This window comes from Ictalurus furcatus, chromosome 4 (assembly GCF_023375685.1).
Source record: "Ictalurus furcatus strain D&B chromosome 4, Billie_1.0, whole genome shotgun sequence".
NCBI classification, from domain to species: Eukaryota; Metazoa; Chordata; class Actinopteri; order Siluriformes; family Ictaluridae; genus Ictalurus; species Ictalurus furcatus.
Window position 1 is genome coordinate 4,672,892 of NC_071258.1, and position 72,089 is coordinate 4,744,980.

A 72,089-nucleotide genomic window follows, 5' to 3' on the forward strand; every position below is an offset into this window, starting at 1 on the left:
TACGTTTGTCGTCATGATTTGCTCCCTCTCATTCTGTGTGGATTGGATAAACAACACAAATCCTCAAATCAAGGTATGTATGAGATATGAGCATAGCAGTAAACAGCTGCAGAATTGTCTGTACAGTCATTCATTTCAATTCTAAGACAGGGTAGGCTTCACATCTAGAGATAACACCAATAATATTTGTACCCTACAAGTACAAACCTAAGAATATAAAAAAAAGGAGCTTGAAATGTTATGCATGCATAAATAATCTTCCAAGATCTTCCAAGTGTCCAAGGTGTCTAGCCTTGGACATTACATGAAGAGTCTCAGTGCTACTTTCTCTTCATGAGATGCTTCACCAAATATAAATCATAAGAGTACTATTTATTTTGAAACCGCTGTTTCTGCATGTAGTGATATATGTATGTATGTATTTTGATTATCTATAACAAGAAGCTTCTTATTAAAGGAGTTAAGCAAATCATATAACCAACCTGCACCCAAACAAAAGATACTGTCCGACTTTATAAGCAACAACAGTTTAAATGATCAGATGGGAAAGGGGATATACATAAATTTGGATATAGTACTTTGTTTTTGCCTGATGGGTATGGCTCTGTAAATCACAGCTAGCAGTATACACACACTGTCCGCTTTATTAAGAACACCTGTACATTCATGCAGTTATCTAATCAGCCAATCATGTGGCGCCAACGCAATGCAAAAAAAAAAACAGGTCACAGGAAAATGAGCGTAGCTCCTTTAAACATTTAGAGCTTACACTCTGGACGCCTTACAGAAAAGTGAAGGAACGTAGACATGGCCAGTGTGTTTGAAAGCTTCTCGGTAATAAGGTGCGGTTTTTAAAATCGTATTAGCGTCAAGAGAAAGTGTTAATCTGTTTCATCACTTTTAGCTTCTCTGTTGTTTTTTTTTTTTTCATGATCAGAGCTTGTCCTCACCACGCTGATGAGCTGTGCCAGAGAGACCTGCAGATTCACGGTCACTCTTTCCGTTCTGTTCAGGGCAGGCCGGATGAGGTTGTTATAACGATCCTTTGAGAGGAGCCAGTTCATGAGCCGCTCTTCTGACTCTGCAGAGATGACACCTGGAAAGCAGAAATGCAGGAAATCTCAAACTGACCTTCTTCCCCTTATTATTATTATTATTATTATTATTATTATTATTATTATTATTATTATTATTCAATTGACCGATTTTCACTTTTTTATTTATTTATTTGCTTTGTCAGTACCATGAAAATGAATGCTATTATTCATAGTGGTTGACTAGGATGGGTTTTGTATAAACGTTAACCAAATACACCTGCATTAAGCAATGTTTGTTCAATCCATGGCTAAAAATACGTCCACGTAAATCAGCAAAAATGAAAGTACAGCATGCTACTAAATCTTCCTAACGTATTAAACTCAGGTCTCTAGGGGTGAATATTGAAACTTGCTTCATTCTCAGTTTCGAATTTGAACCAGTTAACCACAAAACATCGTTCATTCCTCGTTAATTCATTTTATTCTTTAATGGAATGAACATTGATTAATGCAACGTTGATTATTGAGTTTATTGATTTACAAAATAAATAAATATACAGTACTGTGCAAAAGTTTTAGGCACCCTATTTTATTGACTACAAACTTTGTTATAGATTTTTTATTTTATTTTACGACTTCTACATTATCGAGTCGGTACAAAACATTTTAGATTCCCAAACGTTGGGTTTCTAGCATAAAATTAAATGTTACAGAAAAATGTGTGTATGTCAGTAAAGAAAGCAGCGTATTTCAGACCAAAAAAAAAACACACAACGAGGGCTGCTGGATTTTTCTGCAAAAATAAGAAGAACCGTGGCAGGTTCTGCAAGATGCTCAATAAAACTTACAGCTCATTTCCTTATAAAACTGCACTAATTGTTCCGGAGACTACTATTTTTAGTTTTTACTTACTACCGTTTTCTGCTCTTTACGATATATCTACATATTTTTTTTTAATGTAGAAACCTTTAATTTCATTATTTTGAATTCATCGTTGCTCTACAGCATTTCTTTGCATGTGCCTAAAACTTTTGCTCAGTACTGTAGTTGTTACTTATATTTTTCAGTGTTACTTATATTCTGTTAATCCCAAAGTTCATAGTTCGTTCATGTTAAGTAATATTTTCAATAATGTCAGTTAAGGCAACCTTCATTTAGTTTAGCTACAGTACATTGAGTTACACGAGCTTTAATGAATTTTTTTCTGTCTCTGATAAATATGCGTTGCATTTCACTGGTTTAATCTCTCCCATAGCTCCTCCACATGTCTAGATATCAGCAGCGTAGATCATGTTTTATTACTCTGCTACGAGACCTGCTGCTGACTTTGCAGCCTTATAAAGAATGATCTGTTCCTGAATCCACAATCAGTCAGCCACATTTAAATGCATGACAGTAGAGGAACACCGACAGCAATGTAGAAATCAAAAGACAAGGTACATAATATCCTAATATTTAAGGTATTCGAATTGGTTCTAGCATTTGGTGTCTTGGAACCATGATTAGCTCAACTGAATGCTATATTCTTTCCAAATGAGTAAATGTAAATATTAAGAAAAGAAGCTAATATACTTATATATCACGTGATTTCTTGATGTTTTTTAAACATTCTTTCAGAAAGAGTCTTCAAATACGCTCAAGTTTGTGCTTACCGTGCACGTCTCTCTGGATCCATTGCTAATGCTTTTGCGTGATGAATCTGGCCTTGGAGAATGAATGGTGGATAATTGATACAAATAAGCTGTGACGCTGTTTAACATTGCATTAATTAGTGGTTACCAGAGCCGAACTGTAAGCTTTGCCCTTGTGTTGCTGATTGGAGGAAATGTCGAACACTGACGAATGAACCCTAATCCTACACCAATAAACAAGGTAGTGTGGGGGCAGAACCTTGATTGAAACAGATGGTGAGCAGGGACAAGATGAAATAAGCAAAATACACTCAACGATTTCTGAGTACTAACTTTACCTCAGAAGTCCTTTGTTTAGGTCTAACAAGTTCTACATTAGTAAATGACTGTGCATGTAGGCATACAGTATACGTACACCCACATTGCACTCGGGTCTTTTTTGGTGAACAGTGGACTAGTCCAACAAAGACTTCATGTACAAACCATAATGAACTTTCTTTTACTTTCACACTATCCGTTGTTACCCAGATGAGGACGGGTTCCCTTCTGAGGCTGGTTCCTCTCAAGGTTTCTTCCTCATATCATCTTAGAGAGTTTTTCCTCACCACCGTCGCCACCGGCTTACTCAGTTGGGATTAATCCACACTGTTATACTGTACTTCTTATCCATTTATACCTACATATATCTTTTTGTTAAGGAACAGCCATTAAACAAGTTAGTTCCTGATATCACTTACGTTATAGCAGTCATTCCCTCACCAGTGTCTTTTCTTTCTCTTTAAGTCAGTAAGACATAAAATGCCTTACTTTTACCAAAACCACAAATCCCTTCATCTTCCTTCTGTCGGAAAACTTACAATTACGTCTTTACCTCTGACTTGACCTTGACACTGGAGACTCCTTCAAAAATGCTATATATATATATATATATATATATATATATATATATATATATGTATATATATATATATATATATATATATATATATATATAAAACACTCCTTACAAAAAAACTCATCAGTGCTTATCAGTGATTACACTTTTTTTTTAAGTCCACATGTAAGAAAAAAAAGAATGTATTGAAACAAGCCAGAAACTGCTCTCACAGTTGCTGTTATGGAAAATTATTTAACATCTTCTCACCAATCCGATTGGAGAATTCAACAGCACTGTAAAAGAGCTACAGATATCTGAAAGAGTGTGAAATTTTTTTATGTACAATACATACATTCTTCTTGTCTCCAGAAGACTAAGACTAATCTATATCGATCTTCCCAGACGCACACACAAACTATATCTAAGTAATAATATGACAAACTATACGTCAAGTAATAAATATTTTTGATGTGAGCTTTATTGCACTTTTAAAATGAAACTGCACATACACAACTCCACATCCTTTTCTGACCTGTGTAGAGTTAAGAGGTAAAGCGGCGAGTGCGGTAAATAAATCTCCACGGAGAAATCGCCATCACTCCCTCTGTCATATTTCAACCAGGCCCCTGTCACTGTGTGTTAATGTAAACAGGAGCTACATACACAAATCGTAGCCAAATCGTCTCACAGATGACATTTACTCTGACCAATTTACTGACGCACCAAGGTCAAAAGGCTCTGTTATAGGCTATACAGTAATAGGTATTAAACACACATTCTCTTTTCTAGTGTCTAGTATAACACCAATGCCAATTCCTCTTTCAATGATATGTCATTACTAGTGGAAGGCCTATAGGCAACATATTTGTTGTGAAATCGAGCTGACTGAGAGACATAATCTGAGGACATATAAATAATGAGCCAGAAGTTGAAAGTTTCATTTTCAAAAATCTAGATCCAGTCGTGGATGTTTTGGGCCGCACAATTCGAATAGTAAAATAAATATGGAATGATGAACTATTGTAGTAATGAGGATTGCTGAGTAATATGTGATCACATGTGAAGGTGCCTTTAACCATGTTATGCCCTGAAATTGCACATGTGAGTTCATGTGAATAATAATAATAATAATAATAAAGAATTAGGCATGTGCGTCTGTGGGGTTTCTCCACCTCCCAAAAACATGCATGTAGAGAGACTGGCTGTGCAAAAATCTCACTAGGTATGAATTAGTGTATAAAAAGTGTGCGTGTGTGTGTGTGTGTGTGTGTGTGTGTGTTCCAGATCCACTATGAAAACAAAGATGTTATTTAACTGTGCAAGATTTTGGCTTGTTCAGAAAGTTTTGCTGCACACTAAAGCGCGCTTGGAGAGGAGAATGTAGCAGATTTGTACTTACTCTGGATGAAGGTAAACGCGTAAAGGAGGGTGCCGAGGTTCCGTGACATGGTCGACGCCGCGTTGTCCGTGCGCGCTCCCTTCATTCACTCCCATCACGCGCTCACACGCAGCGGGGACGTGCCTTATCTTCACCGGGCCGGACCTGCACACACACACACACACACACACACACCCCGGGTCGGTTTCAGAGCGTGCAGCTGTTTCCTGTCGGTGGGAGAACACAGTGTGGGAGCTGCGGTTTTCCCCTCCCTAATGATATACAGCAGCACTGCGCTCCTGCTGCTCTCCTATACTCCCGGTCCTCTCCTGCGCGCTGGATCCTCTCCTGATTCTCTCCTCCTCTCCTGTACTCCTGGTCCTCTCCTACGCCTCTACTCCTCTCCTTCTCTCCTACGCGCATTCAGCTGCCTCTCCTTACCGTCTCCTCAGGCGTTTGGTCTGTCTACGGTCGATTTCCCTGTCGTTTTCCCTCATATTTTGCGCATTTTCCCTTTTCTAATAGACGCTGCCATAGCAAGCATACCCTTGCTACACATTTTTAAGTCTCAACTTTACTTTTCCTATCTACCTCTCTATCCTTGGAGGTCACATGAGTCGCATGAACTTGATATGTGCTTTCTGGTCACTTCACATGTTATGTTAAACACACTTCCACATGTAATGCATGTGGGTTTTATATATATTTTATCCCACATGCATAACATGTATATATATATATATATATATATATATATATATATATATATATATATATATATATATATATATATATATTATAATGTCACCTTCATATTTATTTATTTATTTATTTATTTATTTTACCACACAGGATTTCTATCATTTTTCCTTACTGATTTTCCAAGCTGCTGCATATCCTACACAGGGTCGTGCGAGAGCTTGGAACCTTTCCCAGGGAACATGGGGCACGAGGCGGGGGAAACCTTGGACACCCGGGGCACAATCACGCACACATTCACACACTATGGACAATTTGGAAGAACCACTCAGCCTACAAATGCTGTGATGGGTTACATGGGGATTTATTTTTCAGATGTGATTTCTCAGACATGATGTGATCACATGTCATTCACAGAGTTTGTTTACTTGAGGTCACATGTGCAATTTCAAGGCATAGTGAAATGCACCCTCACATGTTTTTCAAATTATCATACTGTGTATTACTCACATAATCATGTAAAATGTATTAGATTTTTTTCACAAGTCTATCTATCTATCTATCTATCTATCTACCAATCAAATCAATAGAGCATATTCAGTGTAAGATATAACATGTGTATTCCAGTCTGTCTCTGTCTGTCCTGTGTATGGACATCTGTGTCAGGATGTGTGTGTGTGTGTGTGTGTGTGTGTGTGTGTGTGTGTGTGGGAGAGAGAGAGAAACTAGACTAGACTAGAACATCTACTAATCTGTGAGCTGAACTCTACATAAACACTTTATTTCCTCTGGGTCATTATGTCATGGGTGAGGAGGAGGGAGCATCTTCTGAGTGTCTAGGGAGCTGTTTGGCACTTTGTGGTGAGAGGTGACAGAGAGGTCACAGCTCAGGAAGAGAGATCAGTGCATGTGAGGCATGACCATTACGGGTCTGACCTTGGGTCTGGGTCACTTAGGTTTCTCTCTCGCTGTCTCTCGCGCTCTCTCTCACTCTCTCCCTAGCCTCCTTTCCTTGCCTTATACCTAAATGACCCATTTGTAAAAGGTTACATTATCACAGTTACAGGTTTCATACTACAAAGGTTTTTTTTCAAACATGAAATGTTAATATTTTTATAAATCCGAGTGTCTTTTTCACTATTCGGACAGGACTAGTTTTCGAAACGTAGTTTGAGTTATATTTCTTATCACCCGACTTCTGTGATTCCATGTATCGATTCGGACGTGTTTACGTCTCCGTGTTTATTACAGAGGTGGGAGTGTCTGTTTTGTACATCTGGGCATTACAGAAGGCGTGCATAAGTAATTTTATATTTAAAAAGTCAAATTTAACTTAATTTATTTATTTCATTTTAATTTATTAAAATTAGTTATAAAAAAAAATACTTACTAAAATAAACTTCACATGATTTTATAGAACTGGCTGCTTATAATAAACCCACTGAAATAGACGTGACTACTTATATAATTAAAGCATTATATAATTGAGTGCAGAAATAAAGGTGAGTAATCACCTGACACTGATATTACAGTGGCCAGGCTTAACAATTTACGTGATTTGGCTATTCTTGTTGATTTTATTTCTACATCCATACTGAATTGCATGCAGCAAGCAGCAACCGTGCGTGTAAGAGCATCTACGGTAGTTCACATTGGCCAAAACACACAAGGAAAAATGTTGTGAACTCCTTTCCAGTCGTATTGGGTAATTTAAAAAAATACTGTATAGAAACATGACAGTTAATTCAATATTCTTCTCAATACTCAGCTCAGACACGTCAAATTCTACTCAAACCATGATGCTTCCTGAGCTTCCCTGACAACACAGCAACCCAGCTGATCCTCTCCATGCCTCCACTCACATAATCACAGCTAATTATCTCCTCTCTCCCTCTCCATCTCCTGTTGCACTTCTCTGCTCCCCATTACCCTCACCGTGTCCTCCATAAGAGATTGATAATTACTGATTTACACTTGGTCAGTCCCATGGTCCGGCTTGTAATGGATAAAGCTGCACTAGAGACTTAAACAGCCAATGTTCAACCACATGTGAGCTACAGGAGTCTCACAGAGACAGATACGGAAGGAGGATTTACCATAAACCAGGATGTAATCATTCACCTGAGCATTTTTGGGAGATTGTCTGATTTCATCTTGCTGGGAAGTTGTTTTTTACAAGGTTTTATAGTATATAATTTGACATTAAATCTCTGTTTGTGATTTGACTCATTTCATCACGCTGGTCTCTCCAAGTCATACCTCAAGCAGCATGATCGCTTTATCTCAGAGCCACTTTCTCACAGCAGACATCTATCCATTGGGCATAAATGTTTTCATAAACCAAAACGAAATAAAACTCCTGCTAGATTCACAGAAGTTTCGTTAAAACTGGTTTTCTTTGTTCTCACATGTGTATGTTGATAAATAACAATCACCTGTAATTTACCAAGCGTGCTCATGAGACAGCTGATTTACGTTTAGAGATGCCCATAAAACTCCGTAGAAGGCATAATGCTTACAGGGAGCTGAATATGACTAGGGGAAAATTATGACTAAATGGTGCATAGCATGTCCAATAATGCAGCTCAGCCATTGCAGTGCATCAGTTACCACAGACACTCATTTTAAAGGGTGCCATTACTTTTATCCTTTTAGTCTTATTTGTCTTTAATGGTTTTGCCTTACGTTCTTTCAAATCATTACTGTGAAAACCATTGAGTTTCACATAATGTTCATTCAATTTGTTGACATAAATAAGCAATTTAAACTTGACACTGTAAGTCTTGTATAAAAATTAAATAAACTCGTCAGCAATTATACAGTACGAGATGAAGCCTATCCACTGACGTTTACGTTAGTACGCTTCCTTATATGTAAATTTACACAAACTCATTCGCTGTGATAGTATATATTGTATGGATTAGCAGGAATACCACATTTCTTGTAAATGCTCCTGCAAATGATTTATGAATAAATGTGCTCATATCCAGCTTGATAAATGAGAAAGAAATGTTCTAGCGTTTTACTGAAGTCGAAACCTCCACGGCCTCTGGTTCTAACTCTTCAGTGCCTACACCATGCCTACACTCTCTCCCCACCTTTTACTGACACAAAATTTAAAGACATACCCTGGAGCAAATAAGTGTGTATGTCAATGGCACTGATTTACGGTTTCAGACCTGTGCTCTGGGCTCTACATCATGAACCAGCCGCCGATTTCTAATGACTGGAGAGTCAGTGTGTGAAGATCTGCTGAATGTGCACATCTACCTTTTAAACCGAGCCACTGTATGTCTACTGATGTTTGATTTCATTCAATACATACAGTATATATAGTGGATAATAATAAATGCAGAGGTAGCAAACATTGTAGAACAATGTTAGTTTTACTCTTAGCCTTTTGAACAAAACAATACTGGTGATACGTTAAATATCTCAATAGCTTGTATTTGCTTCTCAGCAAGGAAAATGAACAAACAGGACTAGCTCGAAAAGAAACACGCTAGTGGGGAAATAACATTATTGTATATGTAACCTTCTAGATTTTATGCATTGTGCTGCTGCCGCCATGTGATTGGATAATTCCGTGAAGGTGTAAGTTGTACCTGTGGCGCTTATGGGATTGCAGAATGTGAAGAAAAAGAAATCAAAGAATTGCTACTGTAGCAGAGCTGTAATTCCATGATGCTGTTCTAGGGGAGATTTATCAGCCAGGCATTTCATTAGCTCAAGTGCTTGGCTCTTATGGTGGAGAGGCAGCAGAGGTAGTGAGGTATTGATTCTTCTCTTTGACTATCTGCAGAGTGACCAGTAAAGGAAACAGGGATGTTCACATGCTTAACATGCAGCAAAAGTTATTGGCAGGTAACATAGAAGCTAAATATTTTGCACATAAATGCTGAAAAGCATAGACCTGATAGTGAAAAAGAGACAGGGAATTAATGGGTGACCTACATATGTAATTTGTCTCTAATATATCAGAATAGTAGCAGTGAAACACTGAAGAAAAATCAGATTCTAAAAATAAGATTCAGACAAGGGGAGAACAATTTGGTTTGTCTGGCCAGGATTTACCAAGATCCAAAATAAGGATCTAAATAAATAATTTGTAGATAAATTATATACACAGTTATTGGCCAAGACTTACAAAGAAGAATCGAGTGTCATATGTAATGTAGGGGTAGGAAACAATCTGGAAATTAAATCTTTGCTTATGTTGATTGTTCTTAATAGCTGCAGCATGTTCAGATCTCAAAGTGACTTACTTTAAGAGTCAAAATGAAAGTACAAGCATAACACTGACTCAAGGCAGTAAGTTGTACCAGAAAACTGCTCAAACTACAATATGAAGTTACAATAAGAGCGAATACATTAGTTTGTGTTCTCTTATTACTGTATACACTGCCTTGCATAGGTACCTGTGTGCAGTTATCTCATGGGCTCAGAGTAAATACACAAAAGCCTGAAGGCTTGTTAGATAAATCATGGAAGACCAAGGAGCTATAAATGACAATCCAAGACAAAGTTCTTGAAAAATGTCCATCAGGATTTCATTTAAAATATCTATTTTGAACATCCCATAGTGCACTATTAACAATAATTTATTAAAACATAAAAAGCATACGCACCTCCAAGGTTGGGGGTTCAAATCCCACCTCCGCCATGTGTGCGCAGAGTTTACATGGTCTCCCAGGGCTTCGGGGGTTTCCTCCAGGTACTCCAGTTTCCTCCTCCAGTTCAAAGACATATGTTGTAGACGGATTATCATTTCCAAATTGTCTGTAGTGTGTGAATGGGTGTGTGAGTGTGTGTGCGACTGTGCCTTGTGATGGGCTCCCCCCCCACCCCCTTCAGGGTGTCCCCCACCTCATGCCCCAGGCTTCCTGGGATAGGCTCCAGGCTCCCCCGTGACCCTGTGTAGGATAAGCGGTACAGAAGATGGATGGTTGGATGGATGGAAAGCATATGGAGGTATTGGACTACTGGTTGGAAGGTCATGAGTTCAAATCCCAGCACTGCCAAGCTGCCATTTCTGCACCCTTGAGCAAAGTCCTCAATTCTCAACTGCTCAGTTGTATAAATGAAACAAATGTAACACGTAGTGTATGTCGCTCTGGATAAGAGTGTCTGCTAAATGCCTTAAATGTAATCAGAGAAGCAACCAAGGGGCTAAGGGTAATGCTGAAGGAGTCGGAAAGAACCACAGCTCAGACAGGAAACACAGGGCAACCCTAGCCTAGATATGCCACAAAGCTGGGAAAAAACCCATACGAAATCACGTTTGATTTTTTTTGTTGTTGTTTTATTTGATTGTAAACATTATAGCGATACTAGTCTTATTGACTTCTGTGTAGCTTAGTGTGAATTTATGTAGCTTTCAATATCTGTTACTACCATGTGTAAAAACGACCCATCACCACAAGTGGCTGAAGGTCCCCAATGGCTCAATAACTGAGCAATATCTATTCAAAACAGATCTAAATCAATCATTACTCAAGCTGGAGAGATACAGTACTGCATAACCAAGAGTCAGGACTCATAGTAAATCATGAATCAAACAAAATCAAGTCGTGTTACCTTAGCTTTTATACTTTTCATACTTGTATTAATCATACAAATTTTAATCGGTGTGATGTTCTTAATTCTGTAGAGTCTACATATTTCTTTTCTTATTTTTATGGTTGTAAGAGTCATGCAGGCTGTAAAATGTGCTAACCTACTTTAATCATCTGTACTTTTGGTTAAATGAATATTATGCCCTATGAAGTTTATGATAATAAGGCATCACCATCTCCAAATGATAATGAAAATCGTTGAGCTGAACACAGTGACTTTATGGAAGATTTTATTGCATAGCCTACTGATAAAAAAAAAAAAGACTTTGCTAAGCTTCTATAGAGCATTAAGGACATTAAGGACCTAGTAGGCATTTTAATAAAAATGGCCCATTCATATTAGCTGTTAGAATTTCTAATTCTTACAATAAAAGTTTTATTCATCCTTTAGATTCATAAAGGATAGTTTGGTGGCGTTGCACTAAATGTGTCAAGTACACTTTTACAAGGCTTTCGGATGCAAATTAAAAAAGTAAAAGTCTATTTTACACTTGAGTTGCTGTTAGAGAAAACGAGCAACTTCCTTCATGGTATCCAAATGGAATAAATTTGTCTTTTAATAATAAGATGCTTTATGTGTTAACAGTCTAACTGTTATAATTTTAAACTGTTAAAACTGTTTAATGTTCTGTGTAACTTGGCAAGAACTGGCCACTGGGAGCATTATTTGCGAAAGGTGCTTGGACCCCGAAGATTGTCGCTATGTTTGTTTAGCAAACTCATGTTATAAGGTTGATTTTTGCAATGTTGAATGTACGGTATTTAATCTTTGTTTCATTAAAAAAATCCATTTTATATTTTTGTAGGCAGTTAATGAGATATATTCAATTTATATTTAAATATGATAAGCTATGAGTTATAACTACAGTATGACTATAGCGTTGTGTTAGAAATAATGGACCACCAATGTGTAATGTAGGATACTGTTTCTAGTTTCAGTGAAGATAAAATACCTACTCATCACTCTCCTCTCCTCTCCACTAATAGCTGGTGTGTGGTGGGCGTTCTGTTGTTGTTGTTGTTGTTTTGTTTTGTTTTGTTATTACATTTAAGGCTGGTAGGAGAACGAGTGTTGATAGCAGCTATACCACAAGTGTTAAAAGGAACTTTCTAATATTTTATTCCTAATACTAATACTACTAATACTAATGTTTTATTCCTTACATAAGAGTTGCATATGTTTGGATATAGGTTTGGCACAGTGACAAGATTTGATTATCTGGAAGTTGTCCAATCACAGAATTCCTCTTCCTGAAATTAAAAAAGACCCACTTGCCTGTGTTACTTAATAAAATGAAAGTGCTGAATGCCAACTACTGTAAAGAAAAAAAATATATACATTTAATTAGCTAATAAGTAACTGTGCTACAACGTTTAATTGATAGGTTCTATACAGTGTATCATTTAACTATAGGGTATGCACCAACTATCTGATCAAACATAGTCTAATAATGTTAAATTCATAGCGATTCCATAGAACCAACTTAAGCAAAATTACTAATGGTTAAGGTTAAGCTGTCATTGCCTTTTCTTTCTTTTTTTTTTTTTTTTTTAAAGAGAATTTAATGAAATTCATAGAAATTGCTTGTGCTACTTAAATGTCCTTCAATTCATGTGAGATCATACTGGGTTGTCCAATGTGAATTCAACTTTTTTTTTTTTAATACAAAATTGCTCTTAAATTTCATCCAAAACTGCAAGACATGATGTCTTCTCCTGACAGTTCTTGCTGCAGATCTTGGATCTTGCCATCTCAGTCTTCCATGATTTAAACCGGATTAGTCAGTCCACCCTTTGCACTCCAGCTGGCCAAACCTGTGCAGTCTCATCCTCACCTATACAGCCTCCTCTTCACTCTCTACCTAAAGCAAAGGTGGCAAACTGTCATGCTGTGATTTTCAATACAAACAACATATGTTTCTGCACTTACATCCTTTGAGGAGGAAGAAAAACATCCTTCCTTTCAGTATCTTACTACATTTTTTGGCCAAAGACAGTCTGAATGTCAATAAATCAAACTATCGACAGTGCACATATCTTTACATTTTTATCTCTTGCAATGTGCAGGAATGTATGAAATCTGTCCCAGAGCAAATTATATTAAAATCCATTGAGCATACAGTGACTTACAGACTATTTCATGGAGAGCTGCATTTTGTATTGGTTTGCAGGTGACTCTGACCCCTGCTAATGGGGCGGAGTCACTGACCTGTTAAGACAAATAAAAGTATAATACCAGTTGAAAAGAACTGATTTTATAGCCCATAAACATAAAATGTGCAGCATACTTCACTCTCTTACACTCTCTCTTATAACCAACAGACAGTCCTGGGCCGCAAAGTTACACAGCTTCTCCTCACAGTGGTTGCACTGTTTAATCCTCCGCCATTTTGCATCAGCAAATCACACTGCAGCTGATGTTAATATCCCATCCAAACCGATTTTACGTAAATTGTGCTTGGTTTATTGGATCTCATTCTCCCCTCTGTTTCCCTCTTCTCTTATTCTATCTCTCTTTCTCGCTTTCTGATTCATCTTCACAGCCCTTTGCCAAGAATGCCAACTCTATCCTGACTAAGCACTACAGCCATCTTTTCTCATCTCCCCTCATCTGAACTGGCTCTTTAGCTGTGCGTGATTTAGGCTGCCTCTGTCCTCTTAGCTAATTGATTTAAACCAGGCCTGCCTCCCTCATTGTCGGCTTGTCAGGACCCTTGCAGGTCCCATAAACTGCATTAGCTTTACGACTGATGGATTGGCAGAGGTGCTGCTAGTGTCAGAACTGCACACGCACACGTTCACTCATATTAGACCTATCAAAACACACAAAGAATCTCGCTCACAAATACAGTATGTAAACAGACACACATCTGATAGCTATCGTCGGCTGGTGAGGTAAATAGAGTCTGGCAGAGGATTCGATTAGGTTGCTGTTTACTTGGTTAGAGAGGATGGAGAGAAACAGAACCCAGTGTCTGCTGCTGATGTACTGATAACCATTATCCAATTACACAGGGCCAGCTCAGTCCATTATTCTATTACACTCCAAGATTCATCCAAAATACATGCAGCTCAACCGACATAGCGCCCTAAAATGATAACCTTCTAGTAGAGAATGTAGTGAGATGTAAAAATCATTGAACAGTCTTCATGCACAGTTTTATTTGCTCCGTTTTAATATGGGCCTGCTTGGCAATGCATGAGTAAACAAGTGTATAAATCTTTCGTTCCTATCTCTGAGGATTTTTCCAACTGTAATATAAAATCCCGAAATTAAACAACATTGCGATCTGGGGTGTATTTTACGAGTGTGTTATTTTGTTTTAAACATCTTGTATCGTAAAATAAGAGAAGCTGGACAGATTTTAAAAACATTGCATCTTGTCTTTTTCTAATCTTCAACCACCTGTTTTCTTTGAGCCTTTTCCCAAGGAAGCCTGTACACAGCAAAATCCCCAGTGTTAATTGAACACCCAGAGTGTTGAATTGACATCCCACAGTGTTTATATTTGTCCAGTTGGGTACAAATGAACACTCTGGGTGTTAATTCAACACTAGGGATTTTACTGTGTAGGTGTACATGTGTTCCTATTAAAGTGGCCACCGAGCATATAAAATGAACTACAGTAAGCAGACTGATAGCACATTATAATGCATTCCTTTTAAGCATTATACACCAGCTAATGTTTGTAATGCAAATTCATGAGTTGTAGTAACTGTTGATGTTTCTCACTATGGCAGAGCCCATGGAATTACATTAGCAGTCGATGCTAAGTGTAACTACAATGTAATGTTAGTAATAGAAAGTCTTTTCTATGTAATTTGCCAAACACTGAGGTAAATGTTGATATTCCTGGTTGTTCTGCCTAATTTTCACTAACACTGAGGCCCTGCCGTGTTTGTATAAAAGACTTAAGAGCAACATGTGCTAGCTAAGTAAATACTTTGAGTTAGCGTCAGTCATTAGCAAGCTCATGCTTGGCACCATATATCTAGGTGCCTAGCAGTGTTCTAATGATGCTAATGACTTGAAAGGCAAGTATATTGTGTGCTCACCTTCCCTTCCCATTAGAAAAGCTAACATTTTTTTCCCATTAGGCAACAGTTTCCAGGGCCAGTAAACTCTGACTTAGTTATGGTTCTAAAAATACATGTTTATTTCTAACTCTCTCTCTCTCTCTCTTAAAAAACAAAAAAAGAATCATAGCCCAGATTACAGTGGTTTTCCATTCATGGTGTGATCTTCTTGTAGACATGGTTTAATCTGTGTAAATGTGTCTATACTTGTTACCCATGAATATAAATATGAATATTACCACAGAAATTTCAACACAGCATGCGGTCTGTGAAAGATTATCTAGGAGTCATGTACAAAACACTTTATCATTAACTTTATTAATGATGTTGAAAACATAGTATCCATATATACATGACGCAGTTATGATGTTTTTGTGAGGCTGTAAAACACAATCATTGTCATCCTTTTTGATAACTAATGTACAGTTCATAATGTTTTCAGCAGTAAATCGCAATGTGTATAACAGGAAGTTTAATGCAGTTTGGCACACAGGAAGTGGGTTCTTCTTAAGAGGGTCATGTAGATTAAGGAACAGCCACTTCTGTAGATAGTTCATTTATATTTATTACAAGCATCAAGTGTTATTTATTTATTTTTTTTGCTCATGAGGCAGTCAAGAAGGATATATAAAGCTAGTGGCGTTAAAAAGAGGAGTGCATAAAAATTTCTCTCTCTCTCTCTCTCTCTCTCTCTCTCTCTCTCTCTCTCTCTCTCTCTCTCTCTCTATGTGCTCTGTATCACACAAGCATCATTCTTTCACATGTTAAATTTGTCATATACACCATTTTCTTCCAAAGTTTATACTTAAAATTTAGAGGTATCCAGGTGATAAATCTATTAATTATAATTTAGTAATTGATATATTATCATGTAATGGAGGATCACACGGAAGCAAATTAATGTAAGGCAGCTTTAATGAAAAAACAACAAACCTAATCGTAGAGCAAAACCATAAACAGTAGTCAGGCGATCAGACAAACAGATCAGGAATGACAGTAAATTGGAGTCGAGAGCAAAGCAGAACCAAAACCAGAGAATCTGTTATAAACAAGGGCTTGGTATAGCCAGAGACAAAAACTACTGAGCGTATACTTCACAAAGTCTTTGTGAATGAACAGTCTTGTACAAAGGGTGTGTGGGTGTGTAATTGGCGACAGGTGTGTGTGATTAGAATTCCAGAGATCGTGAAAGTGCCTGTGTGCTGGGTTGGGAGTTGTAGTCCGTGGCGGCCATGTTTGTAGGCTGAGGTGCATAATGGGAATCGGAATCCCTGGTTATCTGTGATGTGAGTATATCTTTTTATATTATAGTGTATATATAAAAATTCACTTGTTTGTGCTATACACCAAAGACATCATACACCATGCTCAATGCTTGTGCAATGGCTCTGATAGATTTTCCCTCTTTTCTCAACTTCAAAATGGCTTGTTTTTTTTCCCATAGACAGGTCTCTGGATCAGTTTGAGTGAGTCTCTGCCCATGATAGCCTCAGATTCCTGTTCTTGGCTGACAGGAGTGGAACCTGATGTGGTCTTCTGCTGTTCTAGCGCATCCACCTCAATATTCTATGTGTTGTGCTTGCTGAGATACGTTTCTGCTCACCATGGTTGCAAAGACTGCTTAATTGAGTTACTATATCCTTCCTGGCAGCTCGAACCAATCTGGCCATTTTCCTCTGACCTAATAATCTTTCAAGTTATCTTTCAACAAGCATGTTTTCCTTTGGGGTTACATATGATATCTATAATATATTCCAGCCTCTATTAACTCTCAAATCTTTGAGAGTTATGATTATATTTTGAGAATTATGATTATAGGAATTTATTTATAGTAGCACTGTAGGAGTCCATTCTCGAGACATTTTCTTTGTTGACTTTCTTGTGTTTATTGGCATTCGTACTTGACCATATCTTGGTCTTGTGCATTGGTCTCGCTATATATGGTTTTTGTCTGGATTTAAAGTTTTGCATGCATAAAGTAATTGCTCCTTCTAGAAAGCATACGTATCGCAGTCATTGGGGCAATGCAAAGATGATGACAACTACCTGAAGTAAGGTCGTAATGATTTTGGATTTGATTATTTAAGGCCGCGCTTTCATTTGGAGTCAAACATAACTTCGCCTCGACCCAATCTTTGCTATTCCTGGTCTTGGACTTGACTTGGACAGTGGTGATCTCGACTACAGTCCTAATTTATAGCCTTACTGAGCTAGCACCATATGGAAAAATAGATAGCAAACATTTGCGATGATCAGAATTTGAAAGCACATGTAGAGGAAGAAACACAGCTACATATTTATAGACCAAACACAAGCAGTGCTGTTTTCTCTGATCTGAATACATTCCTTCTGCTTGGGTGTATTTCTACTCATCAGTGAAAGACGATTGGATGGGATGTGGATGTACAGTTGTGGAAGTATCCTGTCCCTGAATATAAACCGCTTTGAAATACATCAGCAAAGTCAGCAAGTTAAGACTAAGTGTTAAGCATTTACTTAACAATAAAGCATCTGATGGGGGGCGGTGAAACTATAACAGCCAGGGAATAAGTTCATACCGCAAGAAAGAAAAGCTGGCATGAATACCTCTTTCATTTTGAATGATGATGCAGATCGACTTTGTGTCAGACCGGCAGCTTATATATGATATTTGGGCAGTGTGGGATGTAGGTAACTCGCCATTACTTTAAGCCTGTAGATCCAGTGACATTAGACTATAGCAGGAAATTCCTGAACTACGCAGATCGCTCTGCAGCCAAGTCATTAGATGGTCGTAATAGCTGGGCTATTATCCACTGACAGCATTTTAATGACAGAGGACTGGTGAAGTGGTGAGAAATCGATAAGGGGTTTTTGCTTAGAGTTGGGAAAGAAAGTTGCGCTTTTCCTTTCTAGAGTAAACCATTTGAAACACTTCCAAGGATACTCGTTGAGCTATTTTGTAACAACTAGGTGTGGAATCCATAATATACACTCACCATCCATCCACTATCTTAGGAACACCTGTACACCTGTACAGGGATGTACTGTGTGTGTATGTTAGTACACTGCACATTCATGAAATAATCCAATCAGCCAAAATCACATCTCCAGGGTTGCGGGTTCGATTCCCGCCACAGCCCTGTGTGTGCGGAGTTTGCATTTTCCTCCTCATGCTGCGGGGTTTTCCGGTTTCTTCCCCAGTCCAAAGACATGCATGGTAGGCTGATTGGCATGTCCAAAGAGTCCGTAGTGTATGAATGGGTGTGTGAATGTGTATGTGATTGTGCTCTGTGATGGATTGGCACCCTGTCCAGGGTGTACACCACCTTGTGCCCCATGCCCCCTGGGATAGACTCCAGGTTCCCCGCGACCCTGACGGATAAGCGGTATAGAAAATGGATGGAATTTGATCTCAGTGGTTGCTGGGGTTGCCAAACATTCATTTTCAAAAACGGCAAAAATTTCTGTCAGACAAGAACAGGAAGCTGAGACTACAGAGAGCATAGGCTTGTGTTTTTAGTTTTATTGTTGTGTTTTCTGATTTGTTAATTTTTTTTTTTTTTTTTTGCATTTACGGGCCTCGGTATGTTTTTCTCTTGCATAACTAGTGTCCTATGAGGGATGCTAAAATAGTTTTCTCAAGAGCTGAAAATGCACTGTTCTGTATCTATGAGCTAACATGCTGACAACTGGCTAGTGCCACACTGACCAACAGGAAACAAAAGCCATCTTTGACAAAGAGCCAGGCCAATTATGATCCATTTTAACACCCAATCTCCCGGCAATGATGCAAACACTAAGACCATTGTGCCACTCTCGAGCTCAGAGCAAACTTTGATTCTGAGATGAAAAACAAAAGCAGCTAAATAAACACCAACATAATTATCAAGCATGGATTCATTCTGCATCATAAAACACAAAGCAGAACAGCAGGGGCTAAATGCAGACGCTTGATTTGCTCATGTAAGAGTATGCAAGAGCGTCTCGGCTTCAATTATCTTCAGCAGCAGTACATACAGAGGACAATAGCCTCGGATAAATCATCAATGGCAACCCCAATTTGGATCTTTATTAGAGAGGACATGAACACTGTCTGGTGACAAACTACGAGACGCTACCACTGTCATAAAATACGACCCAGAAGACAATTGGGTTTAAAGTTCGCACATTCGTTTTGGGATTGTCACTCAAGCAGACAGGTTTACTGTAGATGTGAATGAAGCCTGATGTGATTTGCAGGGTAGATGTTGTCTTTGTATACACAACCCAAGGTTAACCATCAAGTTGTGGTGCTTTTTAGCAATCTACCAGACTAATAACTAATAGAGTGCATGGAATCCATGGACAAGATTATTATAGGGTTGTGGGGTTTTTTATTTTTTGCACCAACATGCTCCACATATACGTAGAATTGCTTCTCTAGCAATTCAGAAATGCACATCGATGTTTTCAACTGCTAACAACTCGTCCCTGACTTTCTGAAGTACAGTATTAGTTGACAAAATGTCACATTTGCTTGGACAGTGAATGAGACCGAGATACAGCTACCTTTAAATCAACTGATACAAGCTCAGGCGTCATTATACACCACTCACAAACACCAGACAGTGGTGTTACACCAGTGTTACACTCTTTCTTGAAAAATGCTGTAGAAGATATTAATCCAGAGATGTAGGATCCACAGAGATCTCAAATCTCAAGTGTCTGACTTCCCTCTTTTCATTCCTCTTGTTGTCAGCCATCACTTATTCTTATCATTTGGATGAGTGGGACCATTTTTTTTTTTTTTAATCCACTGATTAAAGACAGATTTAGAGCCTTTCTTTCATCAAGAGAAATTGTAGAGCAGTGAGAAATATTTCCAGTCTCATAAAACACGAGAGCGTTTCTATATAAAAGTCCTTGAGAAAACCAGTGAATCCATAGTTTTTTTCATTCATAAACATTTATATGGTGCAAGACCTACGGTATTTACATAGTCTGTAGGTGGGTGGGTTGCCTTGACAGCACGTACATGTGACCTAAAGAAGGTCACTGTATGTTTTTAGAGCTGTTATTGAATTTAAATGGTCACATTCGAGTAAAAGGTCACCCTTGAGATTGAGTGTCATTGATTGGGGGTTTGAGGAAAATTCAAGAACAGATTGGTACCCCTAATATGATCTAATAATCATAATATTATAATATACAACGGAATTCCAAACCGCCATTATACTATAATGAATACGACTCTCCATGACCGGCTGTTGTAGAAAAATAATCATTGGTGCGTTTGGATTGGGGTTGATGCGGCCAAATATGAAGCTGGGATACTCTTACCATCCCAGCTGTTATTTTCTTACAGCAGCATTTGCTCAAGTGTTTTATTCCTCTTGCACCACAGCATTTTCAGCCACAATTTCAATTAATTAAACAATGACGTGTACGTTTTATTCATTTATAGTTAGATTTAGCGTTGCGGATCACCTGTAAAAGAAGTCATGGATTGTTTATTCTGTTTACGTGGAGTGTTGAAGCTAATCATACATCTTTATTTTCTTCTCTAATAGAAACAGAATTCACAAATAATTTACACCAAAAAAAAAAGTACAATTTACCTTTTGGTATTGGTAAATTGTTTAAAATGATGAAGGTTGAGGGATACACAGGATGTAGAGACCTAGATAAAAATAAAATAATAATTGGATGAGCTAGAGGAGAGGAAATGAGCTGGCAGTGATGATAAATAAACAAAAAGAGCGCAAAACTCCACAAAACTATGGTTGCCATTTTCTACCATATTAAATAGATTCCACAAATCCAATACGCTCTATTTCTCCAAATGACCCACTCATGTGGACCTGCTCACTCTGAATTATTACGGTGGTGACACCACCAATACCCTGACCTCTTCCTGCCATTAATCTTGTACACTCCGATGCACCCTTGGCAGTAAGAGAAGGATTACAGGAGGGGGGACGACAATAAAGGCCATATAGTTTTCACTCCTCCCATTTGGCTGTTTTTTTTTTTTTTTTTCCAAATGTACGTCTTCCACCCTGAAAACAAATAACAACCAGGCAATGAGATGGAACCGTGTGACTTTTCCCTTCTGAACCTATTGCTACTTTGTCGCTGGTGAAGTCGATAAGGACGAACAGCAGGCCTAGAGCACGGTTACTTTCTGTGTGGATTTTCGGATGTTCTCCTCGTGTCCTCATGGGTTTCCTCTGGGTTCTCCAGTTTCCTCTTACCTCTCAAAAATTGTCCCTAGGTGTGATTGAGTGTGTGAATGTGTGTGTATCCCATCCAATATGATTGCACCAACAAATGCTTTAATTTCTGGTTGCCATATCATGAAAATATCAACCGAAACTCATCATCAAAATTTCAACCAAAGAAAAAAAAAGAAAGGTCCAAATCAAACTGATAGCCTGAAGTGGCCTTCTGTGATTGCTTGACCATTTGTCTTGTTCCACTCTGAGTTCTTCACTCTCAGAGTTGATCAAGGACAACAACGTGGCACCCTGTAGTGCTAATCAGGGGATTAAAGCAGCCTTTCACCACAGGACATGCTCACTCATTAGTTTAATGTACAGAATAGAATAATCATTTTAGGAAATTGCCTTTTTAATCAGCCGAACCAAACCGGAGGGAGCAACGTACGTAATTCAATGCGTGACAGAAGGCTCTGTTTGGTCTCGGTGGGAATTATTCATGGGCCCTGTCACCTTCACACAGTTCCCCCTGATAATCTTGTCGTCAGTTTCCCTGCCCTTACAATCAAGTGCACTACATTTGGCCCTACATGAGTTTGATTTGAGTCACTACAAGCTGAGAAGTACATTAGAGAGAGGACACACTGGGTCAGCGACCCATCCATTTTCCATACCGCAAGGTGGGGAACACCCTGGATGGGGTGCCAATCCATCACAGGGGACAATCACACTAGGGACCATTTTGAAATGTCAATCAAAATACAACGTCTTTGAACTGGGGGAAACCGGAGTACAAAGAGGAAACCCCCAAAGCATGGGGAGAACATACAAATGCCGTACACACAGAGAAGAGGCGGGATTCAAACCCCCAATCCTGGAGGTGTGAGGTAAACATGCTAACCACTAAGCCATCATGTGGCCGAGGGGTCATTTTGCAGGTTTTGCATGATCACAAATACTGTATAAATTACTCTTATAGAAGTCACAACAAACGAAATAATCATATGATTCATGTGTGAAATTTTCTTTTTTCTTTTTCTTTCGACATGTTTCATGCATTTACACATTTACACACTTCTCACATGTAGTGTGTGTTTTTCACATGATTCATTTATTTTCACGTTTTGTCCCCACACCGTTTGTTTATTTTCACATGTGATTGCTTTTATTCATGTGATTCATTTCGCTTTATGAGTGATTTTTAAAATATTTTATTCATTTATTTTTTTCTTGTGATTTGTATATTTTCATATTATTCATTCATTTTACATGTCATTGCCCCCCCCCCCCCCCCCCCCCCCGCCCGCAAATTATTCCTTTATTTTCCAAAGGATGATGTGATTTTGGTTCCAAATGACTCATTTATTTTCAGGTATAATTTTTATTTCACATGGTTCATTTATTTTCCACATGATTCACTGATTCTCACGTGTTATTTTTGGTTTTATTGATCACATATTGTTCACATGATTTAATGATTCATATGTTTACTTGAAATCGCGCCATCCTTCCAACAGGAAAAGACACACTGTTACTGTTCAGTAGCAGTGAGTCAAATCAACTGGTCTTGTCTGTTCTTGAAGATATTTTGTCACTGATTTGAAGAGCTTTATCATTATATACAGGTTGCCTGGAAATGCGAGACGGGGAAAAGACCAGAAGGTGATCCTCATCTGTCCTGTGCACACTGTAGCCTTCCTGATTCCTATTCTCGGTTCACAGGAGTGGAAACTGATGTGGTCTTCTGCTGTTTTAGCCTGCCTGTCTCAAGGTTGGACATGTTTTGAGATGCTTTTCTGCTTACCATAGTTGTACACTGGGGTTATTTGAGTTAATATGGCCTTCTTGTCAGCTCTAACCAGCCTGGCCATTTTTGTCTGATCTCTCCCATCAACAAGACTTTTCTACCCGCAGATCTGCCACTCACTGGATGCCCCGACACACTATTCTGTGTAAATTGTTGTGCATGAAAATTCCAGGAGATCAGCAGTTTCAGACCAGCTCATCATGCCACGGTCAAAGTCACTGAGATCACATTTTTAAAATGTAATTAATTAATTATTTAGAAATACACACACACACACACACACACACACACACACACACACACACACACACACACATATATATATATATATATATATATATATATATATATATATATATATATATATATATATATATATATATATATTATTCATGTCTGCAATATCAGCCACTTATATTACATGAGATATTATGAAATGTGAGATATGAGAGAGAGAGAAAAATGCGAGAAAAATATATGATGAAAAATAGGGACTGGATGATCAAAAGATATCATAGTGGTCTCTTACCCCATCTTGTGGCTCTCATAGTGGCTCTCGCTGTGTAACCCTTAACTGATGCGTAGAAATTTGTGCTTGGAAATGTTCAAACGCTATTAATATCTGATTAGGTCTCTAAATAATTTGATCTCACTATGATATTCCTAATTAACATTAACTAATCACTTACTTTGAATCAAACATTATTAATATATATATATATATATATACATCTGCTGATGTAAGTGGTATTATTATTGTTGTTCTTTTAGTTGTTGTTTTTATTATTATTATTATTATTAGTAGTAGTAGTAGTAGTAGTAGTATAAGAGACAGAGAGTCATATCTGAGTTTCAGTTCCACTTCCTGTGTGACCTGCCAACCCATTTCCCACAGTGTGTGAAATGTAGCTTGTTCTCTGTTGCTTCTCTGGACTGCCATCATGGCAAAATATGGGCTGACAGGCCTGTACCGCGATACACTCACACATGCATGCCGGCAAAGGAGTTAACTCCTCAGCGAGTGCTGGGACTGTTTACATTTTACGTTTGCCATGCTTCAGTGGGCCTCCTCGCGCCTGTCTGCTCCCATTTCAGCTTTTACTCATCTCCCTTTGGCCTACTCCGGTGGCCTTCCAGCTCTTTAAAACCCCCAGCATTGAGATCATGTGTTTCAGCTTCATTTTTTTTTTTTTTTACTGCCAGTTACGGTTCTACCTCTTGTCATTTTTTTTTTAGAGGATGAGTCCATGATTGGGGTGCGGATTTATCCCTGTGAAGAACTGGCAATCCCATCTAGGGTGCTTCCAGGATACCAGCTCCACCGTGACCCTGACCAGGATGAAGTGGTTACTAAAGATGAATGAATGAAAGGTTCCTACACCAGGACTTCTCCTTCTTGCATGTAAATGTATTTATCCATCCATCCATCTTCTATACTGCTTATCCTTTTCAGGGTCACGGGGAACCTGGAGCCTATCCCAGGGAGCATCGGGCACAAGGCGGGGTACACCCTGGACAGGGTGCCAGTCCATCGCAGGGCACACAATCACACACACACCCATTCATACACTACGGACACTTTAGACATGCCAATCAACCTACCATGCATGTCTTTGGACTGGGGGAGGAAACCGGAGTACCCGGAGCAAACCCCCGCAGCACGGGGAGAACATGCAAACTCCGCACACACAGAGAACCCCCGAATCGAACCCCCGACCCTGGTGGTGTGAGGCGAACGTGCTAACCACTAAGCCACCGTGCGTCCCTTAAATGTATTTATTTAAATGTTAAATTACACCCATGTTATTATTATTGATATTTTTGAGTTATCGATGTTTGGATTAAACCCATTCAATTCGACAAACCAGTCAAACAAGTAACAACTATAACAACTCAGCAATAAATATAATAACTTTGGTAATGTCTGATTCCACTACTGTAACAAAATGAACTGTAATGAAACCACACACTCCCTAGCTGTGATTCACAGACCCCCAGGTGGACTATCTACCGTAAATACAGCTTGATCATCACAGTGTGCACCACAATGTCTTTTAGAGGCTTTTGTTGCTTTTAGACACTATAGTACTACTGTATTGCCTTGTAGTCTACTGAATTGCATTTTCTTTGTGTGTGTGTGTCTGTGTAGTGGATGAGAGTGAACAATTCACACACACGCATTACAGAGTTACACAGGGTGTCTGAAAAGTCGGACACTGTCGGGAATACGTTGAGCAAATAAATACAAAATGTAGCATGTGTGGTTTTATTCTCATCGCTTCCTGACTTTTCAGACACCATGTAGACTGTTCACAGGGACCTTAAATGTGAGGGAAATAGTAGAAATGACTACACAGGGCCCATAGGAGTTGGGGGACCTCAAGGGCATGAATTTTAAAAATGTTGCATTTTTAAGAGACAGATTGCACCGGAAATGTATTGTCCGCCCTCTGATTTTATTCTACAAATAACGATTTTTGTTAACCCTTGTGTGTTAATTAAAAAAAGTACACATAGGTCCATAGAGGACAAAAATGTCCATGTTCAAAAACTGTCATAAAAATATTATATATTAATATTTTTTTTCCACTTTCACTGACGTCGATTGTTTTTTTTTGTTTTGTTTTTTTTTACAAGCATCAGTACTGATCATAATTACCAAACATTCATTCATTTTCAGAACTGTAGCCCTATCAATGCTGATTTGTTTACAAGATGCCACAGATGTTTTTTTTTTTTGTTTTTTTTTTAATGGAAAAAAGAAAAATAGCAATTATTTTCCATGTAGTTACTAAATGCTAAGCAGATTTTTATTTTTATTTTATTATTACAGTCTTGGATATGTCAGTGATTAACAACATTAATTTTGATGCATTCATATTTTTTAATGCAGTGTCAGATTTAAAAAAACAAACAACAATCTACCACCCAGGTTCATAAAGGACAAAAATGTCCATGTCAAAAAACGCTCATAAAAATATTACATATTAATATTTTTTTCCACTTTCACTTCGATTTTATTTTTTTTATTTTTTACCAGCATCAGATTTGATCATAATTACCAAACATTCATTCATTTTCAGAATTTTAACCCGTTAAACACCGGTTTCTTTACATAATGCAAAACTCTTCAAAGCTCAGTGACCTTCTTTGACTCATATACATGGGGTGGGATTTGTGATTTCCGGTACAATATAATTTCTTTCTTTCAAACTGTTCGCACACACACACACACACACACACACACACACACACAATTTTCAGTACACACATACAAATCACAACTCTGACGTCCATACAAACACACCCACACAATTATAGCTGCATCATTTATTCAGTTGGTCCTGAATACAACAGAATCAGAAAAAAAGGAAAAGCATTTTATGCTTAAACGTCACGGGATTAAATATTGCAGTTTGAATGAGTTTCAATGGGGACATTTTTGTCTTTAAGGTCCTGACTGAAAGTATTTTGTGTACTTACTTTAAAATAGATTTATTTATGAAACCAAATGAGGGTGAAACATTAAAATTCCAATAAAAATACACACCTTTTGCAAAATTTATGCTGTTTGCATTAACACAGACAAAATGATAAAAAGAAACATGAAAAAGACAAAAATGTCCATAAGGACGCACAAGGGTTAAAAGTTAATTTGATATAATAATAATAATAATAATAATAAGAAGAAGAAGAAGAAGAAGAAGAAGAAGACTTTTTTTTTAAAGCGCCTTTCAAGACACCCACGGTCATTTCACAAACACGACATTCAAATACAATTCACAAAACATATATATATATATATATATATATATATATTTATTTATTTTATATATATATATATATATATATATATATATATATATATATATATATATAAAATAAATAAATAAATATATATAAAATAAATAAATGTATATATATATATAAACACACATTATATAATATTATACATAAAACACTAAAACACATATTAAGATTAAGTATTATGTAACCATATCACAGAGAATATGCAATCCTGAAGAGATGAAGATACTATTTACTATTCTTTGCAAATACATGATCAAAGCCAGAAAGAAATTAAAACTGTCGCAATTAGTTGTGAATTTTTTTTTTTTTTTAATGTAAGAATAAACCCAAAATAAATAACTCGCTCGACGCCACAGAATAGTGCATTGGTTCAATCCGTAACGGCTCCTTCCACCCTATCTGAGTGCACTCCATAGGGTCTGAAATAATGGCTTCTACGCCCTACGTAGTTCACTCTGTATCCACTAGGACGCGGTTTGCAATGCGGCCTCTGCCTTGCCTCGCTATGGGTGCGCACAGTATGCTGGGAATGCGCGTTCACGAGACGAACGGTCATCTTTAAACCCCAGAAAGAATCTTCTTCCGTTTAGCGCCACGACTCACAGCGATAGATACACAGTTCCCTATATTTAGGTTTATATTTTTAGATAGTTTAGTCAACGAGAAGGTGAAGGACAGGCGATATTGATTAGACGACACATTATGGCTGTTGTATAAGCAAAATTGGTTGCTTGTTGGTCCTCTGACAGCAACAAAACACAGACGAGAAAAAAAACCCCGAACGCACCAAGTAAAGGAAGGCGTTGTTATTAGCCTGCTAGCTAAGTTAGCTATCATTAGCTTCCAAGCTAAAAGGTTTGTCTTAATAACGCATATTTCTTTATTTGTTGCTCTCTCGCTCGTTCATCCACCTCGGACTCGACTATACGTGACTATACCGGGTCCCGTCTTGTGCTTTTTATCCGGAGATGAGCGCAAGATGTCGGTTTCGGGACTGAAGGCCGAGCTGAAGTTTCTCGAGTCCATTTTCGACACGAACCACGAACGCTTCAGGATCATCGACTGGAAACCCGATGAGCTGAGCTGCCAGTTTAACGTGACCGGAGAGAAGCTGCTCATTATCCACTGCAATATCACGGTAAGAAACGGGAACGCTGTGTATTAAAGGAAAAAAGTTGGGCTGCGTCCCAAATTGCTTCCGACTCCCTGCCTAGGCGCACTACCAATAGTGCTAGAAATAAAGTCTCGCGCTGCCTATTGAGTGCACTACGTGTGTAACAGGAAGCCGTTTGTTTGACGGCCTTTCTGCTTAGCAGACTAGAAGCTAACATTAGCTAAGACTTTATTGATCCTCGAAGGAAAAAATTAAGTATTATTTAAAGCAGAAGATATCAAACAGGCTATAATAGAGATATAAAATAATAATAATTAAAGTGCATCACGGTGGGAAAAGTGCAAACAATTGCTTGTCGGAGTTGTTTCAAATAGCAACGTCGATACAAAATGTAGTAAACAAATATTGTTAGCTAGCTAGCATGTCTGGCATATTAGCATACGAACGTCACTTATTTAGCTGTTAGACCAAGTAGCCAGTTAGTCGAATTGAGACATAAAACCTACGTAGCTGCTTGGCTAACTTCGTTAGTCATCGACGTTTTGTGTCGTTGCTAGCAATAGCAACTTTGCTAACCTAGCAAATTTCTTTAAATTAGAACAGCGGGTTCGAGTCGAGTGGATTGACACACGCTAATAATGCTAATATTGTAATTTTCGCACTGCGCTGTTGAATTCTCGATTATGATTGGTCAAAAGGTGTTGAGTAATTTTCTCGAACAGAAGCTCTGAAAGTAGTTCCGGCTACAAGACGAATCACAGGATTATAATAAAGCGCTCGTTCTAATGCGTTATCGTTTCCATAGTAACAATGTGCACAGGCGCTTGAACGGCGGACGTGCCTCATAAACTCATTAACAAATGAGTGCAATCACTGACTGACTGTTTACATGGACAGCAGTAATCTAATCATTGACCTTATTCGGGATAAGACGTATAATATTCTGATTAAGGTGTTTACATGAGTTCCTTTCATGTTCCCGTTTTACATGATGTAGAACATAGAGCGATTAACGGCACACGTCATTACTTCCCCACGGCACACGTCATTACTTCCCCACGCCACGCCGTCCGACGTTCCCTCCAGAATTTCACATATCAACATACAGTTCGTCTTTGTTATGGTACCGTATACGGTTTTGGGTGTTTTTATTTTTCATTTTACGAAAGTTTCAAGTGCAGTTAATTATTGTCATGCTGTACGTGCTAATGGACGACTGCCTGAAGCAGTGGGCTGCGTCCCAAACCGCATACTTACCTACTATATAGAAGCTGAGATGCATGTACTTTGCCTAATATATAGTAGGTAAGTAGGCGGTTTGGGACGCAGTCGTGCTCTCTTGTTTGCCGTCAGACGGTTGAGCACTGCCGTGTGTGTACGTGTCCTGTCGCAAAATGCTGTGAAAACTCCCACACGAGGTTAATAGTGTGATTAAGGTGTGTACATGGCTGTGATACACGTCGATAATGTGACTAAAATAGGAGTACTCCACACACCTTATTTCGGTTTGTGTTTACTTCGAGTATGACTTTAGACGGATTAAGGTCCTCAAAAATTGCTGTACACATGGTAGTTTCTTAATCGGCTTAATATCGGAATATTGTTGTCCATGTAAACGTACTGATTGATATGGTGAAGTTTTCTGTGAGGATTAGCGTTTTTGGAAAGAGTTTCTAGTTTTAGCCCTAGAGGTAAAGCTGTAAAGTTTTTCACCATGGGAAGGTCTTTTGGGCAGATGGCGTTGAGGCTCTCGGTAACACAAGCTACGTTTTTGATCTTACTAACTTTTGAGAGATTAAAAAAAGAGAAGACATTGAGAGAATGACTGTTTAACAGGAGTGTAACAATACAATTCATTCATGATTCGATTCAACAAAATTTGAATGAAGAAATATGACTGAACATATTACTTTTTTTTTTAAATTTTGGAATCATAAACAATGCAAAACAGGTTCATCATATCTTAAAAAGAAATGAACAAATGTATACGTTTCCCAAACTTTTGACGGAATGGACCGGTTTTCTGATATGGGCACTTTGAAAATGATTGACTGAAACATAATGAGCGCTGTCGCAGGAATAGAGCTCCAGAGTCGGCTAAAACGGCCTATTTCTCAGGCACTGTAGAGTATAGAGGCGTCGGGATGGTGTTATTTAAACGCTACCGGGGAGCTCTTTTTAACCATATAACGTTGTCATGTCATTGCATAATCTGTAATTGCTATTCGGAGCTATCATTCCATCAGTCGCTTCACAAATGAAGACAATTCCCATCTCTGTAATGAGACAGGAATCTTGCAGGCTCTCCCCAGAATAATGCGGTCACGTGACCAGCGTTCTCTCTCTTTATATATGTTTTAACTATACGGGTTATGTAGATTGGACACTCTAGTGTGTAAAGCTGCTATAACGTAAGTGATTTTGGATGTTCCACAACATTATTGCTAGGTAATCATCTTCTAGGTGGTAACTGTGACTCCACCACTGATTATTTTCCTACACCAGCACACCCCAGGCAAATTTTTCTTGCCACACACCGCAGTAACAGACCCGTCACACAGGTTTGGTGAATTAAAAAAAAAAAAAAAATCTTTTTTATATACTGGCAACTAAATAAATAATGTAATGAGGATGAAATCTGTTAGTAAATTTGAAGTCAGTCGGTGTTATAAAAAGTTTTGTGAAATGATCAGTGCCGATATTATATTATTGTGTTACTCTAACTGATTTACAGTGACTTGTTTAGTACACTTAAGGCACCTTACTATCAGCCACACACACACACACTTCACATCTTTTTTCCTCTGGTTCATACATGTGGGAGATTCGATTCTATTCAGACCTAGTCATCAAGGAAAAAAAAATATACACACCACCGCTCAAAAGTGTGTGGACACTCGACTGAACCGTTTCTCGTGGTCTTAAAAACCTTTTGATCTGAAGGTGTATGATTAAATGTGTAAAATTGGTGTTGTAGACAAAAATATAATCGTGACAACATATTCATTTCTTTCATCAGAAAACTAACATTTTATTTACAAAAAATACGTTTTTAAACGGACGACTCGGAGCGAAATATTCCGAAAAGCAGCCGTCCGGCGTAGGCGGGAACTCCTTTAATACTGTTTAAAAAGCATCTCAGGGAAATTCCTCAAGAAATCGGATGGGAAAACGCCAAGAATACATTTCTGGAAATTCTAGGCAGAAAGGGGGTCTACTTTGAAGATGATAAAATACTAAATTATTTTGATTTATTTGGGATTTTTTTTAATCACAACATAATTCCCATAGTTTCATTTGTGTTACTCCAGAGTTTTGATGACTTTATTATTATTCTAAAATGTGAAATAAAATAATAAAAAAAAAGAATGAGTGTTTCAAAATTTTTTACTTTTTGTGTAGATTTGCAATATAATCTATGCAAAAAAATTAAGCACATTCACATCTGTTATATTTAACAGTGGACCATATTTTAACTTCAGACTTTCCTGTCAGAGAAATTGGACATCAAATCGAGCGGTATCGTGCATTAATCGTTTGTGGGGTATGGTGTGAAAAAAATTCTGCCTTACATAGACAGGATACTGAAGTATATTAAAACAACGGTTAGGTTTTCAGTTTCAATAGAATCTGTGTACACCGATGAAACGGTCCAAAAATGAAGAATATCAACATGGTGAAGTTATTCACATTTTGGCATTCTTTCTAGCAAGCTTATTCCACGTTTGGATTAACTCGGACTTGGGAAGCCTGAATTGGGAATTACATACACGTACATTAGGAGGCATCTAATGTTTAACCAAAGAATGTGTCCACATTGATTGATCGAAAGTAAATACTTCTGTAAAGTTATTTAAAGCGAATTGATATTTTTTACCGAGGAGCATGTGAGCAGGCATGCTACCATGCTGGCGTATACTGAAGTGGGGGTTGAGGAGACCTTTCCGAGTAGGAATTCCGAGTTGAGGTTTTTTTTCCTCCCCTAGCTATCAGATTGATGTTTCAGTTTGCCGTTTTAGAGTAAAGCTTTAAAGCACAGCTCTATTTTTGCCGGCTTTCAGGTTTCAAACCGTGTCCTTTACTGGATATAATACCGCAGTATTATCTTTGTTCGTTCATGGTTATGATGCTTTAAAATGAATGGTTGTGAAGCTGCAAGTGTATTGTTCTTGGTATTTCTTGTTTACTCGTTTGTTTGTTTTTGTTTGTCAAATCTATACCAACACTGATGATAACTTTTCAAGACATCGTGTATATTAATAACAACCTCTCGTCCACAGGAATCCTATCCTTCAACGCCTCCGTTATGGTTCGTGGACTCCGATGACCCAAGTCTGACCCAAATATTGGAGCGCCTGGAGGATGTAAGAAAAGGCAATACACTGGTAAGAGTCCTCGTTTTATAAGTACAGTACAGAGAGATGATTTTTTTTTTTTTTTTTTTCTTTTCTTTCTGGCGTCCGAGCACAGGGTCAACTGAGAGACGCCGTTCCGAGAGCAAAGACGGTTAAGGGTTCGGTCAAGGGCCCGACAGTGGCGGCTTGGTGGTGCTGGGATTACTTGGACACTTGACTCGGACCGATTCTCCTTCTGACTGAGACTCTCGCTGTTTCCTTCAAACTTTCGGCTCATGGTGGCGTAATGAAGTTTTTCAGGAGTTTTTTCGCCGCATTAGTGCTGTGCGAAGCTGACAGTGGTGTGATAGAAATCAATATTTGCACAGATATTTTTGTCTTTTTTAGCCCACTCTTAGGCTTTAATAGCACAGAAGGAACATTTTCCAACACCCCAGACCCCGAAGTTTAAAATAGTAACGTGTGCCGCATAGCGTTGTTACTCTGCAGTTAAAACAGTGTAACGCGGGTTTGTGTTGTTATCCATGGGGTCTTAAAACCTCTGGTCTTAATGAATGAATGATTCATGAGTTTATAATGTATTTACTTTCTCAGAACCGTGAACTGTACAGTCAGCATTTATAGGTTTAACCAGTAGTTTGGAAAAACGTTCGTATCCAACAAGAGCTCCTGAGTTTGAATAAATTTACATATGACAACCCCAAAAAAAGTAATGGCACCCTATTAAACCCCCCCCCCCCCCCGGAAGAGTCGGTGTGTGTCTCTTGCAGCCGACATGCTGCAGTGGCTGAGCTGCGTTACTGGAAGATTCCATCCATGTCGTGTTCAGGAGCCGCCGTTTTCAGCTATTTGCCTTTTTATTGAGGTTTGTGGGCATCACTAAATGTAAATCAGCTGTGCTGCGAACACGCTCGGGAATTCACGGGTCAACCCCTACGCACCCGAGTACAAAGAAACTCGGCAAACTTTTGTAAACCCACCAGGAATTTGTAGCTAGGAAGAACATTTCCGCACGACCTTGCTGAAATATCGAAAAATGCGTCCCAGTGCGAGTAAACTTACAAGGTCGAGGAGAGAAATAACGTGTTCTGCTTTTCCGTTCGATGCCTGTGCTGTAAGTTGAGACACTGGCTATAAAAATCGGTATTTTATTTGTGAATTTTTTTAATAGTCTGTGGTTTCCTGATTAACTTGTGACGAACCACATCACGACCTGACACTGTGACTAACCGCAGATTTGCTAACTTTCAGTATTGTGTTTCCTGAGGCTACACTCAGGAACACACAGTATGAAGGCAAGCTGTGGAAATAGCGTGTGAAATAAACAAGACTAGAAGATTACAGCAGTCTGAACCTCTGCTGTTGGGGGACAAACGTTGCTGCAATCAAACTCTCTTTTGTGACATAAAATTTTTAGTTTGTGTGAGGGCCAAAAAAAAAAAAGCAGTTACTTGGCTTACTTCAGTTTTACCCCGTGTCTCAGCCGGTCTGTGTTTGCCTGGTTTGCGAGCTGGTACTCGGTGGGTCCTGGGGAGGTTCTGCCGGCTGTGATTGCGAGACCCGAGCTCCATTATCCTGCTAAGAATAATTTGTCCATGTGCTCAGAAAATGAACATTTAGCTGTGTTAAGGATGTAATGATTTTTTTTTTCCCTCTCTCATTTTCCAAAGACAGCTTGTGTTTTAGTAAATAAGGCATGACGACTTTTATTATTATTATTTTTTTTTCCCACTAACGATCACTGTGAATTGTGTTTTTCTCTCTTTCTTTTTTTTTTTTTGGTCTGTCAGCTCCTGCAGCAGCTGAAGAGGCTGATTTGTGACCTGTGTAGGCTGTATAATCTACCTCAGCATCCTGATGTAGAGATGCTGGATCAGCCTCTCCCCGCTGGCCCTGTCGACCAGGAAAGAAAGGTACTGACGCAAAGCCTGAATAAAAATCTGACGGATTAAAATAGTTCTGGTTCGTCTTTGGTAATTGCATCCTTTTTTTTTTTTTTTTTTTTTTGCTTATGCAGCATGGTACTACAGATGAAGTGACTTCAGAGGAAGAAGAGGAGGAAGACATGGGAGAGGTGCAATTTTTTTTCTTTTTTTTTTTCCCTTTCTTTTCAAAATATAATTTAAAGGTGCGTTAGTTGATTTCCTTCTTTTTTTTTTTAATTCCTTATTTGTACAAATAACATTAAGGATGCGTCGAACATGATAAAGTGGATGAGAGAACCCACTTGGAAAACTGACTTTCGGTCCGGAAGGCTCGTTAGTGTTCGCGTACGCCGCCACTCTACGGGCCACTGTAAATCATGTGGGCGGAGCTTCGTGAACATGGGAGGGAATCGTTCAAACGTCAAACTCGCCTAACCGTTAGAGAAGTCCCAGTTCGCCTACTTCTACTATGTTCTCTTTTTGTGACGGAAGAAGTACGTACTTTTGAGTGTCTAACAAGAGCGTGTGGGACATACTAACATAGTATGTAGTTACGCATCACCGTAAACAAACTCCTCGGTGCTTTTCTTCATTTATTATTCATTATGTAATTTATACTATATCGTTAATAGACCATTCCCTTGATTTTATTTTTTTCCTCATTTCATTCACGCCTCTAAAACGTGCGCAGGTTGAATGCGGCAAAGCAGACCTTTACAAAACTCTTCCTCCTTCTCACAAAGAGCTGTGGGGAAATATTAGCAGAAAAAAGTGTACGCGGATCCGCACTTCGGAAATCTACCGGAACCTTCTCAATTCATCGTACTACCGTTTTGGGGGACGCTAATTGTAATCTCGGATACTGTTTAGGACGGACAGTAGGCGAATTGGGATGCAGCATTAGTGAAGCGAAATGAGGAAACTGAAGGGGCTCTGAACGCTTGAACTTTTATTCATAACTTACATTATTTAGCTCGCTAGCATGAGTTTACTGTGAATGCAGCACCATCTTCTGCTACACCACAGCGACTGTTGAATTCTCGAATACGATCGGTCGGCACTTTGTAACAGCCAGTAAGTTCTCTGCAACAGGAGAGTCTTCAGGACCGGTTTCTCGGAAACACGACAAGCTGCGTATTTATTTATTTGTTAATTAATTAATTAATTAATTAGGTCTTAATTTCAAGATGAGGAAAAAAACAATAGGGGCTGGTCAGGGAACTGGTGCTGTAACTTGTTTTATAGATGTTCCACAACATTAAATGTATGGGTGGAGATGAGGGTAGGCTCAGTGAGTTTAAAAAAAAAAAAAAAAAAAAGAATAATTAAAATTTTATTCAAATCCACCCATTTAACCATTAGAGAAACCCCGCCCCCCGCCCCCAACTATAAATGCATTAAAAAAAAGCGTGTGTTCTTTAAGGAATAAAAAAAAACCTGAGGTGTAAAAATGTGCTGTTGTAGGAAAATAATCAACTTTGGTTTCGTATCAACCGCATCACACGTTTTCCTGTAAGACACGTCCCAAAGTGTTTTATCAAACTCCGTGGATCCAAAGCTGTGGAGTCTTTTACAACAGAGCTTGTACTGAATGATCTCCAAATCATTTTTACAGAAAGGATTAAAAAAAAACATTTTTGATTTCATCATTGAAGGTGTTATTATGGGTGGTTGTTGTTCAGTAACTGTTCCTGATAACCGAGCCCTAATTTGTGGCGTGTGTGGGTTCGTTCTGGTGTGCGTCTCATCGTCAGGACATAGAGGAGCTCGATCACTACGAGATGAAAGAGGTGGAGCCGGTAGACGGGAAGAAGTCCGAGGACGACGGCATCGAGAAAGAGAACCTGGCTATCCTCGAGAAGATCCGCAAGAACCAGAGGCAGGACCACTTGAACGTAAGTGCTCATTCGGTAAGGTGACCTTTCTTCTGCTTTTTTTTGCGGGTTCAAAGGGGATAACACTGTGGCATGTTTTTTTTTGTTTTGTGATGAGTTATAGCAAATACAACGACACCGATTCTAAGCCTGCGTGTGTCATGTGGTATAGCTATTCTAATGTTAAACATGAAGGTATGTTCACAGATGATTGCAATAGCAGGCATTACAAACATCTAGAATGGACTTTCTTTAATCATAAAAGTGTCCATGCTGGTATTCTTCCTTATCACGATTCGTTTTGTAACAGTATTGAATAGTTTCCTTATTTAACAATGCAGTCTTTTTTTTGCAGGCAGTGCCAAATGTGCAGTGAAACTGGAACTCGTATGTTTATAAGGCCACAAAACTGAGCAGATCATGTATATTTAAGCTGCATGTTGTCTTGCTGAAACACTTCTCTGAGATCATTGGTATACTTGTAATACTTGCAGGGTTATTTCCACGGATCCGGCCATGCAGAGTTAGCATGCGGGCTGCTCCTGCGCTTTCCGAACGCCGCTTAGTGACCAAGATGGGTAGTCGACGAAGCGAGCGAATAAAATCCAGGCCTTTGTTTGTTATTTGTGTATTTATTTTATTATTTTTAAAAATAAATTTAACCAGATGGATCACAGCAGACTCCGCTAACAAAATGAAGGTGTGAGCCATTCCTGTAATTTAGGTCAGGCGGTAGTAATCGAGGCTCACGCGTGCAATATGTCAGCAGCTGTGACAACGGATTTAGGAAGTAATCGCAAAGAAGCCGCTTAAAAAGGAAGCACGTATTTAAAAAAATAAAATAAAATTTAAATTAAGATAAAATATAATGCGCACCTTTCTTGAGTAGAACCGTGGGAGTAAAAATTAGCCTAAATTCCAATATCAGTTATATCAATCACTCTGCTGAAATTCTGGGTTAGAACGAACATGAACAGCTGGCGAAAGTTACATGTAAATGTTTCTTTTAGAGCGATAAGTACAAACCTATTTTGTATATTCTTGTGAAAAGGAAAGGAAAAAAAAACACGCGCATAAACCTATTGCATTGCATATTTTCCCAACTAAAATGAAGGGAGCAGGAAAAGTAATAAATAGTAAATAAGGACACTCTCACGTGCAAGGCAAACCGTCTTCCTGCCGAGATGCCAACGGTTACGGTTTAGCCGTGGCATTATCGACTTGAAAACGGTGCTTTTCTTCTTTCTCGAATCAAATTCGCCATGTAGAAAAGCCAGTTCGCTAAAGCTGAAAGTACGTGGCACGTGAAACGTGACTTTCGCTTCACGCCGACTTTATCTAGGTGAAATTTCCCCTGGGAATTCATGAGCCTCGGTCTTGTGAGGCAGTAGAACAGAGGTGTGTGGGACTGTGGTCTGTTCGGCCAGGGAATTAAAAAAAAAAATGGAGGAGCCGCTTCCTTCCTAAGAAGCCGTCACGCCGTACGTTTGCATCACAGTTTTCTTAATGTTTTGTCCGCCATCGTCTGCTAGGGCGATGTTTCTTTGTGGTAAAATTAAAAATTGCGGTTAGCGAGACAGAAATGCACTTGTGGTAATGATGTGAGTCAGTTTGAATGGTCGGGCATTTGTCCACATGTCCTGATGTCTGAATGCACTCTCTCTGCACTATACACACTCTTTCATACACTTGAATTATAATTCAAGTCCAGGCATGTCGATCATATAATAACCTTTACAGTAGGCTACTGTTTTGGTCTACATTTTGCATTTTAGATCACAGCCATTTGAAATTTCTTATGGCATAGTAAATTTAATCACACCCCATCGTCCCTTCACCTCCTCATAATTCATTATGAGAAGTCGTCGCGTGTTTATAGAGTCGTAACTTGGCTTTCTGGCGGTTGGGTGCGTCTCAATCAGCTCCACAGCTCCCTAGGTGGTGTACACGAGTTGGGGCACTGGTAAGGTGGCTGGCAACCTGACTGGTAACCTGGCTCACTGCACACCTGGGCACCGATGACTCCATTTCCAGCGATACGACTAGGTACTGGTGTTGTAAAACGTCACCGCTGGCGTTTATCGACAACCGGCAGAACCTATATCTTTTTGACATTATGCAGGATCGTAGGCCAGCTAGTGGATTTTTAAAAATCGTTAAACACTTAAAAGCCGTTAGACTCAAACAAGCCGTATATAGAACGGCGAATAAAGTTAAAAATCTCTAACTTGAGTAATCAGTAATAACCAGCTACTTACATTTGTGGACGATATGACGTCATTTCCAGTAAGGGAACATAGCGAGCACCGATGCTCCCTGGTTAGTGCAGTGCACTGTGGGATTTTTTTAGGGCGCGAACATTCCAGTGCACCGGAAGGATTTTGCTTTAAAATGGCCGACTCCCTGATCAGCGCCCTGACCTGTACTAGGGAGCCGATTGAGACGCACCCCTTGTTTGTCCGAGTGCACTTGAAGTGAGGTCATGACACTCCTCGCTAACGGTAACTCACGTTAGCGTGCTAAATGTAGTTGAACAGCTGTAAGTTGTGGGGTGGAGATGGGGGCAGGCTCAGTGAGTAAAAAAAAAAAAAATCATTGAAATCTTATTCAAATCCACCCATTTAACCATTAGAGATCCCCCCCCCCCCCTACACACACAAATCTTACCTAACGCCCTTTTAATATCCATAATGTTAAAGGAAGACCATATAATGCATAATGTAATAATAGTTGTTTAAGGTTTGCAGCAATTTATGGCTTGTTCAGTAGATTTGATCAAGCTAATGTTCAGCATTAACCTTACCTGCAGCAGGTTTGTCCAAAAGTGCCGAGTTAGCTTCATAAAAATCCTCTCCTGGTAGTTTTAAATTCTGTTGTGTCGGGAGCCGAGCTGTGGCTCTAACTCCGCGATCTACTTGCCTGTGTCTTGTGTCGCAGGGAGCGGTGTCGGGCTCCGTCCAAGCCTCAGATCGTCTAATGAAGGAACTTCGTGAGATTTACCGATCTCAAAGTTACAAATCAGGCAAGTCCTTTATATGAGACAAATGTGTGAGTGTGTACTAACGAGTGAAGAATTACAGCTTCATGTCCTGTTGCAGGTATCTACTCAGTGGAGCTTGTTAACGATAGCCTATACGAGTGGCACGTCAAGCTAAGAACGTAAGGATCCTTATTTATTTATTTATTTATGTATTGTATGTTTTAGTGTGATCAATACATGGTAGGCGAATGAATCAGCTCGTTGTTGTTGTTGTTGTTGTTTTTAATCCGAGCAGAGTTGATCCAGACAGCCCTCTGCACAGTGACCTTCAAGTGCTGAAAGAGAAGGAGGGCATGGATTACATCCTTCTCAATTTCTCATACAAAGTGAGTTGTTTTTTGTTTTTTTTTGTCTCTGTACACAGTATGCTATCGGTTCTAAATGTGCGGAGAGAAGAAAGCGCTAAGAAAAAACGGAACAACACGAAAGTGCAATGATTTCAACCCACTCACCATCTGATGCATTTCTCGGCTCTTTCTCTATTCGCTGTGGAACCAGTTATTATTCACTAGTCTCAAGTCATTGAACACCAAAATTTTTTTTTTTTTTTTTTTTTTTTTTTAAACATATATGAATGACAACGAATGACTTCATTTTTCATTTCAATGAATTAATTACATTTTTTTTTTTTAACACTTGAAGGTTTTCAACTCATTATTTTTTCTCGATTTATTCGTTTTGTTTTATTCCACAGCACTGTTGAATTGTCGCTGTTGATTAATTTTCTCAGACAGTAGTCTAATAATAAACGGATAAAATAAGAAGTTGTTATATGACAAACAAAAAAATGTGTCTACTTGTTGATGTGATGAAGAATTCTGTAAGGAGAAAAGGAGTTTGTGTCGAATTTTTGGAAGGAGTCTCCAGTGTCAGCCAGTGTTTTGTAACAGACAGTGAATTTTACACCACGGGTATGTTCGGGACTGAGGAGGTCGGGTTCGTTGCCACCCTAAAGTATAGCATGCCTTGTTGGTTTGTCGTTATTGGTTAATCCTTTATCTGTTTTTGCGTCCATCATTTTGCACCTTTTATTGATTACTCAATCATCAATTTGTCAAATCCCAGTTAACTGCTAGTTGCATTGAGGCTGCTCTTTCTGACCTATAGATACAAAATGTGTCTGTTAGTTATGATTTGTTGTTGTTTCGTCTCTTTTTTTTATTAATATATCACAGTTCATAATAACAAAAAGTAGGGCTCATGATTATTTTGGTCGATGTTGAGGTCACGATTATTAAACACGATTACTCATTGACTTTGGAAACATCATGCATTTATTGAACTTTTTTTTTAAAAAAAAAAACAACTTTTTGTTGTATTTCTAACAGTGGATTTCCTTGAATATAATTCAACTGAAAAAACAAAAATTAGAACAAAATTAAATAAATTTTGATTCCTCGACACTAAATTGTTTCCAAACGGCTGAAGTGGTTTCATCTTTTATCTCTCTTTCTGTCATCTTGGCTCGAGCTGAACTAAAAACGCCCCAGCCTGGCGGGGAGCGAGTTTGGCCTATTAGGGAGGTTCCATAGCACACCGCTGTAAAGAAAAATGTCGTGCGGTTTTTAAAAAGACAAAACGAGAACATTTGCGAAATGAACTGCGGGGCAGTAATCGTTTTATCTCGATTATTTTGTTTCCACGAGGCCATAATTGAAATCGAAAATCCGGTAGATCGGAGTGATGGGAACAAAACCAAGTAAATGTATTTCGCTCTTTGTTTCGCAGGACAACTTTCCCTTTGATCCGCCGTTTGTACGAGTCGTTTCTCCTGTGCTGTCTGGAGGGTGAGTAACCACAATTGTCTTTCACTTGCATAATCTTTAACTTGTGTTGGCATGGGTGTTGCTTGATGTTGTGTACAGTCAAGGAAAGGTGTGGTGTTCCCGTCTTATGAAAGCCTATGAGCTTGACGTTTAAAGCACAAAGTGGTGTGTTCAAAAATAATCCCGTGCAGTGTCTAATATGTGGTAACCGTATAATATACACATTTAGAAACCGTTTGTTCAGCCAGGTCTGAGTTTTGTAACCGCCCATCCTGAATGATTTTGTTTTGGTGTTTGCTTTAGTTATGTCCTTGGAGGAGGGGCCCTGTGCATGGAACTACTCACCAAGCAGGTGTGTTATACCGTCAGATTCCGCCGTCATTTGTCATCATTACACAAACACACAAGGAAAAAAAAAAAACCCAAATCATTCCCTTTACCTGACCCGAGTTCGTGTACGTTATCACACTGCATTCCTCACAGGCCTGTTCATTCACCTTCATAAAGACTAGATTTACTTAACGATACCAGCGCTTTGTTTATGTCATCTGATCGTGTCACCATTTCAGCTGAGAACTGATTGTTTGTTGTTTGTCTACAGGGCTGGAGCAGTGCCTATTCCATCGAGTCTGTCATCATGCAGATTAACGCCACTTTAGTCAAAGGAAAAGCCAGAGTCCAGTTTGGAGCCAATAAGGTAGAAGCTATATATCCTCAACACACATTTTAACGGATACAGATACTATTTTAGCTGCCAATGCGACAAAGCTAAAGTAACTTTTGGTAACTTTAACTAATGTTAATTATTTACCCCGGCGTTAGGGATTTCAGTATAGGGTCTCTCATTGAGCCAGCAGAGATTCCTCTTTGTAAGAGGAAGAAGCACCAAAAGTGAAACCCGTCGATTCCTTATCAGTCCTTCCGAAAACAGCCCTATTGCTATCTCGGGCTTTCCATCTCGAACGTGGTAACATGTTAATCATTTTAAAAAAATTAACTGCGTACATTTTTATAAGGGTCTTATTCAAATTCTATCCTCGGATTATACAGCAATGCTGTTGAATAATGTTAGAAGTTAACTAAGACATGATTGTTACTGTAGTAACTGTTAATTCGCAGGGGATTGTACGGTGCATATGTATTTATGTAATGTAGGTTATTTTACCAAATACAAGTGTGGAATTGTTTATACGGCGATGTTTTCAGCGAGTAGACGTTTACGTGTGGCTCTTTGGAAGGAGTCTCCAGTGTCGGTGCTTTGTAACAGTCAGAGGTAAAGCTGTGTTTTCCAACATGGGAGTCTTCAGGACCAAAGACTTTCTCGTGCACTTTCTGGTGTCTCGGAATCATGGCAACATGCTTTTTTTTGTTTTAGTTTTTTTGGGCAATATCAATAGACAGGGGGAAAAAAAGAGAAGGTTAGGATTGAACAACAGTTTATAGCTGCTGCGACGTACAGGAACTGACTTCCACAACATTGAATGCAATGAGAAATGGTTCAATAAAATGACATTCTGTTCTTTAATCATTGTGTAAAAAAAAAAAAAAAGTTATTAATAATAAAAAATGATTGGCAAATTGCTATGGTATAAGAGGAATAAAATACAACGGAGCATGCTGTTATTGGAAAACGATCAACTTCAGAGCAGTGAGAGTAACTCAGCTCGATGTAGGGCCGTGTCACATTGCCCCATCGTTGATTATTTTCCTATAACAGCATGTCCTGAACTGTTTAATTCTTTAGTGTATATATATATATATATATATATATATATATATATATATATGTATGTATGTATGTATGTGTGTGTGTGTGTGTGTGTGTGTGTGTGTGTGTGTGTGTGTGTGTGTGTGTATGTATGTAAACCTTCTAGCCACAAAGAATATTTTGTTCTGCAGTGTTTTCTTGTTGTTGTTTTTGCTTTTGTCCCCCCCTCCATGTGATGTAATTTTGATCCTTGTCTGTTTTTCCTCCTAGAACCAATACAATCTTGCCAGAGCACAGCAGTCATATAGATCACTGGTGCAGATCCATGAAAAGAACGGTAACTATTCCTTTTATGTTATTCGAATATGATTTTCAGCCTGTGTGTTTCAGGTTTAGGTGTGTGTGTGTGTGTGTGTGTGTGTCTGTGTGCGTGCAGTGCATTAGAATAGAAATGAGGTAATGTTAGCTGGAGTAGAATTTTATTTATACTGTAAACCTCATATCTTCCCCAAACAATGCTTCGTTGTTTTTCAGCGCGGTGAACGGGGAACACAAAATCACTTCCCACATCGAGAAAGTATTTATTTCCCACAAACTAAGAAGAAAACATAATCCACGTATAGTCGGAAAACACGCACTTTTCTACACGTTAGCTCGAGCAGAATTACAGAGACTTTTCCTCACGGTACATGTTGCACCTACTCGGGGGTGAGGGTGCAAGTTTTAAGTAAAAGGATGCATTGATACCGGTACTTGTGTCAGTCATAGATCTGATACCATGCTCATTATATACACACTACCGGTCAAAAGTTTGTGGACACTCGACCGAAACGTTTCTCATGATCTTAAAAAGCATTTGATCTGAACGCGTATGATTATTTTGAACGGACGAATCGGAGCGAAATATCCCGAAAAGCAGCCGGTAAGCGTGCAGCGTAGGCGGGAACTCCTTCAATACTGTTTAAAAAGCATCTCGGGGAAATTCCTCAAGAAATCGCTCGAGAAAACGCCAAGAATACATTTCTGGAAATTCTAGGCGAAATAATAGGCTGAAATATTAAATTATTTTGATTTATTTTGGATTTTTTTTTTTTTTATCACAACATAATTCCCATAGTTCCATTTGTGTTACTCCTGAGTTTTGATGACTTTATTATTATTCTAAAATGTGGAGGAAAAAACTAAAAAATAAAGAATCTGCGTGTAAACTTTTGGCTGGTAGTGTGTATATATGCTTGCTCCGATACGACGTGGTCCTATGTCACCTAAGCCTAGCCTGTTGTTGCAAAGCAGACTGCAAACAGGGCTCTGTGTAAATATCACCAGGAGCCTCGATGGCATCTTCCTACCTTCTAAGTAACCCGCTAAAACCTCTTATGGCGTTTAAACGACATCTTTAATAAAGAGCATGGTCATTCAATAAGGGCTAGGTGCTGTGAATCGCATGCTTTCACGAGTTAAGTGAGCGTGCGGGGGAAACTTTCGTACGCGAGAGCAGTGCAGCCATGCGAGCACTTTGCTCTCAAGTCAAGGTTCAATTCACCTTTTAAATAAATAAATAAATACATATGTTTTTTTTATGACAACTCTTAAGCAGCTATTGCTCTGCTCTCAGGCCAGGCGCTCTCTATTAAAGATTCTCCTTTAATCCTTTTTTTAAAGTGACATCTTGAACATAAATTTGGTCGCAACTGTGTGTGTGTGTGTGTGTGTGTGTGTGTGTGTAGAAGTTGCATGCGTAGCGTCAGTTCGGAGTGTAGGTCGGGCCTGTGTGTTGTCGTGCAGGATTTTGAGCTCTTGCCAGATTTCATTCGAGCATTACTAAGAGGCCGTGTTTTGATTTAGACATGTTCTGACGTTTCTCTTTGTCCTGAACGTTTGTTTTGTTTCTCAACGTTGTGTGTATGACTTTGATCCTTGCAGGCTGGTACACACCACCCAAAGAAGATGGATAAGAATAACCTCTGGTCATTCAAACAAGGACAGAATGTATTGGAGTCAACAGCTGTTCTTCTTTTACATATTTTTTTTTTCCCCACCCCCTCCTTTTTTTTTTTTTTTTTTGTTGTATTTTATTATTTTTTCCCCTTTCCTCCGCCTCTCATCGTCTTGCTAGTTGGAGATGCACCATGTCTGGATTAAAGACTTCTGAACTGAGTTGGGCTTGGAGAGTTTTAACGGGTAAAACATGTATTCCTCTACCATATTCTCTGTACTTCACGCGCATCACTGCTCGTTCTCCGTTCTTCCTGCTTTCTCTTTGGCTGTTCGGTCGGAATTTACCACGGCAGATTTCTCTCGAGCGACGCCCATGACCTCTCGCCTTCACGGACAGGACGTCCTACGATCGGAGTCATCCTGCGTAAACGCCAAGGTTTCCTACACGATAACAGGCTTTTGGATATCGGCGCTTACCCGAACCTCCCTTCTTTCTCCCAGACTTAAAACGTGAACGTTATGGAGAAAAAGAAAAGCGGAGAGACTTGAGTTTGGGTGGAGGAGACTTAAGTGATCAACACTTGTAATGAAGAACCCACATTGTGTTTTTTCTTTTCTTTTTTTTTTTTTTTTTTTTTTTTTTTTTTTTTTTTTTTTTGAAAAGAGATGGAGGTTAAATTCCATCACCACTCCATCCTCTCGTTCTCCTCGGCGCTTGGTCACACTGAAAATCTGACCAGGCACGTCGGACTAGTTCACTGTAAAGTCATCGAAATGATTTCCGCCTGTAAGTAAACTTATAAAGATGTATCACAGAGATTGAACTTTTGCATTTCAGACCGGACGGGATCGCTTAAAAACATGCCTGCGTAGCGCGGAACGTCCGTCTGAAGATTTATCTCGCAAATAGAATAAGGATAAATTACCTAATGGATATCCTCATGTTGACAAAAGGAATATCTTAAACATGTTTTACGTACACATTATGACTACTGCTGTTTTTTTTTGTTGTTTTTTTTGTTTTGTTTTGTTTTCCCTGTTTGTTTTTGGTTTTCCCTTGTGAGAATGGAAGTGATGTGTGGCTTACGCTGTCATTAACTGCAATTGTGACCATTCCTCTTTAACCAGTGTGATTCCTGCTGTGTTTATTACATCAACAGCGTTATGTAAAACTTTCTTCTTTTTTTTTTTTCTTTCCCCTCCCTCCGTGTCAACTCGGCCACATAGCAAGGTTGAAGTGTTAAGCAGTCATTGAGATTATACAACGTTCACTAATGAAAGCCACAAAATGATCAAAATTGTATTTTTTTTTTTGTTGTTAAGCTTATTTATGATGCCCTGTTCCATTCCTGTAAGGGGGGGGGGGTCTGTAACATGACCATTATTGCCTTAAAAGAAACAAAACAACAACAACAGGAAGATTCCCTTTTTAACGGCAGTGTCCACGCTGTAGATGTACCTATTTTACGAATTCCCTCAAACCTTCAGCTTCCTAATCTACACACAGTCAATTGGTTCATAACCGGAATCTTCATCAAGACCGTCTTCTTACGTCAGTACTCCTTTTGTACATCCTGCAAACGTGTTTCGATGGACGTTATTTAAAACTCGCGTCTCTCCTGCTAGAAATCACTGGATATTTTTCCTCCAACTCCATTTAAATGCTTTTGCTTATTATTATTGTTATTAGGAGGCGGGGTCAGGAAGGGGATGTGGTATTAATCATCTGTTCAGCACGGTGAAATTGCACGGGTGTAGTGTTTGTGATTCACACCAAAACGGTAAGTCGTTAGCCTCTGTTTAAGGGGGGTGGGAGGGGGAGGGGGGTCCACCTCGAATGACTTTATGATTAACACGTGATCTTCAAAAGGGGGCTTAGTGTTTAGGTTAGCACGTTCGTGTCGCACCTCCAGGATTGACAGTTCTGTTCCCCCCGCCCTGTGTGCGTGGAGTTTGCACGTTCTTCCCGTGCTTTGAGGATCTCCTCCAGGTTCCACCGGTTTCCACCAGCAGTCCAAAGACAGGCCTTGTAGTCTGATTGGGATTTCCAAATTGTCCGTAGTGTGTGAACGTGTGTGCGATCGTGCCCTGTGATGGACTGGCACCCGGTCCACGTTGTCCCCCACGTTGTGCCCCGAGTCCCTTGCGATAGGCTCCAGGCTCCCCACGACCCTGTGTAGGATAAGCGGTACAGAAAATAGATGGACAGGTGTGATTGTGAGGCTTTTTTTTTTTTAGGTTGGTTTTGGTTGAAACATATTTCATCGACGCATCGGACTGTTTTCACATTAACCATTTCCAACCCACAATGCCACTCGATTACCTGCTGATCGTCTCACGGTGGGATTCAGTCCTCGCTTCATCTCTATCCTTAAGAGAGTGATGCCACGGCGCTTTAATCCTTTAAGTCTGTCCAGCTGTCTCTCCTCAGCATCTGTACACTCTGCGCAAACAGATCAGCGCACAGAGCTTCATCTATGAGCGTCATCGATCCCATCATTTCGTCGATCAGTAATTATTCGAGCCGAGTCTCTGGTGTAGTTGCATTCGGGAACTTTGAGTCCAGCGTTCGTCTCCGTGAACTTCACTGGAAAATGGTGAGTAAGAAAACGAGCTGTTTTTGTTTTGTTTTGTTTTAAGGAGCTAAGAGCAAAACCTGACGAACATCCTGTTACATGTTTGAGTTTCTTTTTTTTTTTCTTCTTCCCCTTCTCCTTTGTAACCGAACTAGCAGTGACATCAGCGCAGCAGACAACCACTGACAGGATTAACAAAAATACACCATCAAGCACCTGAATCTTTCTAAGTATTTTAATATAAACATGTTGAACGTGTTTCAGAGCGGCGTTTCCTTTTTACGTCTCGCATGATTTTTAACGTCCAAGAGAGTGACGACTGTTTACCCGAGGTAGGCAGTAGCTGAAGCTCTTTCATCCCAAACTACATAATGACGTATTAAGTCCGGCTTTGTTTCTGATTTTAAATCCGATTCTCTCCCAGCGCTCCAGTGGTTTTATTATAAAGCACGCAGAAGTTCACGTCACACGCCCGTATCCACCGAGTCAGTCTGACACTCGTCTTGTGAAGGATCTTGGGGGGGAAAGCAGATGTTTTATGGCTGCACACGATGTCTTTTAGTTGAACGGTGGATCGGATTGTAACGTCTCGCCGCAGTCTCTCGGGCATGTTCGGTCCTGTTTCGCCGGGTGTGTCGGTGAGATCGAGGGCGACATGAAAATAATAGAAAGCAAAGCTCAACACAACTCAAGCTACTGGATTTTTTTTTTTTTTTTTTTTTTAAATTTCAGTGGAGCTGACCTGTTTTCTTTTTGCTTGTGGTTGTTTTTTTTTTGTTGTTGTTATTTGTTTTTTTTTAAACTCCTGTAACTCTCTTGTCTTCAGAACATGTTTAACTGTGCTACCACAGCCTGAGCTACATCTGTCCACTTCAACGTTAAAAATAAAATAAACAAAAAACAATAAAAAAAAGTTCACGAGGGAATAACTATAGCGTGAGCAGGGCATTTTGTTACTGCGACATGTTATTTAACCATAATGGCTGAGTGTAACCCTGATTATCTCATTAATAATATATGGAGAACGGTATACAAACGCCCAGAGAGATTGATTTACCTTTCGCTAAGTGTAAGTCGTGTAGTGATTTGAATCTTCACTTAAACACTTTATGTTTATGTTGGGGAATGGGAGGGGGAGGGGGGGGGTATTGGGGGAGTTATGCACTGTTAGCATGCATTGGGGTTTTTTGTTTTTTTTGCTTTTTGTTTTCCATCGTGTAATTTTGACCTTGTACATACAATTTGTAAACTTGCATCAAGTTTATGAATAAAGAATTTTAAGAAATATCACTTTTTTTTTTTCTTTTTTTTTTTTCTTTTTTTTCCCCCCCCTTTCTAGGTATTGCATTTTATTTGTCCACTAGATGGCAGTAGGGTCTCATTTAAAAGCACGCTGGTTTGAAACCCACATTAGGTGCTTGTCATTGCGCCTCATTGTTTACTTTCCTCGTGCCCGAGCTCTCCTTCGGAGGAAGCGAGAATAGGATGCAAGAGAATGAAATGAGGATGGCAGGAATTGAACAAATTTACTAAATAAGATGTTCTTGCTCACTGACGCGTCGCTTTAAAGCGATTTTATTGGATTTGTAGCTGAATAATGCATCTGCGTATACATGACAGTAATTAGGCACAGTAGAATCTTTAATTAAAAGAATATTTCATGTCTACATCGCATGTGTAAATGTTGCTGTTTTAGCCTAAATGAGATCTTTCTCATTACCCTGATGTCCGTTTTTAGGCATATTTAACTGACTTTTATTTGTACACATTGTTTGTTTGTTTGTTTGTTTGTTTGTTTGTTTAATTAAGACTATTCATTTTCTGCTTTTGGTTTCTGTTATCGTATCATTTACTTCTTTGTTTTGTTTTGGCAGCGGTGGAGTCGTTCTATACCACCGGCTTACATCATGCGAAAAATAAATAATTAAAACTTGCATGTAGGAAGCACTTGTATATCCTCGATCCGAACGCTTCCCCTCTCCTCGTTTCTTGATTCCTCCAAGCGCTTCTTAAGATTCGGTACTTCTTGAATGATGGAGGACTTTGATTGGTTGATTTTTGGGTCATGGATTGAAGGACACAGGATCAAGGAATCTAGGAGACATCAGTTAAGCTGTTTCGGATCCGCTCGGTAACTTAAATAGTTGCAGCAAAATACTACTATACTAGTATTGGGCAATTAATCCGTTAAAGACAACATGAAAAAGGACTTTTACATCTGCTCAAATGTTATGCGATGTAAATAATGCCTGGTTGGATTATGGTTTAACGTCAGGATTTGATTTAGATTATGATGGTAGTGTCACCTACTTGCGTTCCCAGTTCGGTCATGAATTCTCACCGTGTTCACGTGGGTTTCCTCCCACCTCCCAAAAACATGTCAGTAGGTGAACTGGCTTCATTAAATTTCCCCTAGGTGTGAATGTGTGTCCGCGGTGCTCGGTGTTAAACTGGCATCCCACCTCACACCCAGCATTCCCAGGATAGCTTCTGGATCCACTATGACTCTGACCAGAATAAAGCATTTAGTGAAGATGAATGTACGAGAACTTGTTTTTTGCCTACGTTTTATTGATGATTGCGAAAATGAGAAGAGTTTAGAGGTGGGTAAAAGCCATTGCGTTTTGATTGAATATGCCAGGGAAAAGAGGAATGTTCTTTCTTGCCCACCTGTAATTATTCCACAATAAAATATTCTTCAGATTGTTTTTATTGTTCGTGAAGCTCCCAAGAAAAGACAATGGTCCGGGGTCTGAGCGTACGTACGTGCTCTTTACCTTCACCTCTTGTAAAGGAAGAATACTCCAGACACCTATACAATGCTCTAAGACGGCATCGAGACAGCAGCCATCTTGTAGCATGTTGACTCTTTAATTAAAATGTCTTTGAGCTTCTAGTGCGAAATCTCAGCTTGAGTCTACACGTAATTATGTATATAGCGTTCGATTAATTTTATATGTTCAGTCCGCTCTGTTTCAGGGAACCAAGAGTTATTGGACAGGTTAATCAAGTTTAAAGTCCAATTATTTTGTCGCAAATAATAAACATGTGGTTAACTTCCACTGGCAGCTTGCGTTCCCATATTACCATGCTCCACGCATGCTTTGGCTCGTGAGTAGTTGCACATGTCGCATTTCTTCTGCATGATCTAATGACCCAGAAATACAGAGCTGGCTGAGAAACAGCTGAGCAACCAACTGTCTAACTCGTGCGCCATTAAATAAGGGAGGCCGCTATGACACGCTGTGATATATATAGGTAAACGCAAGTTTAGTTATTACCAAGGCTGATGAAAAGTAAGCTGCTAGTAAGTTCCTAGGTTATAAACTTATAGTGCTTTGCATAAGTATTCACCCCCCAGTGAACCGTTCTACATTATGTACTGGAACTTAAATGGATTAATGTGTCATGAGTTGGGGGACACGGTGACTTAATGGTTTGCTTTGCGCCTCCGGGGTTGGGGGTTCGAGTCCCACCTCTAGCCGGAGGAAACCCCCGCGGCACGGGGAGAAAATGCAAACTCCGCACACACACCGGGCCACGGCGGGAATCGAACCCCCGGTCCTGGCGGTGTGAGGTGAACGTGCTAACCACTACGCCAGTAATGGAGCGACTTGTATGTAAAATTCCCCTTCATGAGATATTACACTATTCTCATACATAAAATTCTGTACGTTTTCATCCTCTCATCATTTTTGCATTTGGTTATCGGCAGACACTACGACAGGTTGTCTTCTGCGTGCAAACCGTTTCCTGCACAGCCACTTCCAAATCCAAAACCTTGATGAACGCTTTTATGTAAGAGCATATTGTTCACCCATCCTCTCTATAACCCGAGTACGGATACACTCTAATTCATCAGAATCCCTCTATACAGTGCTCAGATGATGATGGCTTCCCTTTTGAGCCTGAGGTTTCTTCATTATGCTAAATTGCTCAATAGAAATCTGGATTTGTGCAGTAAAATAAGTGTTGCAGCAGGTAGCGTTGCTGCCTCACAGCTCTGGAGTCACCAGTTTAATCACGACTTCCAGTTACTGTCTACGTTTTCTTCCCGAGTCCAAGTGGGTTTCCATCAGGTTCTCCGGTTTCCTCCTACCTCCCAAAAAACACCCCAGGAACTGAATTCTTGACTCTAAGTTGCCCCCTAGGTGTGAAAGAGTGCGTGAATGTCGCATCCACGGTCTATTCCAGCCTCACTCTCGGTGTTCCCGGGAGAGGCTCCGGATCCACTTCACTGACCCTGACCTGACAAGATAAAGCATTTTCTGAAGCTCATTGATTGAATGAATGAAATGCGTGGTTCCAGTGAAACGCTACCAGATTCCACATGTTGGAAAATCCCAGCAATCCGATTACTAATCCTATTACGTCTACTTTTCCTACAGAACCAATATCAGGCTTTTATTACTTCTAGCCATTATCCAGATTTTCCAACCAAGTATCTTTTTTTTTTTTTCCCCCCCAGAAATCCCTTGTGTTTTGCACACATGTCAGATTGAAAAAAAAAAAAAAAAGCAAGCAGGAAAGCATCAGTCCCTCAGCAGACTCCGGCGGCTCGGTGGAGACAATGAAAGTACATTTGAGATCATAAAACATTGATCGTGCTAATTGTATTTCTAAGCCCCAAATCTTGTAAGCATGGCAGACAGACGGTGTGTATCACCACTGTCGGGGGAGTCCAGTGAGTTTGGAGCGGTTTTCCACAGAGCTGCATTAAGAGGTTAATTGCTAATTATCGAGCTCAGTCTTGTCTATGGCCGAGACGGTTGCGCCGATGGCGGCCATTATTGACCACTCACAGGAAAAGTAAAGAGTCTTCATTAAATTCCTGAGAAGTCTCTTAATTTCTAAGCATGTCTAGAGTATAATCCTATTTGTGGTTGGGACAGATAGGAGCCTGAAGTGCTGAGCTTCACTGATGCCAGAATATTCTAGAAACAAAAATACAGACGTTCATAATACAGGAAGACATTGTTCCACTGAGAATCCCAGTTTCTGATTCGGCTGATCCATGAGAAAGGAACAAAACACTTTGGATGTGACGTTCTAGGAAAATGATCAACGGCTCAGGATGGTGTGATACGGCCTGGAACGAAATAGAAATAATCAACCCCCCGAGGCCGTTTATTTTCCGTTATTCCCCAGCACTGTTGAAATCTCAAATCTGATGAGTCATAAAGTGTTGATTCACTTTCCCACTTCAAATCTCATTCACAGGAATTTGCATGGCAGACGATCCACGTTATCTAAGACTGATAGAAATCAGATTTTAAAAACGTGTTATTTAAGAAAGGAAAACGTCTAATTGTTGATAGGGTGGACTTTTCTGTAAGGAGGCATTTCTGTAACATTTACGGAAGGAGTCTCCAGTGTTAGCGCTTTGTAATAGCCAGTTTTCTGACAGAGGAAAGTCTTCTGGTTTTTCAGTAACATGATAAACTCTATTTTTTGTCTTATTCATTTCAAGACAAAAAAAAAAACAAACAAAGAGAGGCTAGTTTATAGCTGCTATAACGTAAGCGATCACAGGCGCTATCTTGTCTTGTGGATGTTCCACAGCAATAAATATACCTATAAATAGCTAAAAAGCACAACATTTTCATTATGAAATGAAAACTGTAATCTGCAAATATGGAAATCCATTTCCTGCTGGTAAAAAGAACTGATTCGCGTCAGGCTCCATCACACCGCACCATCTTTGTTTATTTTCTAATATCAGCATGACGTGATGTGTTTTATTTTTCTTGTAACAATTACATACTAGAACGAGGGCACTGAAATAAACCTGTGATCTTTGCTTCGCAGCCGGGACTACTTCCCGAGCCGCTGTTGCATCATGCGCAATTAACTGACACATACTGACCAATCACGATCAAGAATTCTACAGCGCTGTAGTACAAACGCGTTTGCTCGAACAGCACTGTTTAATATCAGCGAGGTCGGTCGCAGAGATTGCATTACCGCAGCGATGAGGACTTGATGGCTCAGACTGCGATGACTCAGATCCTGCTTGCTGTTTTGTTTCTGTGTATCGAATATCATCAAATTCAATTTGAGTGTGTGACACAAACTCGAATGGGAGCCAGCAGATCGTGCATCCTGTGCCGTTAGCCTTTCTGCTCGTCCGGACCGGCCGTGTATATTTATCCAGACGTGCACTTCATCTCCTGTGGAGCAACAAACCTTTGCTGCTCTGAACGAATGGGTACAGATTCATTATCAGGTTGGGGAAGTCCTAGGAGAATATTCCGTGTAGTCAGTAGACCGAAGCGAGAAATCTGGAACTTTCCAAGTGATTGTAATGAGTTAGCGATGGCTGACTGCTGTAGAAGTAATGGCTAAGTCAGAGGTGAGAATTTTAGCAAATCCGTTCCTGTTTTCTCTGTTCTGTTAAAAAAAAAAAAAAAAAAGAAAAAAGAAAAATCTCAGGATTTTCAGGTATAAACTGACCTCGACTTGGAGAATTCTGGTTCTTAATTTCAAGATACGTTTTCCTGAAGTTCCAGAACAAAATATAAAAGACTTATTTTGCATTATACGTTGTAACAGTGTTGATTTTGTTGACCGATACTGAGACTAACACTATGACGCAATAATAATAATAGAAAATATCGCTCCAAAAATGTACTCTTAATTAATCTCTGAAGAAATGTAATGCCATTTTCTGATTACCAAACATTTCCTTGTTGAGGTTTTCTGCGAGCAGGCGTTTATTTAGCGTTTATGGAAGGAGTCTCCAGTGTCGGTGCTTTGTAACAGTCAGAGGTAAAGCTGTAACTAAGACAGGCTGTGGGTTTTATTGTGTGTTAATAACATCACGCTGTTAATAGCTGCTTTGACCGAAGTAATACCAGGAACTAACTTGTTTTCCAGACGTTCCATAACATTAAATGTAACTATAAACTTGTATTTTAAGAATGTACGTCATGTCATTGGTTTCATTCATAATTGTAATCAGTGGCAAACTTCTGTGGCGTAAGAGGAATAAAACACTTACTGGCTTGCTGTTAATGCTGCTATTGGACAATAATCCTTCAGAGTGGTAGCGGTATCGTAATACCCCATCGTTGAATATTTTCCGTTAACAGCACACCCAAATCAAGTTTTATTCCTTATATAAGATGTTTTATCTCTAGAAATAAGACTCCTTTTTGTAGTGTCTAGCTAGTTACATCTAGTATAACTGGTGGCAAAGTAGGAAGTGACTCTCTATCCCAAGTGTACACCGAGAAATAAATGAGGAAAAAAAAAAAAAGCTGCTGCATAATACAGAACAGGTGTTACCCATATGGCATTTTTACCCATGAAAGAACTTTCAATAAGACCGTGTACATCATTCATCTTCAGTAAATGTTTTATCCTGATCAAGGACACGGTGGATCTGCAGCCCATCCCGGTAACACTGGGCACAAGGTGGGAGAATTCTCCCCAGATAGGGGGCCAGTCCATCACAAAGCACCTATGCGCATGCAAATTCACACACTCATTCACTCCTAGGGGTAATTTAGCATAGCCATAGCCAACATGGCTAACTGAATATTTTTTGGACAGTGGGAGGAAACCTGAAAGAAACCCATCCGAAAACATTCGAGTACACCGAGATCAAACCCATGAACCCTAAAGCTGTGAGACAGCCTTGAAACCCACTGCACCACCATGCCACACAACATGAAGCAATGAGGGCAATCTACATTTGTGAAATGATTTGGAATTCCAATTAGGAACAAATGAAAAAGAAATTTGAGAGTGGTGTAAAAAAAAAAACAAAAAAAAAACCCTAAAACATTTCCATTGACTAAAACGGTTCGGTTTTAATGGACTAGAATCAAATTGCTGCATTTTTTTTAATCAACTAAATCAATAACCAAATATGAATATGGAACATAAGACTAAAACTGAAGCCAATTTAGCTGCCAAAGTGAACACTGAGTTTTTAGAGGAAACAAGAAGTCCTGCCTGGCTCATCGAGGCTAATTGCTACATTGTGCTCACTCGCTAATAGTTAACTGCTGCTTGAGGTTTTTAATACAAGTGGCTTTCCACAAAGAAACCTCATTTCGCTGCTGTACAAATACGCAAATCAGCGCTTCCACAGCCATGTAATTGCAGGATGCAGCGCTTACGGAAATGACCTTCACGGTCATTTCAGCATGTTGCTTTTTCATAAATTTGCTTTAAATATATTCACGGCTCGCCACCCCGAGCTCAGCAGTGTCATGGGCAGAAGATAGGATGCATATATTACTGTAAAAGGCCAGGTTGGCAATTCAATTTCTCCAGCTTCGCAGTCGGTGTAAATATTAATGGGGTCTCAATCTGTATTTCAATGCGTGTTTAGAGCACTGAGAAGTTTTAAGCAGATCTCTTGCTCAAGCAGCTCTTCAGACGTTGCCCGCATTTCTGACTTCTGTGACGGTTGATAAATATTAAAGACATGGCTTAAATAATGTGGTAAAGGATGACGGGTACTGTATAAGATGACAAAAGAAGGATTTACTACCGAGCATTAATATGGCTTTATATCTGAAGTCATTCTTTGTAAGTCTGTAACTGTTATTGAACTGCACGAGGACACACTAGTGCATTTCTATGTTTCTCATAGGATTATACTCCTGGACCCTCTTTCTGAAATGAGCTTTGCCTCGTTCCATCATAGTTTTACCGGTAATTGTGTTGATGGTGCCCATTTCATCTCCCTCATCCTCTTTCGTGTCTACCCAAACCCCATTTATGTGCCCTCTGTGTGGAAATCAAATATAGTTAATGGCTGGAAGTGATGTGGTACAGTTGTGATCAAATATTGATACTGAGTGTGTGTGTATCCTGCAAATGAAAAAAAAAAACACACACACACACAACCTGCTACTATAAAGGTAGTAGGTTGGATGGCACAGTTTGTGCTGTTATCAGGACTCGAGAGACTTGGAAGCGGATCATGTTTTCATTTTACGACTGCTCACTACCCACAATGCAGCTCTGGTTTCAGCACAAATGGGCAGGAATCTGAGAGGTATTGGTGAGACCGAGACCGCAGGATTGCAACAAAGGGTGCAAAAACAAAAAGAGAGGGGGACGGAGAAAGCTTAGAGGGCATGTAGGACGTATGAAAGGATGGAAGTGCGCTGTGGATGAAGTTATTTTAAACCTCAGTGCTGTTGAGTTCGTAAAGGTGCAATGGTCGATTTTTTTTTTTTTTTTTTTTTTTTTTTTTTAATTTTATTATAATTTTTTTTAATTCCTTATTTGTACAAATAACTTGGAAGATATGTAGAAAATGATTTTTAAAAAATAATAATTTTAAACCAATGGATGAAACCTTTACTGCATGGTGTTGCCATATGGCAACAATTAATTTACCTCCAATTTTTTTGATAGGCAATCATATAAAACTACTATTTTTCTATGTAAATGGAAAAAAGGGGACTTTAACAAAAAAAAAAAAAAAAGCCATGTCACATAACCAGGAATAATGTTTGCAGATTATTATTAAAATAATAATAATTTTTTAATAGTTAGGCGAAACTACTTAAAGGAAAACATTTAAACATTATCTGAGATAAGTTAACATTTTTTAATTATTATTATTATTATTATTTTTTGTCATTTAAACAAGTTTACTGTATATATTTTGAGTATTCTGTTAAATGGTAAAATGAAACTGTTGCCATATGGCAACAACATGTGATAATGGAACTGTGGTATGTGCATTCATGAAATGAAACAGACCTACATAGCAAAAATGACCTTAGGCTTCTCTAATAGTATATTTACATTTTTTCACATCCAAAATAATGAAAACTCTTATAATTTCACACATTTTGAAATTGCACCTTATTTTCTAAAATGTATGTTTCAAGAGAAAGAATTGAGAAGATACTTCACCCAAAAACAATCAAATTTTTGTATGTATTTTGAGTGAGTAAATCCATCCACATAGTTTTTACAACTGTAATTCCTTTCGAGAAGATAGAACTTTTACATGCTTACTGAAAACTGAAACTTAAAGTCTAGACAATGCAGTAACTGGAACTGTAATCTCATGCATTTTGTATATGATACGTTCCACCATTGCACATTATTGCCAATGTGGCAACAATTTATCAACTACACCCTACATATATATATATATATATATATATATATATATATATATATATATATATATATATATATATATAATATATATAATTTTTATAACAGCTGCTCTGTCAGTAGTTCTGGCTACAAAGATTATATTAATGTACTCGTTCTGATATGTTATTGTTTCTATACTTTCCACCTTTTTAAATCTGTTAGGATTCAAAACAGGCACTAACCTGTTTTACTGACATTCCATCCTCAGGGTTGGGCCAAATCAAACCACCATAGTTGATTGTGCATTATTCCTTACTTAAAAAGGCATTTCATTGCACCTTAAGAGATTTACACTGTCTCAGACATGCTGATTACTTTTACACTTTACTACACTTTATATTATGTGAGCTAAATCTACCATATAGATGCATTTTGTAAATGTACAACTATTGAAAGTAGTCCATCCCTTGCTCTGCACCATCTACCCTGTCCCTCAATGGTAAGCACCCATTATATGACCACCGCTGAACAGATGTTATTTGAGTGGTGGCTTATTACTGTAGTACAAATCAACAAGTCTCAGTAATGGTGTTCGGGTTTTTAAGTACTGTGCATTTTTGTCACTTTATTTCATACTCTTTCCTCATTGTTCTACTTTCTAGGGGGTACAAATTGAGACAGTAGCTCTTTTTTCCATGCACAGTGTGGGTTAGTCACCTTCCCCTGCATTAGTATCAGTTTCTGACCACAGGACTGGCCTGCCACACTCTACCTGATACACTAGTACCAGCAACATGTCAGTGTCAGTGTTACAACTGTGCTGAAAATGGTCCATCAACCAAAGAAAAGCTTCCCAGCAGTCCCAGATAGCATCTTCCAGGATGACCCTGTCTCATTCATAGAGGCTCATTGGCTGCTTTAATTATGATGAAAATGATGTAAATCACCAGATCTCAACCCACTTGAAAAACAATGGAAGATTTAGAAGCGAAATTGTAGACAGCATTCTCCACCACTATAATCAAAACACACTGATGGACTGATGGAATATCTTTTGGAAGAATGGTGTTCATTGGTCCAGTACAGTTCCAGAGATATGTAGACGCAATGCGAATGAGCACTGGGGCTCTTTGAAGTTGTTTCCCATCTGTAGTTCATACATTGTGTTCAGAAAGTCCACCTGTGGCAAATTCAATTGACTGAACATGATTTAGAAAGGCACATGCCCACAATTCACAGTGCATGTCAGACCAAAAACCAAGCCATGAAATCCAAGGAATTCTCTGTAGACCTCGACAAAATCAAAGTTGTGTCAAGACATAGATCTGAGCAAGAGTATAAATGTATTTCTAAAGCTTTGAAACTTTCCAAGAGCACATTGGGCCCAATCATTGTGAATTGGAAGACGTTTAGTACCACCAACACTCTTCCTAGAGCTCAATGGCCACTCTAACAGAGCTTCAGAAGTCCTCCAGAGAGATAGGAGAACCTGCTAGAAAGACAACCATCTTAGAAAAACTTTATCAATCAGGCGGTTAATGTTAGAGTGGCTATACAGAAGCCACTCCTGAGTAAAAGGCACACGGCAGGCACTTAGAGGACTGAAAGCATGAGGGAAAAAGATTATCTGACCTGATAAGACAAAAATTCATCTCCTTTGGCTGAACTCCAAGTGCTGTGTCTGGCAAAACAAGGTACTGCTCATCAACTGAAACTGAGGAAAGGAGGAATGCAGCCAAATACAGTGAAGTCCTTGATGAGAACCTGCTCCAGAGTGCACACAACAGACTGGATCGAAGGTTCACATTTCAGCACGACAACCTGCAGCATACCTGAAACATACAGCCAAGACAATGCTGGAGTGGCTTTGGGACAAGTCTCTGAATCGCCCAGACTTGAACCCCATAGCACTATGGAGAGACTTGAAGATGGCAGTTCTCAGATGCTTCCCATCCAATCTGATCGAATTTGAGAGGATCTGCCAGGAAGAATGGGAGAAACTGCCCAAATCCAGGTGTGGTAAGCTTGTAGAAACTTACCCAAGAAGACTCGAGGCTGTAATTGCTGCCAAAATACTGAATACAGGATCTGAATACCTGCGTATCTCAATGTACCGTTTAATTTTGTGTTGAAATGGAGTTAAAAGTCCAACAAGTGTCTTTTGCACTGTTGCTGTAATGGCAGTTGGGCCTAATTGTATTTTATCTTCTAATTGTATTGTGTTCCATTAAATCCAAACGATGGTAACGTTAGAAGAAAACCAACCATGATTTAGGAAACGATAGCCATGATTCAGTGTGCACTCCTGCAATCTCTCTCTTTCTGTCATATAAGACTCAGCTCCATCTCGTTCCCCTCATCATGAGAAAGCATTTGCACATTAACAATAAATAATGAGCAAATCCATTACAGTCTGTGCATATAGATAGCCTACTTAATAGTCCAATGGTCATTAGCATAACCTGCAGGGAATTGTGGGTAATTACAGAACTGTAGCGAGACGAGGGGACGCCACTCTGACTTGTCCAGTGTTCGCATGCATTTCCAAACTCGCTCATTCATTATCTTTCATATTCTTTTCCTTGCACTTGGAGATACAACTCAGTCAAATGAGTTTCAGGAAGCATGAGTCTTCACACGTCGCAAATGTGTCTCGTGTTTACACCCTCCATTCAGCGAGTGCTGGAAACACAGCCAGGAGAGGTGAGACATGCCAACAAACTTGTCCTTAATGGAAAAATGATGAGGTTTAAAAGGCACATGAATGAAGTCAGCAGAAATGGATGAGTAATTCACATAATGGCATGCAAAGCTGAAACGGGTAAACACAATACATAAGTGCATGCATATCATCAAATATGTATAGAAATGTAAAATGTCATAGCAGAGTCATCGTTATTTGTGAAGATGCACATGCTCTTGTGCATAATATAATGCTGATAGGTTCCTTGCTTATTCCCATAACATCAGAAAGCTTCCACTGCTTACAAAGCTATAGTTTTTAATGGTAACACAGCTTACAAACAGCACCTGGATCCAGTGCTTGAGCTAGGTACTATGGCAGCAGGTGTCATGGATCAGCCTGAGCTGAGTAAACCAGCACTCAGCTAATTATCTCAATCACTGTGAGCTGCTCGTAAAGTGTGAGATAAATTAAACACTATGAAATAAATTAAACACCGGGGACATTTATGGTCTATCCATCATGGCCAATGAATTTTTCGCTGACGGCAGATTCTAGTTAAACCTGTTCATCTGCTGCTGTAAGATCTGAACTCTAACGTTCACACGAGTTACAGCTGGAGATGTTCACCTACAGAACTGAAGAAAGTTGTTGGGTATTGGAGTTCACATAGTGTCAAATTTGCTATCTAAAAGTAGCATCTAAAGAACCTCTTTGACATATTTGATTCGAAAATTTAGAACATAGCATTTTTAAATGCCAGTGTCTGCCAATTATTTTCGGTTATTTGGGTTATTTTCCCATTCTGACCAACTAGCTAGATCTCCCCTATCACATAACAGCTTATTAAGAACAAAAATAAATTCCTCCTGTTTTTAATGTCTGAAAATACAATGCTGATGACAAAAACATCCGGACACCTGACCATCACGCCCATACTGGATGTGCTTGTTGAACTTCCCATTTCAAAACCATTAATATAGGCATTAAATATAGTGCTGCTATAACGGTCTCCAATCTTTAGCGAGAGCATTGGTGAGGTCGGGCATTGGTGATGGACGAGGAGGTCTGGGGAGCAGTCTGCATTCCAGTTCATCACAAAGTGTTCAAACTCACCCTTGAGGTCAGGGTTCTGTGCAAGACGCTCGAGTTCTTCCACATCAACCTTTAACAACCATGTTTATACAGAGCTCGCTTTGTGCACTGGGGCATTGCCATGCTGGAACATGTTTGGACCCTTTGGTTCCATTGAAGGTAAATTGTAATGCTACGGCCTACAAAGGCATTCTATGCAATTGTGTATTTCCAAATTTGTGGCAATAGTCTGGGGAAGACCTACACATGGGTGTGATGTTCAGGTAGCCATGAACTGTTCGCCATATCATGCAAATCTGAGAAATTTGCTATTGTAAGTCCTATGTCCTGCTGTAAATATGTTTAGTCATATTTATACTTTTAGCATGTTTTAGTAATCATTCTGAAAAGGTTAACGAATAAGGCTTCAGTGCGATAGGGATGAAGAAATTCCCAAATTTCCCCTTGGGGATCAATAAAGTACATCTAGTATTTATAAATATTAAGCCTATTGAGGGTTCTTCCTTTATATGGATGGCAATACCTCGTGGAAAATCATTGTCAGGCCCTTCCACCAAGTATGGCTTAAGGCTGTGATTGGACAGTGATTGTATTTCAGTGTGGCATGAATGCAACACACTGATGAAAGTGAAATGTAGTGGAATGCTTAATTTGTAATTCTTATCAACGTGATGAAATGCAATACCATCTGTATATTGCGTTTCCTGTGCTTCCCTTTGTGTGATTACTTTTCCATCTGGAACAGAATTTTCTCCCTACAGGACAACTTGAACACACCTTGAGGAAAGTACTAACTGCCTTCTTTCACATTACATGAGCTCACAGAAACCCAAGATTGGCTAGTATCAATGTGATTGACAGAGGAGACAAAGAGAGCTCTCTGTGTGCTCTGTTATAATGAGCTGTCACATCCACAAGCATGTGTTTACATATATATTTTTTTTAACTTTTAGATTATTAAAAGTTGCGGCTGACCTCAGGGCCATTTTGTTAGACAGCAAGGAGACAATAAACACCAGGCCATTAGATTTAAATGCAAATTTCCTAAATGTCGGCTGGATGATGAGCGAGATTTTTTATTTTGTTAAGGTATGAAATTGTCTCTTTGTAAAACGGAGACCAGGAAAGACACACTGGGGGGCATTTTCGCATGCCAGGCTTCACCTGCTGAAGGTCACAGATGAGGTGTTTACATTTCTGAGAAGATAAAAGAGAGAAGATGATGAATTTACTTATTATTTCTCATTGTGAGATTATTAAAACAAAATTTGTTTAAAAAAAAGTTTAAAATTGCCGCAGTCAGTTCGCAGATATAGCACAAGAACATTTCAAAACTTGAAATGACTCAAAGAAATATTATATCTGTTTTAGTAATATCTCAACGAGAAATCTTAAACTGACTATGATGAATCTGACTATGTTCAACATACTTTCACTTGATTTTTTTATTATAAAGTTTTCCCTTTTTCCTTGTTTTGTTTTTTTCTTGTTTTTATTTATTTTTGCTGTGCATGATGAAACTGTTTAGTTACAGATGTTTTCATCTGCATTATTGAAAAATTCAATGACTACGTTTACATGGACAGCATTAATCTAATTATTGACCTTATTCTGAATAAGACAATATTCTGATTAAGGTGTTTACATGAGTCGCTTTTAGAATACTCCTTTCATGTACCGGTTTTGCGTGTTATAGAACATAGATCAATTAACAGCACACGTCATTAATCCCCACGCCACGCCGTCCGACGTTCCCTCCAGAATTTCACGTATCAACATACATTTCGTCTTCGTTATGGGACCGTATACAGTTTTGGGTGTTTTTATTTTTAATTTTACGGAAGTTTCAATTGCAGTTAATTATTTGTCGTGCTATACGTGCAAATAGATGACTGCTTGAAGCCGTGGGCTGCGTCCCAAACCGCGTACTTACCGTCTATATAGTAGCCGAGATGCATGTATTTTGCCTAATATATACGTGTATTTCTCCTAATATATAGCAGGTAAGTACGTGGTTTCGGACGCAGCCGTGCTCTCTTGTTTGCCGTAAAACGGTTGAGCACTGCCGTGTGTGTACGTGTCCTGTCGCAAAATGCTGTGAAAACTCCCACACGACGTTAATAGTGTGATTAAGGTGTGTACATGTCTGTAATGCACGTCGATAATGCGACTAAAACAGGAATACTCCATATGTCTTAATTTGATTTGTGTTTACTTCGAGTATGACTTTAGTCAGATTAAGGTAATAAAACATTGCTGTTTACATGATAGTTTCTTAATCAGAGTGTCGTCTTAATCGCGTTAATACAAGATTATTGTTGTCCATGTAAACGTACTGACTGTCTTCTTTCACTGTTTAGGTGTCATTTTGTTGTTTTCGGCTCTCTGTGAGCTTTCCCTTTTATGGTGTTTTGTGGGTGTTGCTAAACGTAAACCAGCTCTGCTCTGAACACGCTTAGTAATTTATAGGTGATTAGTATTTCTTAACATATACACCTGAGTAAGAAGTAAATTAGTGGTCGCGAAGGTTTCGTAAATCTGGCTGGAATTTCATCTTCAGTTTGTCAAAACATTTCCACACAACTTTACTAAATGATTAATACACGAGGCCAAATGTTTGCAGTTTCACAAATAGGACGTGAACTGAGAAAGAAGTAGAGAGAAACTCTAATGAATATGGTTACAGTATCTTTGCACCAGTTAAAACGGCTGGAATGGAACCCTTCGTGTCTTGCTAATGTAGTCTAGTGTAGAACGGGTCTGCGATCTCTTGCAAAATAATGTAACCCAGGGATAAAATACAAAATACGGACACAAGACAGAACCACAGAGGACCCCATACTTACGTGGCACAACGGTTCTGAAAGTACAATATTTCATTCCACACTATACATGAATTAGATGACAATAAATATTGACTTTAGTGCTTAAAAACGATTAAATATTTTTTTATACCCCAGTAAAAGACGCTCTTCTCACTCTTACATAACCATACACCCACTCACTACCTTCTGATCCATAACGTAACGTTCATGTTGTGTTTGTTAATTCTGTGCATTGAAGCTGCTGGTGCTGTTTCATTGACATGCCTCAGTGAAAGCGAGGTACATTTAAAAACTCCTACCCTTGAGCCCTCCATGTCTCTTTGCTTGTTGATGCTTGAGTGTAAAATGAATGCAAAAAAAAAAAAAAAAACGCTTTCAACACAGAGGGTTGTAGGAGGAAACGGCATAGTGCTGATCACTTAAGCGCCACTCTTACACGCATTCCTTTAATGCAACCCTACACCCACTTACTGAATTTCAATCTTTAGCACAGATGTGCCTGCATGATAAAGGGTGTTAACTTTTTAGCGAGGTTCACACATAAATGCATGCGTAGAACTTCTAAAACTGGCTGAGAAGCTTCAGGAACAAAATCTGGCCTCAGATAGCAGAGAATGTAAATGTGTACCGTGCTGCTTTGCATTATCAGGTGCCTTCTTTTCATCTCATTTGTTTTCTTTAGGACGCAGCGTGGTCTAATTTATCAATTATTCATGGTCTTCTTTGCAAGCCGCTTTTTATTATGGCTACAAAGGTGTACTTTGTGCAGATCACGATATATTACGGCATGACGTTCTGCCTGCCGCAAGTTTATACCCAGATTACTGTGAGCCTCTCTGCTTTATGATGTGTCAAATCTTGTAAATACAGGATTAGGAGCGGTCTGCATAACATGACTTGCTGAGAACATCGTAATACTGCTGGTGTCATAGTGTACAAACATATGTTATATTGTGGGCTCATGGCTATGAGGGTCATATGTGCTCTTTGAACATTTCATTCCAGATTTATTCCCCCTTTGCTGTTATAAAATCCTCCACTCTTCTGGGAAGGCTTTCCACTAGATTTTGGAGTGTAATTGTGGGGATTTGTCCATTCAGCCACAAGAGCATTAGTGATGATAGGCACTGATTTTGGACACCGAGGCCTGGGGTGCAGCCGGTGTTCCAGTTCATCCCAAAGGTGTTTTGTACAGGGGCTTTGTCATGCTGGAACAGGTTTGGGCCCCTTAGGTCTAGTGAAGGGAGATTGTAATGCTACAGTGTACAAAGACATTCTATACAGTTGTGGGGAAGAATCACATGGGTTTGATCGTCAGGTGTCCACAAACCTTTGGCCATAGATTTAATGTATTAGAGGTGTACTGCAATGCGACAGTTTGAATTTGTATCTGTTTAGAGCTCTAAATCTTCATATCCTAAACTGGATTTTTTTACACGCCCTGAAACACTGAGGAATAAACAGTTGCAGAACAATTCCTCAAGCTCAGTTATATCAGTCCAGTTCATAATTGGTCTCAGATAGAGAGTTGTGTAGGACATCTTTTCTATTTCTGTTACCTAAAAATGATGATTTTAAACCACTATGGCCCTGACCAGGCAATTAGTAAGAACCGACACATTTTTATGTTGGTCTTGGTTCGTCCCGTGAGCTTCATAGACACTCCTGTCATGCTCATGCCCACATGAAAGTGAAAGTCCCAGTCTCTATGGCCTGTAGTGTCACATTGAAGCCCTTTCTAGCAAGCTTCGCACCTACTTTAGAACACATTATCTGTTCAATCCATATAATGTATTCTTACTCACTTACATCCCTAATATATATGCATCCTGGAGATATGTGGTCATCCAAGAACGTAGACAGAACAAGACATAATTAAACATCCAGCACTCTTTGCAAATCAATTGTCTTGAATCAGCACCAAATTAGCACCAGTTACGTGCCACCCATATCAAGTCAAATGCACTAACATGCCCCAGCACAGCATGACTTCTCCACCTCCATCATTCTATCTTTCCTTGGGCAGCCACTGGAGCATATGCATGCCATCCACCCTACAGAAGATATATACCCTGTAGAGAAAGAAAGAGAGAAATAGCCTGCAGTGTCCCCTCCTGCGGAGAGATAGATAGCTCCTGTACTTCTTGCTTTTGAAAAGGGGGGTGCGGGGAGGAGGGGTCTATACTTAATAGGATCACTTCAATAGCAGGGACGATGCTCTGTCAGCCATCCTCGGCTAAGGAGAAGGTCAGAAGGACTCCACTTGCGAGGCGAATGAAATCCCTGATTGATGATCTAAAGGCACACAGATCTCATTGTTCTCTGGATGTCTCTTGACAAGTCCATTTGGAGGAATAAAATTCATATGGAAATGTGGAAATTAGGTGTCAGTGTAAAAATAAATACAAAATATGACATGACACACGAGATACAGACAAAGGCAAAAGCATGAGGAAAAAAGGAAATGGAGGAACAATCCCCAAACAGGCTCAACCGAGCTGAATATTTTAACCAGGAAGTTATTGCTTTTCAAGTAAGGTGAGCTAACAGTGGGAATTATTCATTTTGATGAAAGATCAGGAAGAATGAGGCAGCAAGGTAAACAACTTGTAAACCAGTAATACAAAACCATCAGTGCATGCTGAATGTGGTTGGGGAACATTCAACATTCAGTTACACTGTACATTCAACAGGTGCTCAAAAATCTGTACACACATGCACATCTTTTCTGATAAGATGTTTGTATGATGTCTGTAACCAGACCCTTTACAATGGGGTGGCCAGGTTAGGCCCATCCATCCATCCATTTTCCATGCTGCTTATCCTCCACAGGGTTACAGGGAACCTGGAGCCTTTCCTAGGGAAATTTGGGCTCAAGGCAGGGGACACCCTAGACAGGGTGCTGGCCCATCATAGGGCACAATCGCACACACATTATGGACAATTTGGAAATGGCAAAGACTTTGCTTTTTGTGGGGCTTCTGAATCATAGAATGACTAAACCCAAAGCTAACATGGCTAGGCAGGATAAGCATGTAGCATCTAGCTAAAATATTCCACATGGTAAAGTAATTTTCCAGACATATACTCATAGGATTACGTTATTATTGTAGTAATCAAAGCTGTGTAGGTGTTTGTGATCTCTCTCTCTCTCTCTCTCTCTCTCTCTCTCTCTCTCTCTCTCCTCTTCTATCTCGCTTCCTTCTATTGTTTCATTTTCTCAGAACCAAGGTTCCCCTGTCAGCAAAAGTGGACTTCATTAAGACAAATTAGGACTCCTCCTCACCTTCTCCACCCCCCCACCTTTCATTTTTTGTTCCCTCAGTCCTTCATTACTGGATATGAGGCCACATTCTCTCTTCCCTTCCCTCATAATGGATCCGCAAATAGCCTCAATTTTTCTTTTTTTCCCCTCCCAGTTCCCCTCACCATGTCCTCCCTAAGCACTTCACAAGTCGCTGATCTGTTCTTCACTATGTCTGTCCGTCCATCTGTTTCGCTTTTTCTCACTTTCTCTCTCACACTCTCTTAATCTCGGCTGGTTTTACTATCGACAGAAAAAATAGGCAAACATGAGGAGAGTGGTTTTCTTTTTCATAAACAACTTGAACAGACACCTATGAGAAGCGGTAGATTAAAAGATTCAACTTGAACGACATTAATATGAGGTCATGTTCACTGATCAACCGTCTGATCTAAGTTCAGAAGTTTGTGATGACATTCCTCAGTGTGTCCAAATCATAGAATTAAGGTTAGCAGTTGATGCTAAGCAAAAAAGAAGTCGTATTTTAGCCACCTGGAGGCTGTTCTTCATAACTTATGAACAGATCTGAGTGAAATGTTGATATTTCCAATAGTTTAGTTTAATCGTTTGATAGTTTCCAGTTGTTTATTTAACACTTAACAGCTACATGCTACTCCTTAGCCTTTAGCTAGCTTCATGCCCAATGTTTATATCTCCCTGTTACCTAGAAACAGTGTTCTCACAACTTTAACAAACAAGACTTCTAGAAATATGGCTAATAATATGTTTAGTTTTATATTTTGAACTGGCCCATATTTTGTGGTTGGTACGTCAGTATAACTCAAGTCACTGCACTGTTTCCAGCAATGTTTTTTTCTTTTCAATCGCTATTTCCAGTCTCCATTATAAACTAAATATCTCCAATCCATCATTTGAGTGCTGTGAGACGATAGTAAACAGATCCATGAAAACTTCTGGGAACCGCTGTCATTTCCTTAATATGTAAGTGTTTTCCGCTTGCATTCGACCTGCATAAAAACAATATCCCCTCTCAAAATCATGTGGAAGTGGAAGGCGATCGATCCACGAGCACCTTCAGCCTTGTTGAGTGGAAATATCTTGGCTCGGGTCTTATAAGTCACGCTGCAAGCTGGAGTTAACGGCGTGCTAAGAGCAGATTCGCTGTCGGGTGGGATTAGATGGCAGACCGCCTTTCAATTAGCTGTATTTCACATGTCAGTTTGCATCAGGGCCAGTGAAGCCAGCGTATGCATGCTTGAGTGAATTAAATAAATAACCACACAAGGTCTGACAAACATGCAGAGACTCTCACACTGACAGAAGAACTGTGAGCGGTCTCGAGGGCATGCTAGGGTGCAAACTATACCTCAAATATACCCCTTTTCCATGGGTAAGGGAAACAGTGATGCAGCTCAAATCTGATCACTGCAATTCTCTTCTGCTCCAAAGTTGTAATATTTTATTTGGTATTCTTTTTTCAGCAATACTTTATAAAACTCTACACACTTCTACTTATTTTTTTAAGTCAGTCAGGAATATAACCAGCGGTTAGCACGATTGCCTCCAGGGTTGGGGGTTCGAATCCCGCCTCTGCCCTGTGCGTGTGGGTTTCCTCCAGGTACTTCGGTTTCCTCCCCCAGTCCAAAGACATGTGCTGTCGCTGATTGGCATTTCCAAATTGTATTTAGTGGGTGAATGTGTGTGTGATTGTGCCCTGTGATGGGTTGGCACCCCATTCAGGGTGCCCCCCATCTTGTGCCACGAGTTCCCTGGTATAGGCTTCAGGCTCCTCCGTGACCCTGTGTAGGATAAGCGGTATGGAAAATGGATGGATGGATGGATGAATATAACCCATGTTGCTTGAGTTGTTACCAGTTCTTGGTCCTAAAGTAGCATCATCTTTGTACAAACCAATTTTGCTATCCAAATGATATATAATGTAATATAATGTAAATGTAACTCACACATTAAGCATAAAAATTCACGTGTTGAATTTTGCTCACGTGTAATGTACACAACTGTGATCTTTTAGTCACATTTATCTAACACAAAGCAACATTAACAAACGTAAAGCTCCGACGATTTCCGAAGGAACTCTAGTGCTAATGACTGACAAACAAATTGTTCTTCATGGCTTAAAAAAAATATCTGTTACATATGTTACGAAAATGAAATAAATAACATTTATCAGTGTGACTAACCGCAATAAACGTGCTAATTAAAAACCACTTCAATTTAAAAGTTAGCAATGATACCACCTGGAGCCTGGGGAATGTACTTAATTAAACCCGCTACTGTAGGTGATCGTTTTATTACCAATTCTACTACATGACTGTGTTTACAGGGAGGTGGGCTAAACGTAATGAAATGTTGGGCAGCAGGACTTGTAAAACTGTCCATATTAAATGTGAAATAAATCCTGACAGTCAGCTTTTTACAGCATCAAATATTTTCAACATTTTGGCAGTGGAAAAGTACTGAATGCTTCCATATTATAGGCACCAACATCTTACTGGTATCTTCCTGTAAGGACTAATGGAGCGTATAACTTGCATAACTTGTGGCTGGGTGTTTATAGGTTTTTGTACATACCTGCCATTTGTTTATTCTCATAGAGTATACGCATGGGCAAAAATGTTAGCTGATCGATTCTTCTACAGAATTTCACATTATCTCATGAACAGCCATTTTACCTGTGCATGAAAGCTGGCACTATGAAGTAAGAGTGCAGTGGAAATGGTATCCCATGGTACCCAATAAAAAAAGGCGGGAAGAAACGATATGGGAATGAGTATTTTTGGGACCTTGTACCTTGCTCCTTCTTCTCATCGGATACTTTATTACTCTTACTCAAGTCATTATTAACGTTATTACTTTGACTGTTGCTTGAGTAATTCTTTTTATAAGTAGTATTACTTGCATTTGAGTAAAAATATTTGGCTACTCTACCCACATCTGCTTTCATGCAGGTGGGACCAGGCTGCTTTTACTTTTATGCAGATGTGATCTGGCATCTGAAAAGAAAGATTTCCAGTAATGTACCGTACAACTCCATTCAAATTCTGAACCTACAGTGGACTTAAATCAAGTATCTCCGGTTTGCGGGTACACCTAATTTTACACCAAAAGTGATCGTACTAGAATGGCAGCATGAGTTTGGTATAAAAGGCATGGCGCAATTCATTCATTCATTCGTTCAAATGGTAAATGGTCTGCACCTTATATAGCACTTTTATCCAAAGCGCTTTACACTATGTCTCATTCACCCATTCACACACACACCACTGGTAGTAGAGCTGCCATGCAAGGCGCTAGCTTGCCATCAGGAGCAACTTGGGGTTCAGTGTCTTGCCCAAGGACACTTCGGCATGTGGCGTCACATGGGCCGGGAATCGAACCGCCAACACTACGATTAGTGGACAACCCGCTCTACCACCTGAACCACAGCCGCCTCGTTCATTCATTCTTTTTCAAGAATTGCTTCATCCTAGTCAGTGGTGCTACAGCTTAAATTGCTTAATTGTTGTATATTTTGGGAAACAGAACTAACAAAGCTCACTAGAAAATATCTATGGGATCTGATGGGATAGGTCAGAGTTTCTGCAGGTGGAATTGGTTAGAACTCTTTCATGAATCGGTGGAAGTAGGATTTTAAAACACACCCCTAACTGGCACTGAGAGATGTACCGGGAATGCACAAATGTATTCTGGAATAGAAATGCTTTATTCCAGTAAGTATTATCTGATTAGTGCTTTAATTTACTTTCATTAGTAATAATAATAATGTAATACTGGAACAAGGCCAGTTTGTCTTCTCGTCGTTCTAATGGCGTCATGCTAGTTGGCTGATCTCTGCTTTGAGTAGGCTTTTATGTCAAATTCAAAACCCTGATGTCATGACTGTTTGGACAGGCGTTAATGCTAATAGGGCCCACGTTACAGCGGCGAGGAACGCACAGTATCAGTCAGGCATTACACCTGCCAACGAATACATTACAGCATTTCTCTCCCTCTTTCTCTCACACACCATCTGTGGTAATAAAGCTTCTCCCTGGCCGATCAATAAATGCCCTTGGCTCTGCTGCTCAGCTTTGATAATGTATCCCTATTGTCTCTCTACACACGTTTCCATCGTTTCCATGAATACACATCTCACGTCTCGTTCTGTCCCCCCCCCCCCCCCCCCCAAAAAAAAAAAATTATTTCATACTTCAACTTTGATTATTGATGAGCATTACCTTATTAGCATCGCAATAAACATGCTCAGATGAATCTGTTACGTGTCACTTTTAATAAAGCCCAGACAGGAAGATCATAAAATACCAAACCATTTACATATTTCAATTGGATGCTGCAGTGCTCCATCTTGTTTCAGTTTTGGGTAAAAAAAAAAAAAAAAAAAAAACACTTCTCTGCCATCTCTCCTTCGATCCCCTGAGCAGCTCCCTCTCTCGTAACTCTCGGAGCCCATCCTCCAGCCCAGGCGTATAAAATCGATTACTCTCCTCGCAGTCTAATCTTAAAAGTCACTTTGGGATTAACAACACGGAGAGAGCAGGCAGCCCCAAACTCTAAATTGATTCTGAAAGTGTTACAGCGTGACTTTGCCGTGTCTCCGAGGAGGGAGAAACGACAGAGCCAGTATAGTATATCATGACTTACACCAGGTTGGGAAGGTTTTCGCACTCTTTCTCTCGCTCTCTTCATCTCTGTCTCTCTCTTTCTCTTTCTCTTGAGG

General features: G+C 39.3%; 2 protein-coding genes across 3 annotated transcripts in view; one reads left to right on the forward strand and one right to left on the reverse strand.

Moving 5' to 3' along the window:
* Positions 1-1,082, reverse strand: part of chrnb4 (cholinergic receptor, nicotinic, beta 4 (neuronal)) — a 7,099-nt gene extending 6,017 nt beyond the window's left edge. Inside the window, exons 1-2 of the mRNA XM_053622614.1 lie at positions 951-1,082; positions 1-33 (exon numbers count right to left, since the gene is read on the reverse strand). The exon at positions 1-33 is cut by the window's left edge and continues 12 nt beyond it. Coding sequence (XP_053478589.1) covers positions 1-33; positions 951-1,064 — 147 coding nt within the window. The 5' untranslated portion in view covers positions 1,065-1,082. The remainder of the gene's footprint in view (positions 34-950) is intronic.
* A 26,369-nt stretch (positions 1,083-27,451) lies between these two features.
* ube2q1 (ubiquitin-conjugating enzyme E2Q family member 1) lies at positions 27,452-46,032 on the forward strand. Of its 2 annotated transcripts, none has more exons than XM_053622615.1 (13): positions 27,452-28,248; positions 32,505-32,609; positions 34,370-34,492; positions 34,597-34,653; positions 36,259-36,414; positions 39,316-39,400; positions 39,477-39,537; positions 39,654-39,744; positions 41,147-41,205; positions 41,488-41,536; positions 41,786-41,881; positions 43,163-43,229; positions 44,816-46,032. In XM_053622615.1, the coding sequence occupies exons 1-13, from the start codon at positions 28,090-28,092 to the stop codon at positions 44,845-44,847; spliced, it is 1,140 nt and encodes a 379-aa protein (XP_053478590.1). In that variant the 5' UTR covers positions 27,452-28,089; the 3' UTR covers positions 44,848-46,032. The 2 variants fall into 2 exon arrangements, with proteins under 2 accessions (XP_053478590.1, XP_053478591.1); XM_053622616.1 differs by having other exon boundaries at positions 36,259-36,399.
* The last annotated feature ends 26,057 nt before the right edge of the window (positions 46,033-72,089 follow it).

What these genes read in the sequence shown, in the direction of transcription:
- ube2q1 (XM_053622615.1), top strand. Translation starts at nt 28,090, where the DNA reads ATGTCGGTTTCGGGACTGAAGGCCGAGCTGAAGTTTCTCGAGTCCATT. An exon ending in TTATCCACTGCAATATCACG is followed by an intron (nt 28,249 to 32,504) that starts GTAAGAAACGGG and finishes TCTCGTCCACAG; the next exon opens with GAATCCTATCCTTCAACGCC. An exon ending in AGGAGGAAGACATGGGAGAG is followed by an intron (nt 34,654 to 36,258) that starts GTGCAATTTTTT and finishes TCTCATCGTCAG; the next exon opens with GACATAGAGGAGCTCGATCA.